The 70,344-nt window shown below is 50.4% G+C and overlaps 2 protein-coding genes across 5 annotated transcripts; both read right to left on the bottom strand.

The window, feature by feature from the left end:
• Positions 1–39,153: 39,153 nt before the first annotated feature.
• On the bottom strand, positions 39,154–41,292 carry CHST14 (carbohydrate sulfotransferase 14). The gene has a single exon (XM_049613352.1). It carries the CDS (start codon positions 41,057–41,059, stop codon positions 39,929–39,931), a length of 1,131 nt encoding a protein of 376 aa, XP_049469309.1. The 5' UTR covers positions 41,060–41,292; the 3' UTR covers positions 39,154–39,928.
• A 2,447-nt stretch (positions 41,293–43,739) lies between these two features.
• Positions 43,740–67,744, bottom strand: BAHD1 (bromo adjacent homology domain containing 1). 4 transcript variants are annotated; one of them, XM_049613351.1, is made up of 7 exons: positions 67,382–67,744; positions 51,161–52,600; positions 48,959–49,341; positions 47,829–47,988; positions 47,341–47,417; positions 46,445–46,545; positions 43,740–45,971 (listed from the first exon to the last, which is right to left on the bottom strand). In XM_049613351.1, the coding sequence occupies exons 2-7, from the start codon at positions 52,584–52,586 to the stop codon at positions 45,782–45,784; spliced, it is 2,337 nt and encodes a 778-aa protein (XP_049469308.1). In that variant the 5' UTR covers positions 52,587–52,600; positions 67,382–67,744; the 3' UTR covers positions 43,740–45,781. The 4 variants fall into 4 exon arrangements, with proteins under 4 accessions (XP_049469308.1, XP_049469304.1, XP_049469307.1 ...); XM_049613347.1 differs by lacking the exon at positions 67,382–67,744 and adding an exon at positions 53,707–58,402; XM_049613350.1 differs by lacking the exon at positions 67,382–67,744 and adding an exon at positions 53,707–58,402 and having other exon boundaries at positions 46,445–46,536.
• Between the last annotated feature and the right edge of the window lie 2,600 nt (positions 67,745–70,344).

The raw sequence follows: 70,344 nt of genomic DNA, 5'->3' as shown, positions 1-70,344 counted from the left end.
CAGTCAGTAGGTGCTCAGAAAGTGGCAATGTTGCCTCCATAAACTCCAGGAAACGGGCAGCCAAGACTCTGAGAATTAAACCAGCTGTTGCTTCCTTTACCAATTTTTGGTGGGAATGTTTAGCTGACCAAACAGCAACCCAGGGTGTACTAGAGGGAAGGATGAGGCAAGCTCCCCTCCTCCCCCATCATCCCAGGAGGTCCTTGGAAGATGCTGGACCTTCAAAAGCAGGTGAGGTTAGGAAAACAGGGCTCCATCCCTTTGGGCAGAAAAGGCAGGAACTGAAATCTGCTCTGTGAACCCCAGCAGGCCTGCTGGGCAGGAAGAGAGGTTCCTGCCACACCTCTGGATTCCACTGACAGCTCTGTGAGTGAGCACAAGTGAGGGTACAGACTGGGGGTGGGGCCCAGAGCAGGGTGGAAGGTGGAGTCTCAAGTGGGGACACATACAGGTCACATAAATTCCATCAGGCAGAGTCAGGAGAATCTTCTGATCTCGACTGGGCCAGTGATCCCAGATGCAAGGAGGGGTTTGGGGGCGTGGGTGCTGAGTCAGGGACCACGATGGCAGCTGGGAGAGGGCAATGTTTGGAGTCCCTGTTAAGGACGGATAGTGGTGACTTGGAGAAATAGGAAACCAGAAATAACCACGAGGTTGTGAAAACAGGGATGGGAATGGGGTTGGGGGTTGAGCACCAGTCTTATTGCTGAAGGAGCTAAGTGAACTTGAGCTGTGGTGAGGGTCAAGCGTCAAGGGTGGAGCTGAGGAAGGGTCTGGGGGAGACTGGGTCACTGGGGAAGACAGAGTGATGACGGGTGCGGGTGGGGGGGGTGCTGGGATGGGGAGGACAAAGACGAAGAGGGAAACCCTAGGTCCCTACAGATGGACGTTCAGCAGGTGAGAGTGTCAGAGGCCGGAGAGTTCATGCCTATCCTCAAAACAGAAGTTTGGGGAGCAGAGGGTCATGGCAGAGGCGGGTGGGATGTGGTCATGGGGAGAGGTCAGGAACTCCTGACGTCCTCCGTGGGTGGGAGGCTGCCTGCTTGGCCTTGCCTGCAGGAGGGCTGGCTCTTGTCACTGCTGCATCACCAGCTGAGCACACTGAGGCGGTGACCCTGTTTCACACAGGCCTGTCCCAATCCAAGCAACGTCGGGAGAGTAGTTTTAGATCTGCGGTGTAAAACGTTCTGTTCCGACCAGACAGAGCACAGGCCCCCGGGGAGGCACACGGCCGCGCTCTCCGCCTGCGGCGGTTATCCGGTTGGCGGCCCCCCTCCCTGCCGGCCGCCGGGGCCAAGAGGGCGCCCAGTCTCCGCCCCGCCGGCGGCGGCCGAACCGGCTGCGCGAGATCCACGCTGAGGCGGCCGGCACGTTCCCGCCGGCTCAGCGCCAGGGGGCGGTGCTGCGAGCGAAAGGAGCCGAGACCTTGACCCCAGCCCGGCCCGTGGGGAGAGAGCGCTGGGCCCTGCGGCGCGTCCTTTCGCACTCCCCCGGCTCGCTGGCTGGGGAGTTCGGGTGGCCGAGGGCCACGGTGAGGACAGCTCGAGGAGAACACAGGGTCCTGTCACCTGCCCGAGCTGTGGGCCTCTGTGGCCAGCTCCCGGGGAAGGCGTGGGCGAGATTCACAGCGGGGCGCGACAACTGAGAGGCGGCTCGGGGCTCCCTGCGTGCCGCCGGTGACCGGCACGAAGCCAGAGTGGAGCGTGAGAGGGAATCATTGGCGCCCCAGACAGGGATGTTTTGCTGGCCCACGGGTGAGGCCAACTGGAGCTCACCTCAGCCACGTCCCCACCCCACGCGCCCACTCCGGGGCGCAAAGACGCTGCTGTTGTCATAGAAACACTCGCTTCGGCGCTCAGACCTCAGCCCACCGTTTGCAGTGAGGCAGGTTCTTCAGCCAGTCCGGTCCACACGACGTTAAATGTCTGTCATTTATTAAGCCTGTACCCTGCACTCAGGACTGTGCCAGACACACAGATACACCAGATTTGGGTGTTTGCAGCCTACCTTTCCTCCCTGTGCCACCCTTGAAGCGGGATTTACCAACTCCCCTCACTCCTCCAAAAGGTCCACTTACACAAGAGCTTTATCTTGTAGACTGTTTTATTTTTTGTTTTTTGTTTTTTTTTGTTTTTTTTTTTGGAGGCGTAGAGAGGAGACCAAAGAAGGGGAATTTTACGCATACAGCAGGGTGCAGTATTTCCTTCCATTAGACATCTCTTCCCTTATTCGCCTTTTAGGGTGTTCCTCATCCACCCTTCCTCTGAGAGGGCTCTGAATCTTGCCCAGTCCCAAGCACTCCCTCCAAGATTTTCCTCTCAGCTTTGGCATCTCTCCCCCTTCCTCATGCAGAGAAGAGCAGCTAGGTCCTGCCTTCCTAGAAATGCTCTTGAAGAGGCATGCTCTCACCCACGCTGGACATGGTGCTAAACAAAGACCCTCACATCACCAGCGTTCCCCTTCTGCAGAGATCAGCAATAGTTTTTATTTCTGAAACGCAGTACTTTCTCTCATACAATTGTTCCCCCAAATCCACATGGGGTAGGTATTATTCCCATTTTACAGATGAGGAAACTGAGGCTTGGAGAGATTAAGTAACATCCTCAATATCACATGTAATAAGGACTGAACCAGCATTTAAACAGAAGCAGTCAAGCTCTTTCTCCTGTCCTAAGCAGTCTCATGGTAAGGCAGTTTAAATAGCTACATCCGAAAAATTAAAAAAAAAAAAGGGGGGGGGCGCCTGGGTGGCTCAGTGGGTTAAGCAACTCACTTCGGCTCAGGTCATGATCTCACAGCTTGTGAGTTTGAGCCCCTTCTGTGCTGACAGCTCAGAGCCTGGAGCCTGCTTCGGATTCTGTGTCTCCCTCTTTCTCCCTGTCCTTTCCCCACTCACACTCTTGTTTCTCTCTCTCAAAAATAAATAAACATTAAAAAAAAAGATACAGAACAGTTCCATCACTCCAGAAAGTTCCCTCTGCCCTTCTCAGTCTATACCATCCAACAATACCACTGTTTCTGATTTCTTATACCACAGATTAGCTTTTTTTTTTTTTTTACAGAACTTCATTTAAATGGAATCATAGTCCAACTTATTTAGCATAACCCATTTGAGATTAGTCATGCTTAAGCATGTAGGTATCATCAGTAGTTTGTTCTTTTTATTGCTGAGGAGTATCCTGTCGTATGAATACATCACAGTGTGTTTTCAGTTATTTGTTGATGGACATTTGAGTTGTTTCTAGTCTTTGGCTGTTGTGAATTAAGCTGCTATAAACATTTGTAGGCAAGTGTTTCTGTGGACAAAGATTTTTGTTTCTCTTGGTACTTACAAGTTGAATAGTGTCTATTTAACTTTATAGGACACTGTCAAATCACTTTCTAAAGGTTGTAAATGTTGATATCATAAAAAGAGGAAACTGAGGCCCTGCCAGATTCATTTATTGCCCCCAAAATAACTTGTCCAAGTATGTGTGTTCTGGAGTCTTTCTCTAGTTGGGGATAACAGAGAAGAGAAAGCTGGGTCCAGGAAGAGGACAGGCTGTAAGGTGTGAGGGAAGAGGATGCTACTATACCCAAGGGGAGCCAGCCTTGAGGGGCCCTCTCCCCGTCCTGGGGGAGGGCCGTGTGCAGTCCAGCTGGGCCCCTGGGATCCAGCCTGGGGTGTGGCCAACCACACCCCCTGGCCCGCCTCAGCTCTCTCAGACTTCCGCACCAGGAAGCAAGGCAGTAAGCTGCCCTTTCCACCCCGGCTCCGGTGAAACACCAGACTAGAGCTCTTTGCCCGGGATGATTCTCTGCGGATTCTGCAGGGGGGATGCACTCCACCTCCAGAGGCTGGTGGAGGACGGGTTTCCACCTCTTGGAGGGGATCCGGGAGCCCCCTCCGGCCTTGGCCTTAGCCCGCGTCTTTCAGACTTGGCTGCCCCTGCTGCCGCCAACGCCAGCAGCCTGCACAGCACGCGCTGGCCTCTTACGTCTTTTTGTCTCTTCTCCACTAAGTGATTTTTCAGGAGGCAGCTCACATGAAGCGAGATCACATTTGTATCATAAAATCAAACATCTCAGCTGAATTATCCTTTGGCTGGAAAGACACCGATTCGAAGATTCTAACAATAGCGTTGTTGACATTGAAACAGGAGTGAAGGAAATAGATTTTTTATAGAGAGGAAATCGATTTTTAAATGTTGGCGTTTGATACAGACAGCCATTTGAACCAGAAAATACCATCCAACATACAATAGGTAATTGACTAAATAGAGAGCAAACACATTTTCATCAATGAGATGGAAACTGCCTTTTTTAAAAATCTGAAGATACACTCTCAGGAGGCCCAATTTACCTGGCAACTTTCTATCTTCCTTGTCCTTTCATGCTAATATTTTGATTTATTTGAAAGGAAGAAGGGAAAATGCATAAGCAGTGCTCATGATAAAAGAGATGAAAGTCTGAGAGGCCTAATCAATCAACAAGTTGTCCTTAGACCCCTGCTGGCTGCCTAGGTTAGCCTATGTGGAGGCTCCAGAAGAGGTGAGGGCTGGTGGTTTTGCTGAGAAGACAAGACTTGGGCAGAAGAAGCAATTACTGAGTCATACAAGATGATCTATACCATACAATAAAGTCACTGGCCATGAAAATTCACATTTCCCAAGACCATCATCATCCTACCAACACTGCATTCAAAGTTCTCTGAGATCTCATTACTTTTTAAAATTTAGCTTATTGATTAGGCAATACATTACCCAGGTTCAAACATTAGGAGATTTTTTGAAACATTTTCACAAAAGTCTCCTTCCTATGGTAGGAAGACTCCTTTCACATTTTCACAAAAGTCTCCTTCCTTAGCTACTGGTTTTCATCTGCTCCTCCTCCACTGTTATTTATCTGATCCCAGAGTTTATGTGCCAATAAGCACACAGGAATAATCTCCCCTTTTTTTGCACAAAATGTAGCATACTGTTCACACGGTTCTGCATCTTGCTTTTTCCCCTTAATGTATCTTGAAGATCTTTCCATGTCAGCATACAGAGAGGTTCCTCATAAAAAAAAAAATGTACTTTTCATAGTATGATAATGTTCCACTGTATGAATGAGCCATGAATTAATTATCCAGTCCTCTTATCTATAGATATTTAGATTGTTTCCAGTGTTTTTGCTATTAAAAACAATAAGGCAAGGAGCCTGGGTGGCTCAGTCATTCATTAAGCATCTGACTTTGGCTCAGGTCATGATCTCACGGTTTTGAGTTCCAGCCCTACATCTGGTGAGCTTGTGTCCCGCTTCGGGTGAGCCCCACTTCTCTCTCTCTCTCTCTCTCTCTCTCTCTCTCTGCCCCTCAGGGAATTCTCTTTCTCTGCCCCTTGCTCACTTGTGCCCTCTCTCTCTCTCAAAACAAAACAAAAACCGAAAAAAACAATAAGGCAATGAATGACCCAGTATACATGTAATTTTGCATGTTATATTTTTGAGATACATTCCTTGAAGTGGATTTGCTGGGTGTAAAGGTAAGTGCATTTTCGGTTTTGTGGGATATTATCAAATTGCTCTCCACAGAGATTGTCCCAGATGACCCTCCCCTGTTTCCCCATACCCTCCCCTACACAGTGTCGTATCAAAAGTTTAGATTTTTGCCAAACTCTTAGTGAAGATGTTCTCTCAGTGTCGTTTTCACTTACACTTATGAACGAGGTTGACCATCTTGTCATATAAGTAAGGGTCTTTGTATTTCTTTTCTGTGTATAATCTTTTATACCGTTTGCTCATTTTTCTGCTAGAGTCTTAGTGGGTTTTGTTTCTGGTTTTTGTTTCATTTTCAAGAGTCCTCCGTATAACAGGGAAATTAGATTTTCGTTATTCAAGTTGCAGATATTTCCCCAAATTTTACATTGTCTTTTGAAGCTTTGCTTACAGTATTTTTGCCATGCAGGAGTGTTTCCTTTTTAGTGTGGTTAAATATATCAATCATTTTGTGTGTGTGGTTGCTGGGACTTAGTCATAGATAAAATGACCTTCCCACTTTAAGGGAGGAGCTTATGAAAACAACAGAATATATTTTTAAGAGACTATTTTTAAAAGTTTATTGATTTATTATTTATTTAAATAATCTCTACACCCACCATGGGGCTTAAACCCACAACCCCCAAATCAAGAACTGAGTGCTCCACTGACTGAGCCGGCCAGGTGCCCCTTTATAAGACTCTTTACAAGGCATTTATTGCATATCATTATCAATGCCTGCCTCACATTAGTACATAAGTAAGCAAGATATGATAAAAGTGACTGCTCTTTTAAACAGAAAAATGTCCATATTCAGATATTTTTAGATGGTTTTACTTATTATGTTTTCATCACATAAAGAACAGAGGTTTAATTCCTTGACCAATTGCCAGATTCAGAGCTGGAGAGCAGATTCAGAACTGGAGAGCCCATTCAGAGCTGGGAAATCTCAACTTAGGGTATATTTTTATAGAATGTATGCTTTCACATCAAAGGAAGAAGTATTCGTGAAGGGAATTGATGCCTCTACTCTATATAAAACTATTACAATAAATATTTTTGAACAGAATACTCAGGTAAGGTACAATCATAACAAACTCTGGACCCACCTCAATCCATCAAAAATCAATACATATTTAGCAGATGCCTGCTGTGGCGAGGCACTGCTAAGCACTGTGGGGAATATAGAGAAATTGCAGGGTCATTGTTCATGTTTACCCTTTAATATTTTACATAATTTTGCACATATTTATATGACAATTTAGGCATTAAGTCATCTTTCTAGGACAAATCATCCAGAAACGTTGGCCAGGAGAGAGCAAATATGAATAACGATGTGGTTTTTGTTACTAAAATTAAAAAAGGAAAAGAGGTGATACTTCGCTTCTCTTTTACCAACTTCAGGGGTGATACAGAGGAGGCCAGACTGCAGTCTCCCTTGAATTGATGTATCTCCCTTGAATTGATGTATCTTGAGTTCTCTCTACATCTACCCTCCTAATGAAGTGAATGGAGGTGGATGGTAGTCATCTTGCCATGCCCTCCTTCACTCTCCAATGCCTAATTCATTCCAACTTGAGGGAACACTTTTATGACCATTGCTTTTGGGGCAATAAAGTAGTATCCCTATAAAACATGAGTAATTATGCAATCTTTTATTATCCCTATTTATTATGTAGTGCAGTGTGTTATCGAATGTGCTTGGGGGAAGCAGTGACAAGAGGTATATTGAATGGTGAAGTCTCCAAATACATTCAGACATTTTTGCATTCATCCTTATGGATATAATTTCCATCTATTAGGTAGTAGAGATGGAGGGCAGTCTATTAGACTCCATGCTCCTTTTTATCATACAGTGTTTTTCTAGAAAGGGGCTCCCCATCCAGGAACTGTATTTCTAGCTCCTCTTATGTCTAGGAGGGACCACGTGCTAAATTCACATGGATGGAATATGAACAGAAGTCACTGTGTACCACTTTCAAGCCAGGTTTAAGAAATCTAGGTTTCTTGCTTCAGATTCTCTGCCCCTCCCCCACTCGTACTCTATCTCCCAAAAATAAATAAAACATTAAAAAAAAAAAAAAAAGAAATGTAGGTTTCTTAAGTTGTCTCTTTGCTGACTGGCTGCAGAGGATAACAAAGCCCTGGGAGATGGTGTAATGCTGTGATGGTGATGGGGAGGGGCAGGGATGCCCTGGGCCTAAATCACTAGAGGAAGAATAAATACCAACTGAAACCATTAACATTGGACTGTTATGAGGGAGAAATATACCACTGTGGTGTTAAATCTCTGAAATGTTGGGGTTCAGACATTACAGCAGGTAGCATCACCCTAACTAAAACAAAAATCCTTTCATTATAGGGTGCTTTTTCCTGGGCTATCACTTCAATATGGAATGTAGATCAGTCGTCTATCTCAGCTGCATAAGTTTGGTCCCTCGGTCCTTATGAAGGTTATCATTAAGTTGACTGTTCTTTCTTTAGCCATGTTCTCATTTAGTGACCCGGATGAACAATACAAAGTCTAAAATGAAATTTGCAGACAAATACAAAGCTGAAAGGGATGGCATGATGCTCAATGAGAGAATCAAGATCGCACATTTTCTAGATTGGAATGATGGGTCAAGAGTAACAAGATGAAATTTAGGCATGTATTGAAATGATATGCTTTCAGGGGCGCCTGGGTGGCTCAGTTGGTTAAGCATCCAACTCTTGATTTCAGCCCAGGTCATGATCCCAGGGGCGTAGGACTGAGCCCTGCATCGGGATCCACACTCAGCACAGATTCTCTCATCTTAAGATTCTCTCTCTCTCTCCCTCTGCGCCTCCCTCCATCTCTCTCTCAAAATTAAAAAAAAAAGAGGGGGCACCTGGGTGGCTCAGTCGGGTAAGCGTCTGACTTCCGCTCAGGTCATGATCTCACAGCTTGTGAGTTCGAGCCCTGCATTGGGCTCTATGCTCAAAGCTCAGAGCCTAGAGCCTGCTTTGGTTTCTGTGTCTCCCTCTCTCTCTCTGTCCTTCCCCCCAACTCTTGCTCTGACTCCCTCTGTCTCTCAAAAATAAAGAAGCATTAAAAAATTTTTTGATTAAAAAAAATGAATGATATGCTTTCATAGACAGTGGTTTGAAACAATTGCAGTGATTCATACATTATGATGAATAGGGATGTGCAACATATGATACGCAATGAAAGAAAAAAAAAGGCATCATTTCTGCCAGGTGTAAGGGAAAAGTGATTTTTGTGCTCCATGAGATGCAGCTTACGCTCCAGTCACCTGAATAAAGAATCTGGGTCAGAATGCTTTGAATTGTCACCTATATACTTTGAGTGGGTTCACTTCTCCAGACACGGAGACTTCCCTCCACCTGGAAGACCTTGTTTATTTGAAGGACGAGACACGCATCAGAAAGACCAGACTCAAAAAGATTAAAACCTACAGCTTGTTTCTAAGCATCGACTATATTCAAAGAAAATAAAGAAATAAATAAAACCTTCATCTTTTAAAATTCATTAAAACTCACATTTATAGAAAAATGGGGACTCGTTCTATGTCAGACTGTCTAGGTGTTGACCTCAGTGGTGAAATGGAATATGGTTCTGTGTGAAATTACCATAACAATAATCACTCATCTTTACAGTGCTCTGGAGTTGAGCCGTCCAATAGAAATATAATGTAAGTCATACGTACAATTTTAATTTTCTAGTAGCCACATTAAAAAAAATAAAGAGGGGGAGCCTGGGTGGCTCAGTCGGTTAAGTGTCTGACTTTGGCTCAGGTCATGATCTTGCAGTTTGTGGGTTCGAGCCCCGCGTCAGGCTCTGTGCTGACAGCTCGGAGCCTGGAGCCTGCTTCGGATTCTGTGTCTCCCTCTCTCTCTCTGCCCCTCCCCACTCGTGCCATGTCTCTCTCTGTCTCTCAAAAATAAACAAACATTAAAAAAAAAGAAACAGGTGAAATTAATTCTAGTAATATATCTTATTTAACCTGATATATTATCATTGTGACATATCTTCCATAGGAAAAATTATTAATGAGATTCCTTGCATTTTTTTCATACTAAGTATTCAGAATCTGTGTATTTCACACTCGCAGGACATATCAATTCAGACTAGGCATTTTACAAGTGTTCAGGAGCCACATGTGGCTAGTGGCTCATGGATTGGCACAGTTTTTCTTTTTAATATTTTTTTTATGTTTATTCATTTTTGAAAGACAGAGAGAAACAGAGCACAAGCAGGGGTGGGACAGAGAGAAAGGGGGGGACACAGAATCTGAAGCAGGCTCCAGGTTCTGAGCTGTCAGCACCAGAGCCTGATGCAGGGCTCGAACTCATGAACTGCGAGATCATGACCTGAGCCGAAATTGGACGCTCAACCGACTGAGCCGCCCAGGCCCCCCGGATTGGCACAGTTTTAGTGAGGGACACTGTCTCATCTAATCCTCTGCTGTAGGTATTATTGTTCACATTGTACAGATAATAAAATTTCTGCAGAACTGAAGCGATTGCTCCAAGACACACAGCCCTAATGGAAGAATCAGGACTCAAAGCCAACTTTCCCAATGGGCAGTGTATCCGGGTATTAAGTGGGTTGACATGGAGTCACATGGAACTGGCTTCAAATCCTGACTCTGACGGTTACTTAACTGTGTTACCTTTGGCACATTTTTTTACCCTGACACTCAGTTTTATTATCTGAAAAATAGTGATAATAAGAACTCTCATCGGCTACTGTGGGATTAAATGAGACAATGCACGCAAAGTGCTCATCACAGCGCTCACCCACGGCAAGTAGCATGGTCATTACCTTGACAACATGCCTGGTGCTCTTTCCACCTTCCCCACACTGCTTCCCAGGAGCTTCTTGCATTCAATGAGGGTTCATTTTTTTTTTTTTTAATGTTTATTCACTTGAGAGAGAGAGAGAGAGAGAGAGAGAGAGAGAGAGGCAGAGAGAGAGGGAGACACAGAATCCAAAGCAGGCTCCAGGCTCTGAGCTATCAGCACGGAGCCTGATGCGGGGCTCGAACCCATGAACTGCAAGGTCATGACCTAAGCCAAAGTCGGTCGCTTAACCGACTGAGCCACCCAGGTGCCCCAATGGGGGTTCATTTTTGATGGGTAACTCTTACTGCCTGTTCTGACTCCAAAGGGCCTCACCCTTCTACATCACAGCTGCTTTGCTGTCCATCTTGTTTAAATACATTGTTGCCACCTTCCAACAGCCCCAGGGTGCTGACAAACCACAAAGCAAACCCAGAAATGTTGTATGCTAACCACACAGTCCCATTCTGAGATCCCCCATCAAAGAGCCACCTCATGGCTGTGGGGGGTCATAGGAATACCTGGCACTTGGTTCTGGGACTGTCCACTCCTTCTTTAAGCCCTCTGCAATCCGCACAGCGGACGGGAAGAGGTTGAATGTCCCCAGGCAGGACCTGGGTGTTCTCCTAGCCTCCTCCCTGCCTGGCACTGATATGCTCACTTATCTGCAGTGTCGTAACATGACCCCTTCCCCCAGAGCCAGGTTTAACCACCCGCAAGCCAGTAACACAGTGTTTTTTACCGCCCTGAACGAAATACTTTAATAAAATATGGGGTTGGAGTATCGAGCCCACAAGTAGAAATATTGTGGTGCTCACACAAGCCATGAGCACCGGTTAGAGACCGCCTCCAAAAGTGTTTTCTTTGCCATCGTAGAGCAAGGAGTTTGCTGAAGACAGGCTCTCAAAAGCTTGACATGTAATGAAGTGAAATCCTAGTTCATCCACTCGTTCAACAAATATTTATTGAGCCCCTACCACAGGCCAGGTGTGCAAGATGCTGGGGATGCAACAGTGGGCAAAAGACAAAATTGCTGCCTTGCATGGCCTTATCTTTTCAAGGGGGATGTAGATATAAATCAAATATAGGATTACAAACTCTCGTAAGAGCTACAGAGGGAAGAGAGCAAACCTCCGAGAGATCTGATCTGGTCTGTGGGTCAGAGGAGGCTGCCCTGAGAAGTAACAACTGAGCAGAGGAGGCATAGCCTATGTGAAGGGAGGCATCTTGGCAGGGCGGAAAGTGTAGCAAGGATTATGCTGGAGTCACCTCAGGGTCCAGAATAACAGAGCTGGCTCTCAAGAGCCTCTCTTACAGGAAGGCCCTCTCTGTGCCCTGGGAAAATGGCAGAGCAGAGAGATTTTGGGATTCAGGTTAGACTCTGGGGGCTCCACAACCAGCATCCCTAAGTAAGAAAGGTAGAAAAATGCTGCCCCAAACTTCTAGCAGAAGCAAGCCCGGTGGGCAGGTTGGAGAGAGCTGGGCTACGTGACAGCATCCGGAGAAACTAGCCGATGGCCCATTCACAAGCCAGACTGTTCAGGATTTGGCTAGACGAGAGGGAGAGAGGGAGAGAGAGAGAGAGAGAGAGAGAGCGAGAGAGCGAGAGAGCGAGCTAGGCTTAGTGATGGTGGAAGAACCCTCCCACCCCCTGAATTGAGAGGGGATGGCAGCTGCAGCTGAATGTCACAAGGGCTGGGGTAGTGGCCCCGGTTTCTTTCAGCACTCAGTGGGCAGAGCAGTAAGGAAATGGTGGCTACAGAGAGTGGCGGATGGGAAAGGCAGGAGCAGGGACGGCAGCTTTAGCTGAGTGTAAGCAAGTGGCATTCACCCAGTGGAGAGGGTGGGCCCGGGGTGTTAGGGTCTCACCCAGTGACGTTAGCGTGTCGGGGGCTGGCCACTATAAGTCCTTGCTTTTTCCAATGCCCTTGACTGACCTCCAGACTGTCACGTTGCAGAAATAAGATGATAAAACCCCCAAAATGTCCACAGTTGCAGGGTATGTGTGGGGAGCGCAGCTCACGTTCCCATGAAGCAAGTGTCAGTCTCTCAGGGGACATTTTCAGCAGCACTGAGAAGCAGCAGGTGCAATAACCACCTGGCACATTCAGAGTTTAAATAAGATCTAGGACATGAGAAACAGCATTTAGTGTAGGCTCTGACTCTTGGGGTGCCCACTCTTCCCTCATTTTTGTAGATCTACCCACAGCTGAGATACATATCAAGAGAAAATAGGTAAGAGTAGGGAACTTTCACATTTATGGTCATTTAAGGAAATGTAAATAGAAACCCATTAAATACTTAAAAAATTTTTTTTAATATTTATTTATTTTTGAGAGAGACAGAGACAGAACTGCGAGTGGGTTAAGGGCAGAAAGAGAGGGAGACACAGAATCCGAAGCAGGCTCCAGGCTCCAAGCTGTCAGCACAGAGCCTGACGCGGGGCTTGAACTCACGAGCTGTGAGATCATGACCTGAACCAAAGTCATTGGCTCAACTGACTGAGCCACCCAGGCGTCCTGAAACCCATTGAATACTTTCTTAAAGCAAAGTTCAAAAGTCACTTTTATTGTTAAATTGTTTAACATTTTGAGTACTTGTAGTAAGCTAAGTCTGCGAGGCTGAACCAAGGGTTGGACATAGTCCCTATCCTCATGAAGGTCACTGGCTAATGGGGGGGAGAGCTATCAATTCAGTAATTGCACTAACAGATATGTAATCATGCAGTCAGGGGAGCCATAAAGATGAGAGATATGTCTCACTGTGGGAGCTTATGACAGGCCACTTGATCTACTGCAGGGGGTCAGGGGAGCTGCTCCCCTGAGGAAGTGACAACTGAGAAGATCTGAATGATGAGGAGTTAACCAGGCAAAATGAAGTGGAGGCCGAAGAAGGAGAACATTTCAGACAGAGGGGACAGCATGTGCAGAGGCCCTGTGGCAGGCAGGGAAGCTGGGGTAACTAAGGAACAGGAGGTGTGTTCTAGGAAATGGAGGTCAGAGAGGAGGACAGGAGCTGGATGGACCATTCAGGGCTTATGGCTGTGTTGGGATGTTGGGTCTTCACCTTAAGAACAGAGGGAAGCTATGAGACACCTGGGTGGCTCAGTCGGTTGAGCACCCAACTCTTGATTTTGGCTCAGGTCATGATTTCACAGTTGGTGAGTTCAAGCCCTGCATCGGGTTCTGTGCTGACAGCTCAGAGCCTGGAGCCTGCTTCGGATTCTGTGTCTCCCTCTGTCTCTCTGCTCCTCCCCTGCTCACACTCTGTCTCTCAAAAATAAACATAAAAAATAAAAAGAACAGAGGGAAGCTATTGAAGGATATAAGCAGAGGTGAGTGGGAATGGCGCAATGGTGGTTTGGGGAGAGAGAAAGGAGGCTACTGCAATAGTCCAGGCACAAGATAATGTTAGTTGTCCTCAATTTTGGTACTAGGGAGATGGAATGGAGATAGAAGTGGAGATGTTCTGTAGGTAGAAGGGATGGGATTGGTGACTGACTAGAATCTGCACTTGGGGAGAAAAGATACTAAACAAGATTTCGAGGTATGTGGCCGTGGAACTGGATGAATCGTGGTCATGTTCATGGTGACAGGGACGGAGCACAAAAAGCAAGCCTTGCTTTTTCACCATTCTCTCCTCTCCCTTTCCCTTCCCTTTTCCTCTTTCCCTTTTCTCTCGTCTCCTTTTTCTTGGGGGAAAACCGTGAGTTTTGGACTGAGTTGGTGATGTTAATTAGCAGTTGGACACAAGAGTCTGTAACTTAGAGGGGGAGGCTTGGGCTAGAGATCTGTGTGTGAGATGATTGGCACATATGGTATTTGACATAGGGCTGGGAAGAAAGCATACAGGAAGAGGGAAAGGGGCCCAGGAAAGATCTTGATGAGTTTCAACACTCAATGGCTGAATGGAGATAAGACCACGAGACAGCCAGAGCAGTAGGGTCTGAGAGTGAGAAGAACACCAGTAGAGGGGATGTCCAGAAATCTAAGGGAGAAGGGTGTTTCAGGAAGGAGACAGTAGGGCGCCTGGGTGGCTCAGTTGGGTAAGTGTCCATCTTTGGTTCAGGTCATGATCTTTCGGTTCATGAATGTGAGTCCCACATCAGGCTCATTGCTGTCAGCACAGAGCCCACTTCAGATCCTCTATCCCCCTCTCTCTGCCCTTCCCTTGCTTACTCTGTCTCTTTCTCAGAAATAAATAAACATTAAACATTTTTTAAAATAAAAAAAATAATTAAAAAGAGGAAGGAGAAGTGGTTCACAGGACTGAATACTGCTGGGAGGTCAAGCTAGATGCCCACTGGATCTAGTGAGTCAGCAGTCACTAGATTTTGACCTTGGGGAAAGATGTTTCTGTGGAGTGACATGGGCCAGGGTGAGGAATGAATAGGAAGTTAGGAAATGGAGACAGTGAGTATAAACAACTCTTTCTAGAAGCTTGATTATTCTGTTAGAACACGCAATTGTGATGTTGAAACCTGTGCATTAGCATTCACTGAAGCAAGTGCCATATTTCAATGGAAAGAGAGCCATCATTTGTCAATGGGAAATCCACATGCTAACAATATTGGCACCCCCCCCCCCCTAATGAATCTGGGGAGCATTGATTCTGGTGAGATTGCTACATATATCAAGGCAGCAACAAGACAAATGCCCTTCATTTTGAGTCTGCGTCGGTAAACCTAAACAGCATGATCTGTATGTGCAGATCGTTTGGTAAACACTTACCGATACTGGGGCATTTTTAGCCCCTTGATCTGCTAGAAAACAGGAAGTGACAGGGAAAGAGACTCATCACAGTGATGGATACGTGCATCAGAATGCCTTGCTCATGGCATGTATCAGCACCCAGGTCTCCCCACCATTGCCTGTGACGCTTCAAACAGCACTGAGGCCACCTCGAGACTGAGAGGAAGGGTCTGCTATGGAAACACAGGTATGTGACATTCATTCTACTCTGACAAATGAGAACCACAAGGGACCAGGATTCGGAGACTGAAACACACACTAACACCCTCAGCTTTGATACCCAAAGTCAAAGGCAGAGGATTATTTCGGTCATTTTGGATCCCAATACTTCAGACATTTTGACCCATTTAAAGACATTGACAACACTCATTTGATACTGAATAGGAATAGCACATCTCTTTTTGATCTGTGTGCATATGCCCCAAATCTCCTAACATCTGACTCCCAAAGGCTCTGATTTAGAGGCTGGCACCCCTCTTTCTATTTTATTCTTTTTACCTGGCAAGAAGCAGATCCTGAAAAGTTGAAATACATGTCAGGAGAATAGAGAGTGTTTGAAACTTTCAAACTGGTGTTCATCAGGGCAAGTATCTGTGTGGCACATCATATTGACCTCAGAGATGTTATACACTGAGAGTGTTGGTGCTTAGTTAAACATGGCTTGGGGCACCCTTAAAACATATTTACTCAGCCTGGGTGGCTCAGTCGGTTAAGCCAACTTTGGCTCAGGTCACGATCTCGCAGTCCGTGAGTTCGAGCCCCGCATCGGGCTCTGTGCTGACAGCTCAGAGCCTGGAGCCTGTTTCAGATTCTGTTTCTCCCTCTCTCTCTGACCCTCCCCCGTTCATGCTCTGTCTCTCTCTGTCTCAAAAATAAATAAACGTTAAAAAAATTCTTTAAAAAAAAAAAGAAACATATTTACTCATAGGCGTGCATATATTAAAGGGAAGAGTTTTCAGAGACAGTTATTTGACAGCGACAGTTATCTGTGCTCAGACATCTCATGCTTGCTTCTCCTCATGCCTTAGCTCCTTGTTGGGTTTAAGAAAGATGCCAGAGTTGCCAAACTAGCCGTTTGGACCACAATTCACTCTAATAAATGCTGCCGTCTCCACGTCTTTGGAGGAGGAGAATGAGGTAGGTGAGCTCAGGCAGAACGCCCACGTGGACAAGACCAGAGGACCTCAGGGTCTCCTGGTGGAGCTCACCTGGTACCAGGGGAAGAAGACGACCTCCTTCCCAGGTGAATGTAGAGTGCCTGGAAAAGGCCCCCTGGGAGAAGGGTGGCAATGGTGACAAATTACAATCACTGAACTCCCCCAGTGTGCAAGTGAGGAATCCTCCAACATGAGTTAGACATTAAAATGTAAATGCCTATGGCCCTGCAAGAGGTAATTCTGAGATTTAAATTCACCCTCTGGTGTAAGTGATGCTTCCAGAAAATTGGTCGGGCTTGAAGGAGAGTGGGAGAAAGACCGGAGCAAAAAAGGCGAGGGGTGCTGCAGGAAGGGGTGGGGTGGGGGTGGGGTGGGCTTTGTCCGTGCAAGGCAGACAGAATCCACATTTTGGTGTTAGCTCAGGGCTGGGTCAGACAGGGAGGGAGGGGAGAGAGAAGGAGAAACCATCAGAGACGGGAGCGGGTTCTTTCCACTCTTGGGCGCCCTGCTCTGGGTTGTTGGACAGTGGGCATGTCAAGGAGGCGCGACCCTTGGGCTGCCCTCTCTGTGAGCATTAGGCACTCATTTGCACAAGGTTGCCTCCGACCGCCTTTTCATAAGTCTTGACAACTACCATGTCAACGCAGGACCTTAACATTGGTTGCAAGACATGCTTTTTTGGAGCCTATGCTCAGAAGAATCAACCTTGTCCACCACCTTCACTTTCTGAGAGAATGAAGGTGATAGTTGGTGGGGACCAAACCAGATTCAGGCGAAGGACCCCACTGAATTCTTCTATCCCTAGTTTAATATGATGGTTTTAGCATTTGCACATGCCCTTTAAATAACATTTAGACTCTTAAAAGTTTCCATGTGTCTGTGTATGCATGGACTTCTCACTATTATAACTTTTATTTGTTAGGAAAAAGAGTTTTTATAATGACCGGTAATATAACCTAGTGTTTAAGGGAGTAGGTCTTAGAGCCAGATGGCCAGTGTTCAAATTCCAGCTCGTGTTTGTGAGCTGTGTGACCTTGGGCAAATTACTAAACCTCTCTGTGCCTCACTTTCCTTCTCTATAAGTTAAGCATGATAATCACACCTGCTCCATGGGGTTGTTACAAAGATTAAGTGAGATCATACACAGAAAGCCAGGACAACACCTGGCATGTAGTAGCACCTAATAAAAATAAACCATTTTTGTTGAGAGTTGAGGAGCTTTGCTTCCATAATGTCCTCCCAGCTCCCTAAATCACAGTTCAAGATGTTTCTCTGTCCTTGTATTTCCTATAAATTGGCAGTTGGTCATCTCACATTTTGTGAGGTTAGCAGCTGTTGAGGCTCAGTGCCTAGAGATCTATTTTCAGTGGGGGTTGCAAAATGATGATATTCCATCATTGTATTTTTTTTTTTATTAATTGGGGTACTTTATTTTTAAAATGCTTCATTTCGTCTACTATTTGGTTTACCCAGTGGTAAAGTTCAATAGAAAGGCAAGATCAATGCTTGATTCTTTGCTTTTATTTACCAGTTTTGAAGATAATGACTATCATTGTCTGAAGATTACTGGTTTTTAAGTAGCAGTATGAACTCATAAATGTGAACACAGCTAATGGTTTTAATCAGCTACAATCATCATCCTTTTTGAAGTGAAAACTTTTTAAGTGGGCTCCTGCATCTTTTGACCTGACAGCAGTAGTCCTTGATCACTTCCTTGCTATCTAGTAAAACAAGATGTCCAGGCTGATCTTGTACATTTCCTAGCTCACAGCTGAAATCAGCCATTTCTCCAAGAAGCTCTGCTTTCTTCTTGTAGAAAATGGTATTTGAAGACTACAATCTAGATACTATGCTGGGGTGGGGGCGGGTAGCACCTGGGGGGCTCAGTTGGTGAAGTGTCTGACCCTTGATCTCAGGTCAGGTTTCAATCTCAAGGTCTTGAGTTCAAGCCCCATGTTGGTCTCCACACTGGCATGGAGCCTACTTAAAAAAATAAGAATAGGGGCGCCTGGCTGGCTCAGTTGGTTAAGCGGCCAACTTCGGCCCAGGTCATGATCTCGCGGTCCGTGAGTTCGAGCCCCGAGTCGGGCTCTGTGCTGACAGCTCAGAGCCTGGAGCCTGTTTCCGATTCTGTGTCTCCCTCTCTCTGACCCTCCCCCATTCATGCTTTGCTCTCTCTGTCTCAAAAATAAAATAAACGTTAAAAAAAAATAAAAAAAAATAAGAATAAATAAATAAATGGATACTACAAATACTCTTTGTTACTGGGTTAGTCATTGTTTCTAGTCTTCTTCAGGTGACAGAGCTGGAATGGCTCGATCAACCAATAGATCAATCAAAAGATAAATATAAAATATCTCATGAATTTCTAATGATACTTCCAATTCAAATTCAGGGCTAAAAGGGTTTTTTTGTTCTTGTTTTTTTAATTAAAAATTGTTTACTGTTTTTATTTATTTTTGAGAGAGAGAGAGAGAGAGAGAGAGAGAGAGAGAGAGAACAAGCTAGGGAGGGGCAGAGAGAGAGGGAGACACAGAATTCGAAGCAGCTCCAGGTTCCGAGCTGTCAACACAGAGCCTGACTCAGGGCTCAAACTTGTGAACTGTGAGATCATGACCCCAGGTGAAATCAGATACTCAACTGACTGAGCCATCCAGGTACCCCAAAGGTTTTTTTGTTTTAATCTTAGGGAGCTTTATTAGTCATGTACACTTCAGTAAGAATTAGCTAGATTCTTCCCAAACTGACAGGTGAGAACACGTTCTCAAGCGTATGCAGAAAAGGGAAAATTATAAGGATACACAGAGCCCAGCACAGAAATTCAGGCAGGCCTCAGGAAAGAAGTGGAACTGGGGACAAGAAAGTTGTCAGAGATCAGAGGTAGCCCTTCTCTGTGGGGCAGCTTCTTGCTTTTCTTTCTCCAGATCTGCCTTCTCTACTTCATCATCCACATGGTTAAAAGGTGTCCAAACGCTTCCAGCCAGTGGGTGTTTTCGTGTGTTATGAACATGGGCTATTCGGAGTGAAGAGCAAGGAGGGAGAAGGAAGGGCCATTCCTGGGTGACAGGGAACCTCAGTAAGCTGGAGTCCATGTCATGCTGGGTGTGAGAACATGAAGGCTGTAGGCACAAGGGAGGGCGACTGTGGTTTCTGCAAAGAATACAAGACTACAGGGTTTTCATTTCACCTTTTCTATATTACTTCTGTATCTCTTTTCTGGCACTCTACGAAGCCTGGTTCTCCAAGACACAGGGCAGGGTATAATTAGAACGCCCATTAATAATAATCAACTTTATCCCATCTCACACATACGGTAGTCTCAGAATAACGTGAATACTATCATCACTGATAGACTTACTGAGGACAGTTAAAATACTTTTTGTTGGGGCGCCTGGGTGGCTCAGTCGGTTGAGCGGCCGGCTTCAGCTCAGGTCATGATCTCACGGTTCGTGAGTTCGAGCCCCGCGTCAGGCTCTGGGCTGATGGCTCAGAGCCTGGAGCCTGCTTCCGATTCTGTGTCCCCCTCTCTCTCTGCCCCTCCCCCATTCATGCTCTGTGTCTCTCTGTCTCAAAAACAAACATTAAAAAAAAATACTTTTTGCATTTGCTATCCCCATTCTCCCCCCATTTCTGTAACTGTTCTATAGCTACATTATATGAGCATGTGGCCCTTGCACTCTAGATTTCTCCGTTTTAACTCTTAGAATCTTCAGTCTCAGTTCTATGAGGAATTGCATATTTGAACTTCACACCAGGCTTACGTTGATGTTTTCCAGTCATTTTGACTGTCTTAATTGTGAATTTTTAAGAATAGCTACCAAAAAATGGGGCGCCTAGATGGCTCAGTTGGTTGAGCGTCCGACTTCGGCTCAGCTCGTGTCTTGCAGTTTGTGAGTTTGAGCTCCATGTCGGGCTCTGTGCTGACAGGTCGGAGCCTGGAGCCTGCTTCGGATTCTGTGTCTCCCTCTCTCTCTCTGTTCCTCCCCTGCTCGTGTTCTGCCTCTCTCTCTCTCTCTCTCTCTCTCTCTCATAAATAAATAAATAAATATTAAAAAAAAAAGAATAGCTACCAAAATTATATCAGTCACAGTTCTCCAGAGAAATAGAACCAATAGGGCGTGTGTGTGTCTGTGCGTATGCGTGCGTGCGTGTGTGTGTGTGTGTGTGTGTGTGTTAGAAGGAATTGGCTCAGGCAATTATGGAAGCTGAGAAGCCCCAAGATGTGTGGTTGGCAAGCTGGAGACCCATGAGAGCAGATAGGTATAGTTTCAGTTCAAAGCTAGCAGGCTCTAGACTCAAGAAGGGCCAACAATTTATTTCAAGTCTAAAGGCAGGAAAAGACCAGTGCTCCAGCTCACGGTAGTCAGCTACCTGGAGGAGTTCCCCCTTACTCTCAGGAGAGTCAACCTTTTTTTTTCTTTTTTTCCTATTCAGGGCTTCAAGTGACCTGATGAAGCCCTCCCACGTTAGGAAGTGCGCTTTACTAGCTCTACTGATTCAACTGTTAATCTCATCCCAGAACACTCAGTACAGTGTTTGTCCAAACATCTGGGTACCCAAGACCCAGGGAAGTTGACACATAAAATTAACCATCACAAAGGTAGTGTGCAGAAAGACTTTTTGCTGTCCCCCGCCCCCTCCTTCTGCTGCTAGTTCACAAGGCCACACACCCGGTAAGGGTACTGGTTTGTACTTCATATTATGAATGGCTGCAATTTATAGAGCATTACATGCATTATCCCATTTAAATCTTCATGCAAATCCCATTCTATAGATCCAGAAACGGAAGCTTCTAGAAGTGACTCAGTTACCCAATGTCAAACAGATGAATAATGAAATGGGGATTTGAATATACATCTCCTTGATTTCCAACCCTGCGCTCTAAACCACTATGCTAGGTATTTGGGAAAGAACAGGGGCTTACAGAGTGAGCCTTAAAAGGTGACATTTTCTACTTTGTGGCACACAGTTCACCTGAGTGATTTTTACAGGCATTCCAAGTCTCACAAGCTCTTTATATATGCCTTAAAGAAAACAGATGTCAAATAGTAGGTAAGTGAGAAAACAATAAACCTGCTCTGACCAATTTTTAAATTTGCTTACCCATTGCTAGAGTCAACAAATAATGGTAGATGGATTATAAAGACTATGGTACTTGGTAAGAAAGCAAGAAAAAAGCAAGCAAGAAAGAACTTTTGACAAAATAATTTACAAAAGAGTATACACAAAATATGTGTACAGTTCAAAGAGTAATAAAATACTCACATACCTACCACTCACCTTTCTACTTAAATCATACCTACTAATTTCTGCCACTTCTAGAAATTAGAAGTAGATGGAAACATCTAGTACATGTATTTATCTACAGCAAAGCTGATTTAGGAGCTGGTTTGAGTCTCTACAGATTCGTCTTTCTAAAGTGGACTCAGATCTGTGAAAAAGGGGATTTATGTAGTCAAATAAGTTCGGAAGAATAGTTCCACTATCTTAGTCTTCCACTCAGATCTATAAGACACATTAAATATCAAGAAAAAAGTCCTATAGTGATCTTTTAAATTCTGCGTAACTCTCGATTTCCCCACCACATATGATCATCAAAACTTCATGAGGCTTGTTATCATCTGAATGTGACTTATATTCTTCTGGGGAAATACCAGCATGGTCCTGGTCCAAGGTAGGCGCTTGCTCATGAGCAGGGCACAAATGGATGCTTTCCTGACCAGAGATGATGGTGACAGCACACTCTGACTGGCAAAATACCTCGGGCTCCTGAGTAAAGCGGAGGTTCAAGAGAGAGGGGGATTGCAGACAAAGTCACACCAACTCTAGCCAAAGGAAAAGGCAGAGGAGGGAGCCTACACAAGACGGGCAAATTTGCTCTGCTGTTCCAAGGAAACACAACCTTCAAGTTTGTAATCCGGGGGGCAGTTTCCAGGACAAAAAGGGTGCTTTGGATTATAACAAATAAAGTATAAGATCTTGTTATTTGACTTGTGTTTTTATCAGTCAAGAGTATCTGTCTTTGTCACTTGGGCTTCTAGAACAGAAAAGCATAGACTAGTGGCTTAAACAATATACTTTACTTTCTCACAGTTCTGCAGGCTGGGAAGTCTAAGGTCAAGGTACTGGGAGATCAAGTGTCTGCTGAGAGCTCTTTTCCTGGTTTGCAGATGGCTGCCTTCTCACTGTGTGCTCACATGGAAGAGAGAGCGAGCTCTGGTCTCTTCCTCGTCTTATAAGGACACTAAATACCATTACGGGGGGATCCACGCTCATGATGTCACCTGAACCTAATTACCTCCTGAAGGCCCTGCCTTACTAATACTATTACATTGGGGATGAGAACTTCAACAAATGAATTTTGAGAGGATACAAACATTCAGCCCATAGCAGTGTCATCAACAATGGTTACGTTAACAATTACTGTGAAAAGTGTGTTGTCCCATTATGCTTAAGTATACAAGCTGCTAGGGCACCTGGCTGACTCAGTCATTGGAGCATGTGACTCTTGATCTTGGGGTTGTGATTTTGAGCACCATGTTGGGTGTGGAGATTATTTAAAAAAAACCTTTTTTTTTTAAACATTTTTTTAAGTTTATTTATTTTGAGAGACAGAGAGAATGAGCAAGCACGAGGGGACGAGGGGCAGAAAGAGAGGGAGAGAGAGAATCCCAAGCAGACTTCATGCTGTCAGTGCAGAGCTCAACACAGGGCTCCATATCATGAACTGTGAGATCATGACTTGAGCTAAAACTGAGTCAGTCACTTAACCGACTGAGCCTCCCCAAAAAATCTTTTAAAAAAAGAAACAACAACACCAGGGGCTGAACAGAATGTGTCAACACATTGTGAAGGTTCTCCCAAGCTGGTTGGACACCAGCAGGAAACATGTACAGTAACAACTTCATTACCAAACTCCCATACCTAATACAATGAGGCAGGGACAATTAAACATGACACTTGTCCTTTAAGCCCTGTAGGGTTTACAGTCTGAGATGATAGGCCACCAGAGACCCAAATAGAAAAAAAAGGGCAGGTTTTGAAAAAAGGAGACATCCATTTTAGGGCAAAACACTCCTGTAGCCATAATCAATTAATAGAATGTTGCTCTTTATAACAAAGCCTCCTTCAAGAGTATGGATTAGGACAACAATTATCTTTTCCAAAGTGTCAGTCATGGTAACTAAACCATCAGTAACAATATCAAGTAACACTAAAGTCAGATGTGTATTCCCTGAGTTCCTTTGGATTTTATGCCTATGTGTGGTTTCTCCTTGTATTGTGACAAATTGACTGCCCACGGCGATCACTCTTGACCTTTGTGGACCTTTCAGGACCCAATCTGTAGGCTCCTGAAAACCCTCAGATGTCTGAGCCGAGACCAGATAAGAATGTTTGGACATAGACACACACAGTTCCAAGGGGCTCTTAGAACCCCCAATGCCATCCAGAGATTCTGAGACCACAGGTTAAGAACCTGCTCTACCAATGGCATTTTTTGCAGAAATAGAAAAAAAAAAATCCTACAATTCATATGGAATCTCAAAGGACCCTAAACACGTAAAACAAAAAACAAAAAACAAAAAACCAAAAAACCAAAAAACCAAAAAACCAGTGGGTTGAGTGTCTGACTTTGGCTCAGGTCATGTCCTCGCAGTCCGTGAGTTCAAGCCCCGTATTGGGCTCTGTGCTGAGAGCTCAGAGACTGGAACCTGCTTCTGATTCTGTGTCTCCCCCTCTCTCTGCCCCTCCCCCGCTCATGCTCTGTCTCTCAAAAATGAATAAAAGTTAAAAAAAAAAACACTTTTTTTTTAAAAAGGACCCTAAACAGCCAAAACAACCTTGAGAAAGAAGAACAAAGCTAGAGGCCTCACACCTCCTGATTTCCAAACATATTACAAAGCTATGGTAATCAAAACAGTATGGTACTGACGTAAAGACGGACATATAGACCAATGGAACAGAATAGAAAGCCCAGAAATAAACCCTCACATCTATGCTCAAATGATTTTTTTTAATGTTCTTTTCATTTATTTTGAGAGAAAGAGATAGAGAGCGAGTAGGGGAGGGGCAGAGAGAGAGGGAGACAGAGAATCCCAAGCAGGCTCTGCAGCTGTCATTGCAGAGCCCAATGCAGGCTCAAACCCATAAACCATGAGATCACAACCTGAGCTGAAATCAAGAGTCAAATGCTTAACTGAGTGAGCCACCTAGGCACCCCTATGCTCAAATGATTTTTAACAAGGGTGACAACACAAGGGAGAAAGGAAAAAGAATCAGGATGGATTCTTATACCATCTACAAAAAGGAACCCCAAATGGATTAACGACCTAACTATAAGTCTTGCAGCTATAAATCTAGAAAGAAACAAAGGAGGAAATCTTTGTGATATTTGACAGGCCCTGATTTCTTGGATACAATACTAAAAGTAGAGGCAAAGCAAAACAAAGCAAAAAGCAAAAACAGACAAATGGGACTATATCAAACTTAAAACTTCTGTGCAACAAAGGAAATAATCGACAGAGTAAAAAAGGCAACCAATAGAAGGGGAGAAAATGTTTGCAAAGTATATATCTGATAAGGAGTTAATATTCAGAATACATAATGAATTCCTACAATTCAACAACAAAAAAAACCAATTTTATTTTTTTTTAATTTTTAATGTCTATTTATTTTTGAGGGGGGAGGGGAGAGGGGCAGAGAGAGAGAGGGAGACACAGAATCCAAAGCAGTCTCCGGGCTCTGAGCTGTCAGCACAGAGCCAGACTCAGGGCTTGAACTCGTGAACCATGACATCATGACCTGAGCTGAAGTCGGACACTTAACCAACTGAGCCACCCAGGTACCCCACAAATAACCCAATTTTAAAATGAATACATGGGGGCGCTTGGGTGGCTCAGTCGGTTGAGCGTCCGACTTCGGCTCAGGTCGTGATCTTGCACTCCGTGAGTTTGAGCCCTGCGTCAGGCTCTGTGCTGACAGCTCAGAGCCTGGAGCCTGTTTCAGATTCTGTGTCTCCCTCTCTCTGACCCTCCCCCGTTCATGCTCTGTCTCTCTCTGTCTCAAAAATAAAGGTTAAGAACAAAAATTTAAAAAAATAAAAAAATAAAATGAATACATGGGGTGCGGGGTGGCTCTGTTGGTTAAGTGTCCGACTTCGGCTCAGGTCATGATCTCACAGTTTGTGAGTTCGAGCACCACACTGGGCTCCACACTGACAGCGGTGAGCCTATTTGGAATTCTCTCTCTGTCCCTCCTCTGCACTTGCTTGCATGTGCTCTCTCGCGCTCTCTCTCGAAAGAAATACACTTTAAAAAAATAAAATGAATAAAGAACTTCAACAGACATTTCTCCAAAGACGATTTATAAATGGCCAACAAGAGCATGCAAATATGCTCAACATCATTAATCATCCGAGAAACGCAAATCAAAACCACAATGACATGTCACCTCATACCCATTAGGACAGCCACTATAAAAAAACAAAACAAAAACAAAACAGAAAATAACAAATGTTGGTAAGGATGTGGAGACATTGGGACCCTTGCGCACTCTTGATGGGGTGGTAAAATAGTGGAGCTGCTATAGGAAACAGTGTGGAGGTTCCTCAAAAAAATAAAACTAGGGGCGCCTGGGTGGCTCTGTCAGTTAAGTGTCGACTTTAGCTCAGGTCATGATCTTGCCGTTGGTGAGTTCAAGCTCTGCGCCGGGCTCTGTGTTGACAGCTCGGAGCCTGGAGCCTGCTTCAGATTTTGGGTCTCCCTCTCTCGCTGCTCCTTTCCCACTCGTGCTCTGTCTCTCTCTTTCAAAAATAAACATTAAAAAAATTTTTTTTGAATAAATAAAAATAGAACTACCTTATTATTCAGCAATCCTACTTCTAGGTATATATCCAAAAGAGTTTAAAACAGGATCTTGAAGAGATATTTGTACATCCATGTCCATTATAGCATTATTCACAATGGCCAACATGTGGAAGCAACTGTCATGTTCAGCAGATGAAAGGATAAACAAAATGTAGTATATACATACAGGGGACTATTATTCAGCTTAAAAAAAAGAAGGAAATCCTGACGTATACTACCACAGGGGTGAAGCTTGAGGACATAATGCTAAGTAAATAAGCCGGCCACAAAAAGACAAATCACACACTATTCCACTCATATGAGGTATCTAAAGGCGTCAGGCTCATAGAAACAGAAAGTAAAATGGAGGTTGCCAGAAGCTGAGGGAAGGGAAGCAGGGAGTTCTATAGTCTAATGGGTTTGGTTTCAGTTGTGCAAGATGAAAAAGTCTCGAGATCTGTGGTACGGCAATGTGCATACAGTCAACGGCATCAAACTGTACCCTTAAAAAATTAAGAGGGGACATTCAGGTTATGTGCTTTTTACCACAGGGACACGTGAAAGAACTCCTTGTCTAGGAACGTTTTCTGATACTGCCCTGAGTGACGTTCCTCATGCAGTATCCTCCAGCCAGGCCCTGGGAGACTTCTTTTCCAAGTTCTTTCTAGAAAAGGAATGTAAAACCGAGCTCTCCAGCCCTTCAGGAGCTGGAATGATAGAAGGAAAACTATCCCAAGCTCTAGGGGTCAGGTGTGGTGGCACGGGAGGCTGGTTTGCGGGTAAGGTCACAGGCATGCTAGCAGGGTGGCGGAAGGCAGGGCCGAGAGGAAGCTGCCCCAAGGAAGGGCACAGCCAAGGGCAAGGGCACTGTCCAGGGCTGGCTGCCACTCCCCAGGCTGTTGAGTAGCCTGCAAACAGAGAGCGAGGTCACCAGGACAGGTGGAAAAGCGCCCCCAGCAGTGCAGAGGCAATGTGAGTAGCTGGGACTCTGAGAGAAGGTAGCCTTTCGTCCTGGGAATGACATTGCCACATTGAGTGGGACTCTGAGGAGAGTTACCTGCTATTTTAAAACACCAGCACGGGTAAATTGCTTGATATGTGATCCTCAAGAGGGTCAAAGTTAATCACTACTTGTGACTTTTTGGGACTGACTTTAAAGCTGAACCCTCTGAAACTTCGTAGGTTTTCTTTAAATTTTTTTTCATGTTTATTTATTTTTGAGAGACAGAGAGAGACATGGCACAAGTGGGAGAGGGGCAGAGAGAGAGAGACACACACACAGAATCTGAAGCCGGCTCCAGGCTCCTAGCTGTCAGCACAGAGCCTGACGCAGGGCTTGAACTCACAAGCTGTGAGATCATGACCTGAGTCGAAGTCAGACACTCAGCCGACTGAGCCACCCAGATGTCCCAACTTTGTAGGTTTTCTAATGTTCAGGCCCTGCTACAGGAAGAAAAAAAAATATATATATATATATATATATGGCATATTTAGAATAGCTATTGATAGATCAATTGATCAAACTGTAGGAAACAGGACTTAAATACTTTCCAGAGTAGATAGGAAAGGAAGAATATTTTATTCACCATATGTTCAGCCTGGCCTCTCCCTTGACTTCATAAAGTATGGGTTCCCTCACTTCATGATTAGTGCTTATGTCCCAAGGAAGCCCTATCTTTTTTGTTTTTAAATTTTTTTTAACGTTTATTTATTTTTGAGAGACAGAAACAGAGTGCAAGCTGGGGAGGGACAGAGAGAGAGGGAGACACAGAATCTGAAGCAGGCTACAGGCTCTGAGCTGTCAAGCACAGAGCCCGATGCGGGACCCGAACCCACAAACTGTGAGATCATGACCTGAGCTGAAGTCAGAGGAGGAAGCCCTATCTTGAGAAAGTCAAACATAGTCCAAAATGCCCACAGAATAAAACTACCTATATGCTTCAGTCCTCACAGTGTGGGAGAGAGACTTTGGACAAATCAAGGAATCACACATATGCTTGCCATCTGCAGAAATTACTAGGTAATTTGCTATTTAACCCTGTATCTGGGAAGCCTCTGAAATGGAGTCATTCTCATGCTTGAGACCCTAACTTAGTCATTCTTCAAAAGAAAACGAGGTAAACTAGAGAAGGAAATACGAAGAGCGATCAGTGAGTACCTCAACCCGGCATTTCTCACCCTTGAGGAACGTCCTCCCATTAAAGGAGAAGAAAAAATGCCCAGATCTGGCGGTAACTTGCTAATCAAGCAAGTACAAAACATGAAGCTGAGGACACTTCCACTAATAGTTATCACACTAGTGCGAAAACCAAAACAAAATTACAAGTTCAAACAAACGTTCAACTACAAACGATCCAAACTGAAAGCATCAATTTTATGGGATAAATGATACCGTGTACCACGTTCCTGCAGCAGAATTCTACAGACCTAACTATGCTGCTGACTGATGGGGGCAGCTTCTTGGAGTTCAGCACACTTTGTCCTACCAACTTCCCAGCCACTTTTCTTTTCTTCTTTTTTGGTACTTTCACATTACATGTCTCTCTCTCTCTCTTTTTTTTTTTTTTAACTTTTTTAAAAAAAAATTTTTTTTTAATGTTGATTTATTTTTGAGACAGGGAGAGACAGCATGAATGGGGGAGGGTCAGAGAGAGAGGGAGACACAGAATCCAAAACAGGCTCCAGGCTCTGAGCTGTCAGCCCAGAGCCCGACGCGGGGCTCGAACTCACGGACCGCGAGATCATGACCTGAGCCGAAGTCGGACACTTAACAGACTGAGCCACCCAGGCGCCCCTTTTTTAACTTTTTAAAAAAAAAATATAAGCTGTACACCCAACGGGGGCTTGAACTCACGACCTCAAGATCAAAAGTCACATACTCTACCAACTGAGCCAGCCAGACCCCCCGTTTCTGTTCTTTTCTAATCCGAATGGAACAATTTGGGTGGAGCTGCTTGCCATCGCCACTGCTGTAAATGCAAACTCACAAGCTGATACGGCTGGTGTGTCAGTACTCGATTCTAAGGCAGTTGTTCAAACCCTCAGGAACAGTAGACAATAATTTGTTTATGTTACCATCCACACTGAACATTCAAAATGAGGCAACTCCCCAGAATATTTCCTTGGGTCTTAGTTTGACAAAACTTCCATAGGTTAAACCTGAGGCTTTTAACCTTTTTTTTTTTTTTTTTTTTTTTTTTGGTACTGCAGCTCCGTGTGGCGGCCCGGTGAAGCCTCAGAATAATTGTATTAAAAAACGGAAAGGATCGCAGAGGAAACCAATTATATCGACATTTAGTTATCAAAATATTAAAAAATGAAAGCGTGATCTGGATTTGTGCTTCTTCATGAACACATTAAGGATCTAATAATGGCTGGTCTAATACCTTATAATTTCTAAGTAGTGATGAGTATAACCGATGGCTGTAATATCTTCAACAACTGTAAAGTGATATAAAAATACCTGTGATTTCTATGACAAAGTCACCAATTTTACTCTTTCATAAAATTATGAATTTGTAACACCTCAAAATATTTCATACATTTCAGAAGAGGTTTGTGAAAACAAAGATGTAACTTTTCCCCCACAGACCCCAGGCAAGAACCGTTGGCCTAAATCTTATGCCCCCCAAAAATGGTTAAAGTTATACACACATTAAAAAAAAAGTTATACACACATATTCGAGATTAACTGTAGGCTTGGATGTTTAATGAGCTTCCCGGTACATAGATTATCCATCTCTGTCCTTTCAAAGAGGCAGATGGTCAGTACCCAAACCCAGTGCTCTCGGCCAGCGGGTCTCTGAACCTCTGACCACCAAACCACAAGAAGCTTAACTGTCCTGGCAATGGTGAGGCTCTTACCTGGATCTTTTCCTTTTACTCTTTTCCCTTCAAAGATTCACTGCAAAGGGAGATATGTGCCCTCCATTTTAGCTCCCTGGAACCCCACCCTCAAGGAGCCCCACATTCTATAGTGGACCTATGTGGCCCTCCCAAGCCAGGAGGAAGCCCTAAAGAGGTTCTGCTCATCCCCTATGAGGAGGAGTGGAACCCCCAGAGCACAAGGACCCCTTTGGTTGTTAGGCAACTAGACATAAGGAAGCAGGGGCAGGAGACCTCCAGAGCAAGAGGTACCCAGCCAGTCACATGATTGCCCTCTCTACCTACCCTCTGGCTGGGAAGGGTTGAAATGCCCTAGGGTTGCTAGGCAACGGGACAGCATTCAGTGATGATGGTCTCCAGAAGATCGTTATATCCTTGGTAGTGTAAGGCACATGGTGAGAGTGTGTGTGTGTGTGTGTGTGTGTGTGTGTGTGTGTGCATGTTGTGATGCATCATTTCCCCCGGAGGCCTAGGATGCAGAAAGTCAAATTTCTAAAACAGCCAAAAGGAAAAAAATCCAAAACATAAAACACCCTAAAGGAACTTTTGGGGGTTCCAGGCTGGGCTGACCTGGAGGCTAGGGCTTACTACAGGGTGTGTTGGAAGTGCTCCCTCCCTTGGGGTGTACTTCTCCCCTTACTGGCTCCTGTCAAAATCTGCTCTCTGTCCATGGTCAAGGTGCTACAAGGGGCTGATAACAAATCTGTCATAAGAACCCAACTGGTAAGACTTCATGGCTGCTCCTGGCAGCTTGGAGCCTGAGCCCAGACTGAGAACCAAGCTCTCTGCTCCCAATTCTAGGTCAGCCTCTCGGTAGCTGTGTGGCAACCTCTGTTTCTGTAAAATGGGGTAGTAAAATCAATCAGGGAGCCACGAGGAAGGTCAAACATGCAGGTCAACCTGAATCTAACCACGAGGAAACCGTCAGAAAATCTGAATTGAGGGACATTCAGCAAACAACTGGTTTGGATGCTTCAAAATGTGGACGGCATGGACGATCAAAGGGAAAAAATGGTGGGAAACGCTTGTTGATGAAAGGAGACTAAGAACTAAGGGGTCATGACAACTAAAGACAGTACATGATCCTTGATTGGGTTTAAAAAGCAAAAAAAAAAAAAAAAATTCCAAGACATTATCCGAACAACTGGACAATTTGAATGTGGACTTACACTGTTGTACTAATGTAAAATGTCTTAGGTTTGATCATATATTGGGTTATAGAGCAGAAAGTTCTTTTCCTTAGAAGACACATGATGAAATATTTTGGGGGTGAAGCACTGGGATGTCTGTGATCTATTCTGAAATGGTTTAGTAAAACATACATACACAGAGAAATAAAACCAACGTGGCAAAATGCAAACCGATGAACCCACATGTACGGGTTTTCAATGCACTACTGCATAACTTTTATGTAGGTTTGAACATTTTCAGAATAAAAAATAGGAGAAAAGGTATATAGACATCTCTTTTCTGGTACAAAAAAGCAGTTAATGAATGCTAGCTTCTTATGATTATTTGACTTTTGCATCTACGTGGGAATGATTTCTTAAACCAAAGAGTGGCTGTAGCACAGCTGAACGACTCTGACACAGGATGGTGGCAGGACTCAGGGTGCTGGAGCCTTGCTGGAGCCTCCCCTCCTCTGCCTGGTCCCTCAAGGGCTGATGACAGTGTTCCCTGACAGAGAGGGAGCTCTGGGAGGAGGATGTCTGAGCCCACCCAGCCTGGGTCGGAGGCCACGTTCTGAGCCCGGTCTGCAGACTGCTCGTCTGTGGAAGGGAAGACATTAGAGCCAGAAATGACACTTTTAATCCCAGGCTTGCTGGAGGCGGCCTTCCAGGTGCAGACCTTGAAGAGCAGATGGTACTTTTGTGAGAATGAACAAGAGGTGCTCCTTCCTCTGGGAGACCCAGGCTATGTTTGGGCCGTGCTGCCCAAGTGCACACAGCAGCCTGACGAATCCCTTCTATGTAATATTCGCTTCCATTCATTGAGTGCCAGGCATGTCCTGTGGCTAATTTCCAAACCTCACCACGACTCTTCGGGATAGATGTTAGTGAGTTTGCTCATTTCACTTGTGGGGCAACAGGCTCAGAAAGGACTGTTCAATTGGCCCAGCTGGTAAGTGTCTGAGCAAGAGAGCAAATTTCTCAGGACCTCCTGACTCCTAAGCTCTTATCCCTCCACTGTCCTCCAGCCCTCCGTTCAAGTTTTATGCCATGGAAATCTCCTTTCCTCGTGGACCACAAGTCCTCATAGTAGTGAAGGTGCCATGTGAGGAAACTGAGGCTCAGAGAAGGGACTTAGGAAGATCATTAGACACTTGTGGCAGAGTCTGGACTGGAAGGCAGGAATCAGGTTATTCATTATCCTTAATACCTCAAGGGACTCCCTCCCTAATAACAACTGGAGATTGATACCCACTTCCTCTAGGCAGCCTGGATGGGTTAGGAACAAGTGAATGCAGCCCCGTTTTACCTCAGCTTTAGTGATGCCATTTCGATTGTTGGAGGTCTTCCTTTTGGAGAATTCCCATGGCTGCTCCTCACCTCCCGGGCTCCTCTCTCGGTTCCACCTTTCTTCTCTTTTTTTTTTTTCTTCAAGAATCTTGTACTTAAAAAAAATGTTTGTTTATTTATTTAGAGAGAGAAGGGGGAGGGGCAGAGAGAGAGGAAAGAGAGAGAATCCCAAGCACTGATAGTGCAGAGCCCGATGCGGGGCTTGACCCACAAACTGTGAGATCATGACCTGAGCCGAAATCAAGAGCTGGACACTTAACCCACTGAACTACCCAGGAGCCCCTCTTGGTTCCACTTTTCAAGACAGCTCTCTCTTACCTGGCTATGTTACTGCCAGTTCAGGGGACACCCCTTCTCTCCTGCTCTGCCTGAGCTGACATTCCAGCTCTGTCTGGGCTGCTTCCTCCCTCCACCTCTCAAACCTTTGCTATTGTTTCCTTAGTGGAACATCTCTCCTTCCTTCCATTCTTCTCCTTTTAAGAAGCAATATACTAGGGGTGCCTGGGTGGCTCAGTTGTTTAAGTGTCCAACTCTTGATCTTGGCTTGGGTCATGATCTTATGGTTTGTGAGATTGAGCCCCATGTGGAGCGCTGTGCTGACAGCACCGAGCCTGCTTAGGATTTTCTCTCTCTCTCCTTCTCTCTCCCTCTCTGCCCCCCACCAAGCACTCTTGTGCGCTCTCTCTCTCTCTCTCAAAATAAATAAATAAACTTAAAAAAAATAAGCAATATGCTAACTGCCAGATGTCCATTATGATTCCTGATATCTTTTTCTGCAGAAGTTCCTTTTCCTCTATTCCCTTGCTGCCATTTACCCACCCATCCATCCATCCATCCATCCACTTACTCACCTAGTTATCCATCATTCCATTCACACACACACACACACACACACACCATTCATCCATGCACTCACTCATCCACCAATCCACCTGTCAGTCTGTTCATCCATCCATCTATCTATATATCTCTGTCTACCTTTCCATTCACACACATCCATGTATTCATCCAGCCAATCATCTGACTTTCCATTTATTCAACCTTTACTGAGCACCTACTATGTACCAAATACAAAGCAAAACAAGGCCTGGCCTTTTCCTGTGGGAAACCCTCAGTCTATAGGGTAACACCATGGGTTGAAAACTTTTCTAGAAGTGTGTACTAGGGACCATGGGATTTCAGAAGAGGGGGGGTTAACAGGTCAGTAGCTGAGAAAAGCCTCAGGGAGTTCCTGGTATCCAAGACTATGAGTCCCCTTCCTTGTGGTTTTATTCCTCTGTGCCCATCACTTCCCCAGCCCCCCATCTAATTCATTTTGTTATCTGTGGGTGTTTGGGCTGAGGCTAGGCTCGGAGACAAAAATCAAAAACTCCTCCCTTAAAGTTTCCCAGGGGCTGGCTCTTCCCCTGGCTTTCCTGCTACAGTTAGGCCAGCTCTCTCTTTCATCTCTCAGAACAGCTCCCTTTTTATTACTGGACACTTGTACCCACTAGTACAGCTTTCCCACTGGAGGGCTGAGGGGCAGGGGACGACCTGGCCTGACCTTGGTCCTTCTTGTCCCCTCACAATGGCACAATCAGGACGGATGCTGTGATTCTCTTTGTCTCTATGAAGTTGGGTCCAGGACCAGGCAGTAACAGGCTGATGAGCTCAGTAGGGGGATGCTACAGAAGACGAGGTACTCCTGGGCATGCGGGTCCCTGGAAGCTCCCTTGAGGGCAACATCGCTTCCCTCTCAGCCTGCCCCCCCCCCCCCCCCCCCCCCCCCCCCCCCCCCCCCCGAGTTTAAGTCCAGCTGAATGATCACACTGGGAAGAAACCTAGACTATATCCCCTGGGAGGTGCGGGTGAGTCTGTTCTCAGCTGAACGGCTGCAAGCCTAAGTGAGATGGAAGCTAGGTGAAGGTAGCAATAGCCACCCAATTAACGACAATGACACAAACCAAAGATAATCAAAACCTGCAGCGAGGTGGGTAAACTGCTGAGAAAACACCCTGAAAATTACAGTATGGGCATTTGGGCATGGTGATGCTATATGTCTTCCAATTTCCAAATGAAAGGCAGGGGCAGTGGTCTTGCTATAAAGCCAGGGAAAGGCCACGGGGCAGAGTTTTAGTTCAGGATCCTCCCCGATCCTTCCCCCCCACCTCCCCATCTACAGGCTCTTACTAGGCCAACAGCTATTTTCTGGTTGTTGAAAAGGTCATCACAGACCCGAAGGGAAGTGATACCCATAAGTCAGAGTATCCAAGCTGGGGCTGTGTGGCAGCTGTGGAGGTACCCTGCTCAAACCTCCCTCGGAGAGAACCAGCTGTGAGAAGCACTAAGCCCCCAGCTGCTGTACCTTCCAGCCTGCCTCAGTGCTCTAGGCCCCCACCCCCTCCCCTTTCTGCCCAACAGGCAATCTGCCTGGTATTCCCCACTGGCCTTGCTGGGATCTTCCTAGAGCGGCACTGTAATATGAGACTCCTCTCACCCAATTCTCCCTTCCCTCTCTCCTTTCACAGGTGCCAGGCTCTTCCTCATGACTCCTGCTCCTTCCCCCTTTATCCTTCACAGCTGTTTTCTCCTATAAATCTCTTGCTTGTCTAATTCTCTCTTGACATTTGCTGCTCAGAGGACCCGAACTAAAATCTAGTATATATGCCATCTGAGTCTGGCACCACTAGTAAGTTGATTCTCGGGGCGGTGGGGGGCAAACCTGGTGAGTTTTATAATAGCTGGACGGAGGCCCTGTGGACAGGATCACTTGTGGAGCGTTGGGAAAGACGGTTGATGAAGGGTACAACATTCCGAGAAAATGAACACAGTGCTTATCAGCACTTGTGATGAGCTAGAGAGCCGAAGATGCATGTTCCCTCTGGGGGGCGCGAACATTACAGGGAGCTGGTTTTAATCCCAACTTCACCATCTCTTCAGGAAAGTTTCCTCATCCATAAAAATGGGAATAATTTGGGGCGCCTGGGTGGCGCAGTCGGTTAAACGTCCGACTTCAGCCAGGTCACGATCTCGCGGTCCGTGAGTTCGAGCCCCGCGTCGGGCTCTGGGCTGATAGCTCAGAGCCTGGAGCCTGTTTCCGATTCTGTGTCTCCCTCTCTCTCTGCCCCTCCCCCGTTCATGCTCTGTCTCTCTCTGTCCCAAAAATAAATAAAAAAACGTTGAAAAAAAAAATTAAAAAAAAAAATGGGAATAATTTTACTTACCTTGCTGGGCTGTAAGAATGAAGAGAGTGTTGGGGCGCCTGGGTGGCACCCCCAGGGTGGGTTAAGTGCCTGACTTCAGCTCAGGTCATGACCTCGTGGTTCGTGAGGTCGAGCCCTGTGTGGGGCTCTGTGCTGACAGCTCAGAGCCTGGAGCCTGCTTCGGAATCTGTGTCTCCCTCTCTGCCCCTCCCCCACTCACCCTCTGTCTCTCTCTCTCTCCCTCTCTCGAAAATAAATAGACATTAAAAAAAGACAATTTTTAAGAAGGAAGAGAGTGCCACACACAAAGGACTTGGCGGGGTCCTGGCACAGGTGCTCTCAATTCAGAGAAGCTTTGCTAATTATTTATATTTTCCTTTAGGAAGAGAAGGAATGCCCCCTCCTGTTGCTTGAAGCCAGGCAGGGACCATTCCGGTTCCGCTTAAAAAGCACTGGATCCACCCTGGGAGGGGCCTGCAGGCTTGCCCCCCAGGCCTTGGAAAAGGTGAGGGTTCTGTGTTGGGGGAGGGGTGAGGGTTCTGTGTTGGGGGAGGGGTGTCAGCTCCCGCAGAGGGTCTGGGTGGTGGGACCCTCCGGAAAGTGGGGGGAGGTGGGAGAGGGGCCCCGGTGGGGGAGGGGAGGGAAGGGGAGGGAAAAGGGCCTCAGAAACTCAGGTAAGGTGGTTTCTGACCGGAGAGGAGAGTGGAGTCAGGGCCCAGACGTGGAAGGCCAGCCCCCTCGGGCTCCTCCCCTTTCCTTTGTTCATTGCCCTCAGCTGGTGAGAAAAGTTAAACTGCCAGCTCCATCCCTGTGCCCAGGGGAACGAGGCTGTATGGTCGGAGCCAGTTTGAAAGGGGACCCTTGTCCTCCTAGGCGCCAGGCAGTGGCAGTAGCTCTGTGTGGGGATGAAGGCGGGCCCAGTGAAAAGGAGGGATTGCAAGAAGACACGGTCCAGGTGTCCGGTTCTGCGAATGCCCCTGCTCCCCCCCTGGTGGCCCAGAGCTTGCCACGTACCCCTAGCTCTGGCCTGGGTACCCAGCACAAGGGAGGCCCTACTAGGGCCACCTCCCTTTCAGAATTCCATTTTCCTGAGTAGAAGGGTGGGTAGATGACAAATTAAGTTCCTCAGGGTTGACTCTGGGGAAAAACAGTGGTGGGTGACGATTTATTTGTCTTAGCAGGTCCTCTCCCTCTTACCTCAAATCCTCCTGCCCACACCACAGGTGTCTGGTCCTGGCTGTCAGGTTGCTCTGTGGCCTGGCACCCTTTTCTGCCTGGGAGGAGAGTAGCCAATAAGCTAACCACATCAAGGACTTCATGGGTCCCCCACTCCTCCGGGGCAGGGACTGGTAAATGTCAGTTGGGCTGAATTGGATTCTCCCAAAATGAAGAAATGAAAGAACTGAGAAGGGAAGATGTGTGCAAATGCCCCCCAAATGCAACCCCATCCACTCTTCATCTTCCTACTCCCTTCTCTCTCTACCCTCCCCGTGCACGGTCTCTCTCTCCGGCAATTTGGGAGGCACACAGACCTGGGTTGGATATTGGGCAAGATACTTACTCTCTCTTACTCTCCTGTCTGTACAACAGGATAACACCTCTGCTATTGGACCGCGGTGAGATTTAAACAAGGTAAGCACAACAGGGGGCCGGCATTCTTGGCCCCCTACCACCCCCAAGCTGCAGGCCCTTCAGAGCTGGACTGAATGGTTGCCATAGGTCTGGAGCAAAGGTTCCAGCCAAGGGGAGAGTAGATGGCGGGAGTGGGGGGGGGGGGGGGGGGGTGGGGGGGGGGGGTTCCTGAGGGGCTGCAAGCTCAGAGGAGGCCTGACCGGTTGGCAGGGGAAGTGAACCCACGGGTCAAAGGGGCTCTGCCCAGGAGCGGCTCCAGTCTTCTAGCCTCCAGCGCTGGATGAACACCCTGTCCTGGCTCCTCACTTGTCTCCACAGGGCTCTCAGGGATCGGGTGTTTAACTACCATTTCAAAGAACATCCATTGAGCCAAGTGCTGGGATGGGTGCTTTTCCTCATTTTGTCTTCATTCATCCTCACAGGACTCTGCATAAGATATTATTCCTAGGATTAGTGGAGCAGGTGGAGACTCAGAGGTGGTCCAGCAGCTGGGGGAGTGGGGCTGGCACTTGATCGGTCTGGATGACTCCAAGCACAGTGCTCTCTGTTCTGCAGCAAGATGCACACCTTGTTTTTGCCTGGCCATCTGCAAGCCAGCCCCCTGGGCTAAGTTCTGGGAATGTCAAATGAATGAGACAGACATGGTCTCAAACTCACACAATCACATTCTCAATGGGGGAGACTGATAAGTAACTGGGCAGTTACAACACAGCAAGTAAGTGCTATCAGAGGTGAAGTCCCACAGTCAAGGCGACCTTGAAGAGGGGCATCTGACCCAGACCAGGAATCAAGTAAAGGCCTCCCGGTGGGTCATGGCAGAGAACCATGGGTGCCCCTAGAATTACCCTCCCCTGATTGCTCTTCTGAAGTCAGAGGATAAGTGCTGTCTGCAGGGGGCCCTTCCCACCTCCCTCTTTTCCTCCCTCCCTCTGGCACCACCTCTCACCACTGCCTCAGGTCCCTGAAGTACAGTGATTCCAGCTGGGGGTATAGGAAATAGGATTAACAAGGAAGGGCCAGCTCTGACCTTGCATCTCTCCCATGGTCATGGGGAGCCCAGCCTCCTATTCTCCATCGCCTGGTGGTCCTGGGATCTCTGGACAGCATTGGGGAACACACTGAGGCCTGTCCTCCACTGCTCAGATTGTAGTCCTCCTACATTGCCCACAACTTCCTCTGGATCTAAGTTAGCAAGACCCTGCCCCTCACTCAACCTCTTTGCCCTCTTTGTAATTCTCAACACCAAGAATAACTTCCCCTGGCTCACACCACAATCCCCTTTTTCATCTGGGGCCTCCTCAGTCAAGAAGTATTCCTGGAGCACCTGGGTGGCTCGGTCAGTTAAGCGATTGACTTTGGCTCAGGTCACGATCTCACAGTTCGTGGGTTTAAGCCCCGCGTCTGGCTCTGTGTTGACAGCTAGGAGCCTGGAGCCTGCCTCGGATTCTGTGTCTTCTTCTCGCTCTGCCCCTCCCCTGCTTGCAGTCTGCCTCTCCCACTCTCTCAAAAATAAATAAACATAAAAAAAAAAGTATTCCTGCCTAAGAGGAGGAGGAGCCAATGTCTCATACCCACCTCTTCTTCAGGGAATATTCCAGGTAGCTGTGCTCTAGACATGGGGCCATTCCTAATGGGGCCTGTCCTTTAGTACCATCCCAGAAGCTGAGTTTGTGATCTGCTATGGCCCATGGGAAGCTGCCAAAGGCTCCCTGGTATGTAAATGGCCCACTGGACTGGCCCAAGCAGCTTACACTGGTCTCACTCTCTCTACCTGCAAACTCCCTCTTCTGACCTGGGAAGACAGGCATTATGGAGAAATTTTGGATACACAGGGGCTCAGAGGGAGAATTACAGATGCTGGCTTTGTATACAAAACAGCTTTATTAAAAATTCAGCAATTTGGAAAACAAAGCCTTTACAAGGGTTCTATCAAAAAGTACAAATTTTAAATAAATGAGTCAGAAAAGTGGCAGCCAGATTACACCAGCCACAGTTACAACCTTGGGAGAAGGCAGGAGGTGCCCAGAGCCCCCCCTCAAAGGCTGGGCACAGGGGTCTTTGGACTTGTGCAGGGACAGGCAAGGGCCCTGACTCAGTTTCCCTTTCCTTGGAAAAAACGGAAAGAACCTGGAAAGTGTAGGAAAGTGAGTGAAACAGAAAGGCACAAAAGTCATTTAAAAGGCACAACTGACGACCCCAGCCCTGAGGCGCATGAAGTGGGTGAATGGGTGATCAGAGCCACAGGGCCCCTGGCTCTGGTCATTTTCCCGATTGGTGTCACCTCTAGGTTTTGGCCACAGGTTAAGGTGGACCAAGTGGACGGCACAATTCCTGCAGCCCGGGGCCTGGAGCCAGTCTTTGGAAGGATCTGTGGTTACTCATTGGCAAGCTGGTGTCTAGCCCTGCCAGGGCAAGCAGGGTTGCATGGCCCCTAAGAAATTCCCTCAGTGCAGAGCACCAGGCCTCTCGTCTAACCCCGTCCTCTGAGCCTCGGTGGGCACCCACCCTGGACAAGGAACTTCTGCAGGCAGTCCTTGCCATCCAGGCATCTGGAGAAGCCTCAAGTCCCCCGAGCTAGGGTTTCTCTGAATGGCAGGGAGCTGGCATCGTCAAAACCAGTCCCCAACATACCCGGAGTCACTGGTGACAGGCCTCCCTGGTGACATTAGGCAGTGGGTAGGCAAAGAGGGAGAAGTCTAGGATATACTTAGGAAGCACATCCTGCAGGAGGGCCCGTGGGGCACTGCACAGGTGGTAGTGCAGGCTCTCAGGGCTGGCTGGCCGGTACCAGGCCTGGCGAGCCGGGAATCGGACATGGGGTGGTGCCCGCACCCACTCCAGCACCTGGTTGGCATCAGCCTCCAGCCTCTCATAGGAGCCTACAAAGTCGTAGTGCACGGCACAAGGCTGGCACAGGTGGTACACGGGCATCCAATGCTCATTCATCCGCTCAGGGTCCTCGTCCACCAGGTATCTTAGGAACTCGGGGAAGGTGACGTCGTCCCCTGCAGGGCTGGGTCCCGCTCCGGCCCTGTACCGCCTCACGATCTCAGCCCCATAGCGCTGCTGGTACTCTCGGATTTCGCCAAACTTGTTGCGGTAGGCAGAGAGAAGGCGTTCCAAGGGGTCCCGCACAAACAGAAACTTGAAGTAGTGTTGTAGGCGGTAGCGAATCTCCTCAGGCCGCAGGTCTGCCAGGAACACCAGGTCATTGCGGTGGTCCATCTTGAGGCGGACATCCACGCTGTCCAGGACGCCTGCCAGCACCTTCAGCACCCGCTTCCAGTTAGAGCAGGCCACCTTGGGGACGTAGCAGTAGAGGAAGCGGTAGCGGTCACTCACGAGGATGTGGCGCAGTAGGGTGCGCCGCTGTCCCACAGGCAAGTCCCAAGGGTCCCGGGGCATGCCTGGTTGTCCGCACATTGCCCGCAAAGTGCGGTTCCGGACGTCCTGCCTCACCTGCAAGTCCGAGTCCCCGGCCTCCAGGGACAGCCCCCCAGGCCTGGGGAGGGCCCGGCGCCAGGCCGCGCCCTCGCGATTGGGAGGGTGCAGGGGAAGGGGCTTCATCTCGGCCAGGATGCCCCGCTCGATCATGAGCAGCAGCCCGCTGGAGGCCACGATCACCGCGAACATCAGCATGGACGGCAGCAGCAGGGGCGGCCCCCCCAGCCCGGCCCGGGCCCTGCCCAGTGGGGCCCGCCTCAGCGCCCGGCCCAGGGATTCGGCGCCATTTGGGGCCGCCAGCGGGGTCAGCGGGCGGGGGAACATGGTGCTCCCGGGGTGGGGGCCTGCGCCGGCCCGGCCGATCCGAGGGCCGCCTGGGAGGCGGGCTCGGGCCGGGGGCGGGAGCCGAGGGCTTGGGCCCGCAGCGCGGGGAGGGCCCCCAGGAGGGGAGCGCCCGCGGGAGGCCCCGGCGCGCGAGAGGGGTGGCCGGCTCCCGGGCTGCGGCGGGGGAGCGGGCGGCGAGCGGCAGGCGGGCGCGGCGAGGGACCGTGGCCGGATGTCCCGCCCGGCAGCTCCCCGCCCCCGGCCCAGCCGTGACACAGGCGCGGGGGCGGGCCCAGGCCCGGGGCGGGGAGAGAGGAGGGCGCCCCAGCATGGAGCGGGCCAGGAGGGCGCGTGCAGACCCCCACCCGGGAGAGGGCGCCGGAGCCAGGGCAGCCCTGGTGCTCCCGGCTTCGGAGACAAAAGCTGCTGACGCCCAAAAGGCAGAAGAGACCCAGGCCAGGGCTCCCTCTCGCGCAGCGCGTGCCCTCGGGGAGCTGCACGGAGAGGACCGGCACCCAATGCCCTGCCGCACACTCTGGCCTGGCTGAGACCTTCCTCCAACAGCGTGTCTGGAGGCAGAGGGCACCCTCAACGCTGTGCGCGAGTCCAAACTTTCGGGAAATCCTTCTTTCCCGCTGGAAGCGGAGTCCCCAGTGTGCTCCTCCTACTCACCCTGCCCTAGCCACTCCAGTAAAGAGAAGCAAGATTGTCAGGCACTGGCCAGTGGCTCATCTCCATGGTGACCATTAGATTTAACAGTACCTGCTGGATTACAGTGTTCATCTGCTGGGTAATGCTGAAATGTCTGGAAATGGAGACTTCTCCCTGACTGTGTGCCTTTCCCCAGACCTGAAGAAGTGGGAGAACTGGGACAATCTCTGATGAGGGGCCAGTTTGTGCATGGTGGTCACTAGTGTGACCAGACACATTTTGAAGGGTTAGGAGCTGGAGGCACAGAGCAGCAGCCTCCCTCACTGGAGCCAAACATGCCTCAGTGGCACCGGGCTGACCATGTGGGCTAGAAGCAGATATGGGAATGCCTAGGATAGCAGTGGCCAGCCTTTACCCACCAAACTGGGCACCTAGCTTAGGGCCCAGAGTTCGTCCTGTTATGGATGTGTGGGGAGCCCGTGAAGTCCCAAAGGGGAGTAGTGATGTGATCAGAATCCACATTTACCAAGGCAGGTGCCTGCTCAGTGTATGGTATGCTCTCTTCCAGTTGTCACAATGACCCCTGGAGGCAGGGACTACAGGCATTCCCACAGCACAGCTGAGGAAATAGGCTCAGGGGAGCTGAGACTCTATCAATCAGTCTGATTCTAAAACCTACACTCCTAATCGAGATTAATGAACCACTGACTCGGAATGGTTTGGAGGAAGCAGCTGACCCTAGGTCACAGTACTGAAGGGGTGAATGGAACAGGGGTAGAAGATGCCAGAGGCTTTTAGTGGGAGAATGGAGGTACCACTGATTAGATGAATTCATAAGCATGATGGGTTCTGGAGGATGAGACGAAGCTAAAGGGTTCATGGAAGGCCCTCAATCCCTAGCAACATAACACAAGGGGAGGAATTGAAGTGTGGCTTTTCAGCTCCTCAGGGTTAGGCTCCCAACATCTCACTGCCTGAGTGCTGAGTGCATCTCAGGATGCACCATCCACTGACTTACAACTTTGTATCAAGTTCAGCCTTCACCGAACTCCTGGCTTCCAATAGCAGTGAATGCAGATTTCTGATGTTGGGATTATTTTCTACTGGTTCATTTATTTATTTTTGAACAATAAGCATCTTTTATACTTGAAGGAAAAAAAAAACCTTTGGAAAAGTTTTGATAATACGGCCACATATGCTCATTCCTCTGAAGAGTTTTCTGTGTTAGCAGTCACAGCAAAGCAGTCTGAGTACAGGAACAGCCACTTACTCTGGGGGAGTCCTTGGGCAAGGTACTTGTCTCCACACCAGTTTCCTATCTGTTAAATGACGGGACATTGTTCACCTCCTGAGACTCCTGTGAGAGAGCACACTGATGGCAGTGTCTGTGCCACTAATACCCTCTATCAAAATGCACCTGCCCAGATGTCCTCATCAAAATGAAGAGAGTAGGGCAGCTATGCTCTGTCCTATGGAACCCCCATGCCTCCGTTCCCATGCCTCGTAGGAGCTCCCATGGTCACAGAGCTTGCCCCACACTAAGCAAGGACAACACTAAGGCTTTCGGGCTGGGGTGAACCAAGGTCCAGGCAGTCACAAACCCATGGCCTGTGATGTGACCTTCATTCCCTCAGCAAGGAGTGCCAGCTGCCAGATACTGAGGCCCTAGCGCAGTTTCTGTTGGCCAGTTCCTTAAGCATATGACCCAAGGTGATGAGGTGGAATCTTCATCATGCACCAGTTCCCAGGTCACTGGCTAGGTGAAGGCTGGCAATCCAAGGACTTCACCTTGTCCAGTTGGTAGCTCTGGCCACCATGATGTCAAGAAGTCAACCCCAAGTTCTCACTGCCTCTGTCTCCTTTCCTCGGTCTGCTTTCCTTCTACTTCCCTGCCCTTTTTGTTTATTGGCCTTAGTTAGCCCCTGCACTGCAAGGGTTAAGAGGGACCCCCAACATAAAAAGTAGTGAGCCCGTCTGCATGCACACCCTCCCACCCCCACACAAAGATGACAGGACACACAGGAAACAATCCTTTTCTAAATCAATACAATTTTTCAAATTTATTTTTTTCTTAAAGAAGTACTTCTAATCTCTGTCAAAAGGGAGGTGAGGAAAGGTCCTCCCTCCCTTGTAAACACTGAAATACAGATCTGAGAAACCAGGGTTGACACACACAAAAAGTGCATTTTACAAAATATCAACTAAAATATATTTTACATGAATTATGCTTCCAATGAAATTCTACCAGCTGCATTTTCAGGTTCGAAAAAATATTTCGACATCTAAGATTTCAAAAGCATTTAAGTTCTGGGCAGCAGACCCTGCCTCCTGGGAGGAGGGGCCTTGATCTCCTTTCCTGCTAGGTGAGGCTGGGCTCCTCAGCAGCAAGGGCCAAGCACCCTGGGAATGAGCAGGCTCCAAGGCTGGCTCTCCAAAGGCCCCACGGCCACTATGCCAACCTCTCTTACTGCCCCACGTCTTCCTCCTGACAGCTTATTCAGTACAAGGGCACCCTAGCCCCTTCCCTTCAGGTTTGGGATTGGGCTTTCTGTATGGAAATTCACCTCTGAAGCCTCCAGGGCCCCCCTAAGCCCAGGGACCAACTGGGAGCAGCCTATAAGCACAAGGCTGGGAGCGCCCACAGGATGTGCTTCCACCTCCCTCTCTAGACCCAGCTTGACTGTCCTCACCCAGTGTCACCTCCTTACATGCCGGGTCTGTGCCTGCCCCTTCCTAGGGGAGAAGAGGGAGTGCTGCCCTCCTTGGCTCCTACCCCCAGGGGTGTGCCCTGTGTAAGTGCTCACAAGCAGGGCCCAAGCCACACTGTGCTCCCCCCTCCCCTCCCCTCCCCACCATGCTCCTCTTTGGTACAAACAGGAAAGAACCAGGCTGCTTCAGCCCCCTCACAGATAGCCCCAGGGCCAGGGCCTAGTCCTGACTAGGACAAGAGGGGGCTCAGCCTCTAATCTACTCTGGGGAGCAGCATGAGGTGAGAACGGGGCCCCTGGGCAACAGGAACAAACTGAAAATGCAGGTCCTTAGCTCCTAGAGTGAGTGGCTGCAGCTCAGCAGGTCTGTGGACTGATACAGTGTTGATTCTCGCAGGGATGTAAATTAGTGCAATCTACAAAAGACTAGGGTAAGGGGTGGCAGGGCAAGGGGAGCCACAGCACTCCTTTGGTTTGATTTCAGGTGGGTGTGGCTTGAAGAGTCATGTATGAAGTTCTGCAAGAGGTTTCCTAGAACCTCCAAGTGTAAGGCAAGAGGAAAAGTCTTCAATAAATCAGGTAGCAATTTTCCTTGCCCCCTGCCCCCCACCCCCTCCCAGCTCCCTTCTGCCCTCCCAGACATGATAAACCTCATGTTGACCAGTTAGCTTCTGGGAAGCCAGACCTGCTGGGTGGCCCTCACCAGGAGGCAGACAGGAAGCTGACTCCCACAAGTGGGCCACACCCATGACTATGTGCACTGGGTAACTTGTCCCAGCACCAGGGGCTACTGCAGGGGCAAAGGAGGAAGCCAGGGAAAGGCCCCGAGTCTAGAAAAAGCAAGTCCATGCTCTGGAAGCCAGACTCTGGCTCTCTATGCCTCAAAGGAAGGAACTCGGAGCTGTGCTAAAATCTGGGAGAGCCTGGTCCCAGGCTGATGGGGAAGCAGCGGGTCACAGTGGGTGAGGTAAAGCTGGCTCCCACTCCCTCTTGAAGGGCCCAGGGGAGGCTAAAGAGCCTAGTGGGCCTTGTTCCTGAAAGACTCTCCCCTCCCCCAGGGCCCCATGCCCCTCAGGCTTGGCCCAGTCTCAGGGAAGACTGCTTCTTTAAGTCTCCACCCAGGCAACCATAGAGAGGTACCCTGGGCCAAACTGAGGGCTGTGATGCTTTCCCTATACCCTGGCCTCCCCTTCCCTCCCAAGGGCCCAGTACCCATAGGGATCCCTGCCCTCCCCCCCAAGAGAACCACAGGCCAGCAACTTCAGGTCCCTGTGGCCCCTTAACCAAGTGCTGTGCTTCAAGCAGTACCCCCTGCCCCGAGCCCCACTTGCCCGTGGGCAGCCTCAGTGTGAGCCTGAGGAGGCTACTGAGGGTTCTTGAGGATGCGGCCATGGCGGAAGTCATAGACATGGCGGCAAAGAAACACCAGCTCAGGGTCCGTGTCCTCGGGCACTGTGCGGTGTGGCGGGGTGGAGTAGTCCGCAGAGGGGGGCACCAGTGCTGTCTTTCGGCTGGGGAGGCCCTCGCCTCGGCGCTTGGCCATGGCACAGAATCTGCAGTAACACACCACCATTTGCTGTCTTTACCACAGCCACCTTTGCAGGAAGATCAGTTCCTTCCCCACCCTGCCCATAGAGCCGGGGCATCCCCTCCCACCCCCACAAGGGCTGGTGCTGCCTCCATCCCTGTCCTGGGGGCTATGCCCTCTCTGCCAACCGCCAGTCCATCTTCTCTGTCACTGGGGAAGCACATCTGCTGGGGCCTCCCTCCCAACACCTGCCAATTCTCCTCGATGGTTCTCTGAGAGCAGTACTGTAACCATCCTCAACTCTGCCCCAACCACTCTGTCTTAGAGGAAGAACAATTTTTCTTTCTTCTACAAACATCAGATGGTGGAAGGCTGTGAAGAAGAACATTCTGGGAGGTCGGGCCCAGTGAATGAGATCCCCTTGGGAATTTCAGCCCCCGAAACAGCCCTGGGGAGTCTGAGGGGAGAGGCTAGACAGAGGTGCAGGGCACCACCCACCTGCAGTACTCAGCAAAGGTCAGCACGTAGCACTTCTCCTCGATGCAGGCCACACTGTTCTGGTCCTGATGTCTCGATGCAAAGACTTCATTCTGCAAAGGCTCAAGGAGAGAGAGGAGGTTGTTGGTACCAGGATTGGAAGCACCTACCTCCAGTAGCAAGGTGGACGTTAACTCTTCTCCTGGGACTTGTGACCTGAGGTAACTCCAGCTAGTGCCCAGGAAGCCAGGGAGCATCTCTGGAATTCTGGCCTAACTGCTCCGCACCTAGTGCCCACCCCAAGGCACTCCTCTGTTCCCTCCTTAGGTCCCTCTTACTCAGGAATAGCCAGGGGCCTGTTCCAGCACCGCCCCCCCAGCCCATGTCATCAGCCTCCTGACCCCCAGCTCAAGGGAGGAGAGGGGAACGGGTGCCCATCTCCCCATGAGATGGAAAGTCCCAGCAAGGGAAACAAAGTGAAAGGGAGCTCAGACTGTGGGTGGAGTGACCATACCGATGGCACTATCTCTCCTGGCACACAGCTGGGTAAAGTGCCCAAGAGTGTCTGGAGTCTCTTCTCTCCTCCCTCTCATGCCACAGACGGTATCAAAGGGGGCCAGGTGTGCAGTTCCACCTCCCCTTTCCTGCTGCCAGGAGGACACATCTACTTGCTCCCATTCTGGCATGCCCTTGGGGGCTTCCCTTCCTGTTCCCCTTTTAAGACAAAAGTTACTGTTCCCTTTAAAACATGAATTGGATCAGTGTTGGGAAAAGAGGCTAAAACCCAGGCCCTTCCATGGTGTCCAAGGCGACGATCACTCGACTGCCCATGGCTGCCTCCCCAACCATGTTCTTGGTGCCGCAGTTTCTCCCTCTGCCACCCCTGCCCTCCCCAACACACCTGCCAGGCGGCTCACCTCGTGCATGCTGGGACTGCGGCCTCCCTGTAAGTGCTCTGGTCTGTAATACCACAAGAGGCTCATCATCAGCTCTCCTAGGGGGACAAGAGAAGCAGTCATGGCTTGAGCTGGCAACCCCAGAGTTACTTAGACAGGCAGGAAGGCTGGCCACCTGCCCTGCAGTCTCATCCAACTTCAACGCCTGGGCCAATCCTGCAGGCTCCAGCCACCCATATCCCCTGCCTCAGGCCAAGCCTGGCAGCTCAGTGGCCTGGAATGCTGTCAGGCATGGAGGAAGAAGGGGGAAAAGGCACTGACAGTTGAGGGGGAGGGGGGGGCCGGTGCCTAGCCCTCGGTGGCGGGAAAGGTTAAAGAGCTGATCCAACCCAAACCACAAGGCCATCTGCAACCCTCAGCAGCAGACAGATGCCGGCTGAGTGGAAGGCAGACTCTGTGCCAAGAACATGAGGAGACTAGTAGCAGGTCAGACTCCAGGTAGGGGGTACCTGATTCAGGGTTCTCCCAGAGGGCAGAGATCTTGGCCACATAAGGTGTGGATGTCTTTCGTGGGCCTGACTTGAGGAGGACAGTGTCCCGGACCCGGATGGTCTCTCCGTGCCGCTCCACTGCCTGGTAGCTCTTTCGGATGGCTGGTTCTGGTTCATCCTAAGCAAGAAATCAATGACACAAACAGGCTCGTGGGGGCCACATTCAGAGTGAGGAGGGGGAAGGGAGGGAGCGAAAGACATTCTCTTTGTGCTTTCCTCAGGGCAGTCAAACCACTGAGGATGGGAAGCTGTAAAAGCAGCTTGCACAGTGGCCTCTTCTCCCTAAGCCTGGCTCTCAGGAGCAGGATGCGGATGGGAGATCCCCATGGCTGGAGAAAGAAAGAAAAATAGGAATAGGGCTGGGAAAGTGGCCTAAAGCTTCTGACGCTGCGCTATGAACACCACACCCCAAGAGCTGGCTCTCTTGCTCCAAGCCCACACCACTGACAAAGTCCTCAAACTTCCTATTGGGGCAGTATGGGTTTGACCCGTAAGCCCTTAAGTGGGGTAGCCCTGGGCAAATTAGTCTGCTGCCATGCCTCAGTTTCCTCATCTGTGAGATGGGGATAATTACATGAACACGGGATATGTACCTCCCAGGGTAGTAGTGAGGAATAATGCAGTATTTACTTTCTGCCACCCAGAAAGTACTCAATGAAGTTTAGTCAAGCATTTTCATCATCTGCATCTCCAACGTTCCTGGCATCACACTCATTTTCTCTGCCTATCCCAACGATCCCTATGCATACTCATCCAAGAAGCCTCCATGAAATCCTCCATTTTATAATCCAGGATAGAAGGGACAGTATGATCAAGGATGAGCTGTGAAGCCACTTCAGATGGGTTCCCTGAGAGTCGGCAACAGAAATGGAGGTCAACAGCTCTGACTGTATGTCCCTGGAGCTCCTCAAGGCACACGGTACAGGATCGGTGGGGCTAGGGAAGGAGGCCGGGCCAGCATGACTGGTTCCCAGGGTAGAAGCCTGGGAACCAGGCTCGAGTCCAGGGTTCCTGGAACCCACCTCAGAGCAGGTCCTGTCCCCACTGGCCCCTTCCCTCCTCCCCATCGGCTAACAGCTGGCACTCACCAAGACATAGACCGCCTTCTCACAGGCAGCCCCAACGGGAACCCAGCCGTTAGTGCGGCGGCGGCGGCGGCGGCGTGGACGTGGGCGCTGGACGCGCGGTTGCTTGGGGTGGCTGGGCCTGCAGGCAGCCTTGCTTCTCGCAGTGTGCCTACAGCTGGAGCCCGTGCGCAGACCTGACTTGGAGCCGCTAGGAGGCTTGGCGCTCTGAGGGCACGCACGGGCTACCGTCTGGGGCTCCGAGGTGGGTGTCTGAAGATGGGGGACGGGCTCCGCTGCAGGTGGCACACTGGGCACAGGGCATCCCAGGAGGGGGTGGGCAGGTGAGGCAGGGTGGCCGGCTTCCGGGAGAGGAAATTCCAGCTGGCCTAGGGACCTGCAGCCTTCTGGGGAAAAGGAGAGAGGGGTTAGGACAGGTAAGGACAAGCAGTAACAATCCCTCTGGCCCCCCCTGCTTTCAGAGCCTACTGTCTTAATTCGGAGTGTGTACCCAAGGGTCCCTGAGGTGCAAGTGGAGTCAGGGGCCTCTGAGGTAGACTGTCAGAGTGACTGGCCAAGGGTGCTTCTTGACCTTGGAGACCGGCCCACAGCTATCTCCCCCTTCTAGCCTGCAAGAAGGGCAGGTAATGGGAACAGAGTCTCTAGCTCTGACTTATTCTCCTCCGGGGCTTCCACAGTGCTAAGGAGCAGGGGAGTGGGTGTCAGCCCAGGATGTCAACCCCAGACCTGCCACTCACCGACTGTGTGACCGCAGGCAAGTCATGCTACCTCTCAGTGCCTTGCAATAGAAGCAGGAATGGCAAATATCATATAGAGTGTCCCAGGCGTTTTTCTTATCAACGTATTAACTCATCTCATCCTTACATCCTTACATCAACCCTAGGAGGTAAGTACCACTGCCACCATTCTAAATTAAGGAAACCGAGACACAAGCAGTTACTGGCTTGTCCCACGGTCACGTGTCTAAGGAAGTGGGGGAGAACATTTCACTCTAGGCAGTCTGGCTCCAGAATCTGTACTCAATTACATGCCATGTGGCCTCCCGTATGTAAAGTGCTTGGAACAATACCTGGCACGTGGTGCTTACTGGTGTTCCAGGGTAAGGGGGTAGGGTCTTGGGTCCCATGGTTTAGGGGGTCTAGATTTGGGAGAGTGGTACAAAAAAGAAGGAAAAGCCCAAAAAGCAGCCTGATCTCGTTTCTTAGTGCTCCAACTCACACCAAAACCTGAAACAACCAGTCGGGCCAGAGTCAACTGGTCTATAAAGTTGTTTTATAGACCCCTACAAGATGGGGTGTGGGGTAGTAGCAACGAGAGCCCTGGTAAGGCCCAGCCTCTCATTTCATCAGCAGCAGGGTAGACTCGCTAGACAGGATGGCTCTGGTCACCGCATTTCCACCCAGGAGCCAGGGACAGAGCCTGGAGAAGCATGTGAGGACACGCCTGCCAGTCTGGGGTAAGAGTGATCACCGTGGGGGTGTCTCATTGGCTACAGCGCAAGCCTCCCTGGTGTCTGGGCCTTGCTAGGAATGGGCCTTGCTAGGAAGCAGACACCAAAGCCACGGACCCTGTCAGCACTCTGTCTGTGCCAGGGAACTCTGCTGGTCTACTCTCGGAGTGTGCCCCCTGTTAGCCCCCAGCAAGGCGATGCCAAGTCTGGGCACCACCTCTCTCTCAAGGCCTGTATGGCCAGGGCAAAGCAATCCTGCCACGTCTGGCACCACCTATTGGGCCTGGTTACCCACCCTCCTTCCCATGAATGCTGAACTAGGCCAGCATGCAGATGGAATGGGCTCCTGGAAGGTAGAATTCTAGCTCTCCTCGAAGAAGGCAAAGGGACATAGGAACAACTTGGCAAAAGCACTAATTTCAATACCTAATTTGCTATTCAAGAGTCTGAGAATGGGTATCCTAATGGGGAGGAAGGGATGGCTCTCCCTGCCCCCTCCACCACCACGGTGCTACCTAACTACCTGGCCAAGAGATCTCTATACACAGGGGAGCCAGAGCAAAGAGCTAGACACAGGCCCCTTTTCTGGGAATACTCCTCCTTGGCTTGGGGCATGAAACTAGGGGAGTCTTCCTTTTCCAAAGCCCTACCACCCATGTTGTAACTAGACCTCAAGGAACCCCACCCAAAACATGGCCCACCCTCCTAGGACACTATCTGACTCCCTGGGACATCCCACACCTAAGAAGGCTTACCTGCTGCAAAAGGCATTTTGTAGGGGCAGCCGCCACAGGTGGTGCCAATATGGGTAAGAGACGGGGGCAACATTTCACAGATGCTGTAGCCATTCACTCCAGTGTCCTCGCTAAAGCAGTAGCGAGAGCCCCAGGGAGGGTGTTGGAAAGGGGTGCCCGCGGGCACTGAGCTCGGTGCCAAGAGGAGCCCCTCGTTAGGTGCAGCCACTGGGGACAACTTGCCCTCAGGAAGCATGGGGCAGGGGGAGTAGCCTCCACACTGCAGCCCATCTTGGCTGCAGTACAGGTAGAAGCTGCCTAGTGCAGGGAGCTCAGGCCTACCACACAGGCCACTGTAGTGGGCAGGGTTGCCAGGCATCGGCAGGGGGGACAGCTGGGGTGTAGGGAAAGAAGGCTGGTGCAGTTCCTGCTTGGGGGCAGGTGACTCCTCGCCTGGGCGCCCAGGCTCCGGCTTCAAGGCTGCCTGCCCACCCATCAGCAGGGGCAGGTGGGGGCGCAGCCCCAAGGGGCTCTCCAGAGCCTTGCTCAGGGGCTGGTAAGGTGGCTGGCTGGCCGGCCCACGAGGGGTGGCAGATGGCCATGGCTCCTCGGGGTGCTTTTGCCAGCCGGGTGGACCTACAGCCTCCCCAGAGCCAAGCCCCTGCCGGGCCTTGGGATAGTTCTTGCCATTGACTTTAGCCCACTTTGGCCTCGGAACCCTCAGTGCTGGTGGCTCTGTGGAGCGCCCATCTGCTTCTGGGTGGGCACGAGGCGGCCTCAAGGGTAGCTCCCGCTCCTGGCTCAGCTTTAGGAAGGCAGCTGCATTCAGGCTGGCCAGTCTCTTGGGAGCTGGGTCACCATCTCGACGAGCACCCTCCTCAGGTGCTGGCTCTGGGGACAGGTCCCGACTTCCCCCTCCGAGGTCCTCTAGCCGGGGCCGCTTCTTGGAAGAGGACCAGCCCCCACTGGCCCGGTCACGGTCCCGACTGCGGTGAGGGTCTCCCCCTCGACTGCGACGAGTGCCGGCCAGGCTGCCGGCATCCTCCCGCTCCAGCAGCAGGTTATTGAGGGCCTCCGCATTGAGGGAGGCCAGGCGCCTCTTGCGGGGCTGGGCAAGGGCAGTGTCCTCACTGGATGGGGCTGGGCTGGGGGGCTTGGGCAGGTCAGGGGGCAGCTCATCAGCCTCATCTGCACTCCGTGGACCAGCCACATTCTCCAGGCGGGTCAACAGCACTTTGCAGGCCTTAGGCTTCTCAGGAACTAATGGGCGCTTACGAAGTGGGTAGTTCTTGCGGCGCCCTGTGAGGTGCCCTGGGCTCTCGGGCATGCCTGCTTCCACACTCTCTGCCCCCTGCTCCATATTGCTGCCTTCCATCTGCAGGGGCTCCCGGCGGCCAGTGGGGCCCGAACTCAGCATGGGAAGGGACTTCCTCCGCGTGTGTGTCATGGAGTACTTTCGATCTGCAGGGCAGAAGGCAGGCAATGAGAGAAGCCCACCTTGCCCTGCCCTGTCTGCCTCTCCTCTGCTGCAGCCCATCCAGTGCCACCCCCCGCCCCCAACCTTCCGTCACTCTGGCCTACACTCATCCCATCTACAGCCTGGCTTTTCCCAAGACCCCTCTTCCGGGCGGGGGGGGGGGGGGCGTCCAGTGGGATCAGGCTACCAACAGCTGTGCAAGGACTGGCTGCCCCACTCTTCTCTTAACCTAGGGTCCTTCTTTGAACTAAGCCCCTATGGAAGGATGCAGACCCTGGGATGAGAAGACAGAAAGTGCTGGGGGCAAAGTTCTCAGTCTATCTATTCTTCTCCCACTAGATACTCACTGCAGGTCAAGAAGAGGCTGTGAAGATGCCAAGCCAGGATGGGGGCTTGGACGGTGGGAGCCCATCTGTTCCTTTAAAAACATCACCAACCCTTCCCCCATCCTGGGGCTTCTGCGATTGGCCACAGGAGGATAAGGACATGGACAGTGGGGAGCTAAGGTGAGGAAGTTGCCTGCTCGACTGTGGAGGTAGCAAAGTCCAGCCTGTGGAGACACCCTGCCAGGCACATACAGCAGGAAAGCCACAACGTGCATTTTGCTGGAAAAGCCCCCTGAAGGGGAAGGCCTGGCCTTGAGGAGTCCATGGTCAGGGGAGGTCTGGGCCAGCCCTAGAAGCCAGACCCACCATGGTTCAGATTCTAGGGAAGGGCAGCCCAAACAGTGCCTGTGCCCAGAGAAGGGATGTCCATAAGGCAAGGGCCAGAATCCCTGGGTAGAAAACTCGCAGAACACAAACTAGGCCTGTGGTATAGCTTTAAACCCTCACCAGCCACTAAGAGGGAAATGAAGTATCAAAGGAAAGAACTAACTCAGGGGATAAACTGGGCTGCCTTGCTAGTCCTGCCCTTTCTCAGGTCTCCTTCCTGGTAGGCAAGAAGCTGGGCAGAGAAGAGGGCTGGGGGTGGGGTGGAGTGGAGTGGGGGTAGCGGCAGAAAGCCCAAAGCCCCAGAGAGAAGATGCCCACTTGACCAGGCATCATCCCCTAACTTTACTTGGCAAATACTCCCCTTGCCCCCAACATACCTGGGGCAGCCTGGGCCCCCTCCTGAATGAGAGGCCAGAGCTGGGCTGTATCCTGGAAGCTGGCATGGCCAAGGCAATGGAGAACTGGTGGGTGGGGGGTGGGGGTGTCAGAGTCAGTGGTCAGAGACTACTGAGCTGTTCACTCCTTACCTACTCCCCAAAGCAAAGCAAGGTGCTGCCAAATAAGGTGTCAGACAAGGCTCTGCCCTCTCTGGCACCCTGCAACCCCCTCCCCACCCAGCAAGCCCAGGCTTTCCAGCTTAATTTCCCCACTGCTATTGTTATTCATACTCACTCTCCCCAGAAGCTGGGAGCAGTCCCTGCTGGGCCAGGATTTAACCCTGAAAGTCCCAAGCCTGACAGCTCCCAGGAATTCCTGAGCCCTTCCCAGCTAGCTCCTTTGGACTTGGGCCAACGGCTGGGGTCACTGGGTACCTTTTCTCCTGACACATACTCCACTAGTTGAGAAAGAGTGCTCAGAAAACGAGGCTGAGGGCACCGTGGGTGTCCCTCGCCCTCAAGAAAGGACTCGGAAAACTGGAAAAGGGAGGCACTGTGCCAGGCATTGCTCTGGCCACGTGCGGGGACCTGCCACTGCCCAGAGACCAGGCCGGGACAAGGCAGAGTCACAGGAGACAAATCCATTCCTTCCTGAAGCACAGACAGGAGAGCTCCTTAAAAAATCCCAGGCATCTGCTAGGCTCCCTAAGACTTTTTCCTGCTTCTAATCAGGGTGACCACCCATCCCTGTTTGCTCAGCAGGCTTATTAGCAATGCCTCCTTTTACTCTCAAAAGCATCCCAATTGCTTAAAATCCACAGGCCCCTTTCTCAAATGCAGGGCACCCCTGTGCTGGAGGAGGCGCAGCAATAAGAAGCACATCTGTATTTCCTACGAAAGCCTAGGCCCAGCCCTTCCCCACCCCCAAAGGGCCTGGAGACAGAGGATTTGTGAACAGACCGCATAGCTGAGCAAGAACCGAAGCCCCTCAACAGGCCCCAAGTTACCAGAGGAGTCCAGCCTGGGAATGGCTGGGGGCCAAGGCTGAGGTCACCTGGGCTTGTGGCCTTTAAGGACATGGACACCAAGTACAAAGCAAGTACAGGGCCAGATGGAAAAGAGAGGGTGCTCAGGGAGGTGCTTTCAAGCCTGGCAAACAAAAGAGCTCTTAGCTGAGAGGTGACTGGCCTGTCCCTTATTCCCCCCCATCCACCCCCAGTTTGCTGGTGGACCAGCTGCAAGAGTGGACTCTGGGATACTTGCCTCCCTTCTCAACACGCAAAAGGTCCCAGCAGGTGAAGGTTGGGAGGGAGCCTTCCACTGTAGGGAGACTGGCCCCAGAACTTGGGGTTGCATTCCCTGTAGTATCGTACCCACTGTCCCCTGATCCCAGGAAGCCTCTAAATCACAGGATGCAAGTCACATTTCCAAATCAAGCATAAGAGCCTACTGCTAGCTTCCCTTGAATCCACCAAATCCCTCATCACCAGCAAAAGAACTCCTAGCTTTCGTGTGGTGCCTAAGGCAGCAATGTCACTCACTGTTCTGAGGAGAGGCTGGGGTCTCTGCTGCCTCCCTCGCTGCCCTCCAGTCTGAGGAGAGCGAGAGAATGAGTCATGCTTTGAAGCCAGACTTGTGAGAACTTTGGCTGCAGCTTTTCCCTGGGGTGGGGCTGGGTGGAGGGGGCTCCTAGCCTGCCAGGCCCCTCTAACCTGCAGGGGTGGCCCAGCTCAAAGGGGGAAGAAAATCCTGGGAAAGCAGGAGGTGTGGCTCCCATTCCAGCTCTGCCAATGCTCCTGCTGTCCTGTCCTTACACACTAGCTCAACCAGAAACTTCCTACCACTGCAAAGAGACAAGGGTGCCTGGGTTCTCTCAGCACCACCCTTCTCTCTGGGAAGCCTTGTCCTCCCAGGCATACATGGTCTGGGCCCCCTTGAGAGAAGGTTCTTAGGAGGGACTCCCCAGGACACATTACTGCTCACCTAGACTGTGTCAAGCTAGCTCACACTGAAGAAGACCAGTCTGATCGTCCCTAGCCTGATCGGCCAACAGCCAGCTGCCATGAAGGACAGTGGCTGGCCGGTGTCCTCCATACCAAAGATCCAGCAAACCACAGGTTGAATCTAAAATCACAAGTGTATTCCAAAGACAGCAAACAGGCCATCACAGCCCCAGGCACTTTGGGTCACAAAACTGAGCTGAAGTGTCCATATCCTGTACCCCATGTCTGCTCAGGACTAGAAGTCAGCTCTACAAAAGTAAAAAGGGAAGGAAGACTTGAGTCTTGCCCGCAAACTGCGGCAGCATCATGCACCACCCTCCGCTCTCACAGGCAGAGCACACCCAAAGTGTTGTGTGCAAGGGAGGGTCAGAGGCCTGGAGCAATGTGGGCTGTGGGCACTGCTGAAGGGAAAACCAGTGTGTCAAGTCCAGATCACTCCTGCAAACGGAGGCTGCCCTTGGGCTCTCAGCTTTGGCCGCACCTCTCCCCCTACCCTTACTTACCCAGCTTCTAGAGTATACACCCACCCCCATTCTTAGGGGTTCAGGACCCAGGACTCTGCCCCACTACCCTTCCTGAAATCTCTGCATTTTAAATTCTACTTTTCAGGCTTTTAACTTTACTTTTAATAGGAGGAAAGTATGCAGGGGGGTCTTAGGCAAAGGCAGACTAGCTGGTCACCTGGGTGAGGGTCAGGAAGGTCCCTGACCCAAGCCACCTCCCAACTCCGATTACACCTAAAGCCACATGGTTGGCACTGAATTAAGCACTTCCTTCCTTTGCGCTCTCTCGGAATAATTTCCACACTCCCCCAAAGGAATAACAGTTTTTCATGAGCACTGACTTTCCTGAATCTTCTATCAGAGAAGAAAAGCAGCAAGAGCACAAAGGCACGCTCCTGTTGATTGAAATTTAGTTGGTGTTACTTCACGGAAAAACAGGTGAAGCTGCTGAAATTCTTATGATGAAGCCAGGTTAAGTCGAGTCTGGGGTCCCTCCAATCCCCCATGGCTGGTAAACTGGAAAGAACCAAACCTTCAAGCGAGGTGGACCTGGATTCGAATGTCAGCTCCGCCCCTGGTTAGCAACTTATTTAACTTCTCTGAACCTGATTTGTTCATCTAAAATGGATAAACCAAAAGGAATTTTAAGAATGGTGGTGAGGATGACGCTAGTCTCTGTGCAGAAGCCTAGTAGGGTAGGAAGCAGGCAGACCAACTTCTCCCCCACCCTCCAGACCCACAGAGGAAGGCAGTGGCTCTTGGCTTGGGGGGCAGGTTCCCCACATCAGGAGCCCAGAGCTGTTGGGGCAGAGAGAGATCTGAAAACCTAGCCTACACCTGAACTCTGCTCTGCTTCTACTCTGCCAAAGACACCCAAGTGTCAACCCCAGGTAAAGATGGAGAGGCTATGGCGGGACTTGTGTGTGTGGGGTTCCATCTACCACACAGGGAGAGGACAGGGGCAGAAACTGTATCCCAACAAACCCTAAACAACAGCTCCGTGCCTCTGGGAAACACTCAACTGGATGGTGAAAAGCCCAGGGGATGGGGTCAGGGGGGCGTGCGTTTGCCAGCTTCCTCCATCTGACTGCTGCTTCAGCACGGACACCCACAGACAGCAGAAGTGCCCGAGTCCCCGGGATGCTGCCCTGGAAGAGGAACCAGTGGCCTCAGCCACCACCGGCTCCAACTCTCCAGTGCCTGTTTAGCTTCACCTGCTGTGGGCACCCAATTCACTCTGCAGTCAAGCTGATATCCTACGACCCTGGGCAGGAAGCACCCACCCCACCAGAGGGAATTGGCCTGACCCATCTGGCCATAGCTTGTTTTATAGACTGCCTTCAGGTCTAGTGGCCAGACCACCTGCTCCTCATACTTCACTGTGGAGGCTCCCAGGAACTCAGACAGGTGGGAGCAGCTGTACGGTGAAGGTTCACACCCATCACACATTGGGTCTGGTATCTCAGCCAACCCAGCCTGGCATCCGGATCCCATCTTTGACTACTTCTGTCTACCCGGACCATCCCAGCAAGAGGGCCCAGGCATACAGGCCCAGAGCAGCACCCAAGTGTCCAGAACCCCCACTTACTTCTGGCTCCAGACGCAAAGCTGGACACCAGCCTCTCGTAACTGTAAAGGAACACAGATCTCAGTGGGGAGTTTTGACTCAAACTATAAAGTGGACTCTTCGATTTTATATAAGAATTACAATTACGTTCATGAATATAGTTAACAGTACAGATGGTGGAATCTCCTCAGTAGAAAATGCCAGGGCCCTCATTGTGAGACAAGGCCCTTCTTTTAGTGGGGGCTGAGAGTGAGAGAGACAGTGTACCCCTAGGGTCCAGAAATCAACATACACACATGGACAACTGCACTACGACAGTGGGCAGAGAGCACTGTATTTTAGTTACACCATGGTGCTCTGTTTTAAGAAATTCTAACCTGACAAATTAGAAGGCAATCACATGCAATACAAAACTGGTCTTTAGGGGCGCCTGGGTGGCACAGTCGGTTAAGCGTCCGACTTCAGCCAGGTCACGATCTCGCGGTCTGTGAGTTCGAGCCCCGTGTCAGGCTCTGGGCTGATGGCTCGGAGCCTGGAGCCTGTTTCCGATTCTGTGTCTCCCTCTCTCTCTGCCCCTCCCCCGTTCATGCTCTGTCTCTCTCTGTCCAAAAAAAAAAAAAAAAAACGTTAAAAAAAAAAATTAAAAAAAAAACAAAAAAAAACAAAAAAAACCTGGTCTTTAGAGGGTTTCCTTAAAGGCACACGCACCTACTTCAGGTGATGTGCTTTCTCTAGCTTCTTCCTAGTGCACAGCTTCTCTGTGCACAAAGTAGACCTGTAGCTGCAGGGGCCATTCCCGCTAAGCCAGAGCACCTGCTACTCATTCCCAGGCACATGGCATCTCTTGTCACCTTTGCTCATTCAGCCAACATCTGCTGACCTCCCATCATGGCTCAACACAGCAAATGTGACACCTGCAGGGGCTAGAAGCCACTTCATACTGCTGCTAATCCTAAGTGGGCTTGGTGCACAGCCTGAACTCTGAGCCTTGGTTTCCTTGTCTACACAGCAAAGTTGTTATGAGGATCAAGTTGAATGATCACGTGTGTCAAGTGCCTAGCAGAATACCTGGTATAAGTCAGATGCGCAACACAAGCTCGTTCTTTTTCCCTGCGTGTCAAGTATTAGGCTAAATGCTGAAAAAAATGCAAAAAAGACTACGAAACTGGAGCGTGGGCTGGTAGGAAGAAAGAGGACAAGCGAGTGTGACAAGGATTGTAACACGGTGCTTAGAGTTTGATGTGGAGAGCTATGGCTCCACGGTAGCCTCACTAAGTGACATATGCACCAGGTCTTCGTTTACAGACACTGACTGAGGGCCTGTTTCATGCGCGGTGTACTGAGGGAAAAACAACCTGAGAAATGTGCTGCATCAATGCTTGGATGTAGGAAGGAGCGGTGGACAAAAACTGAAGTCCTGAGGCAGGAGACAGATGAAGCTATTCCCAGACTCACCCTTATTAGCTCCATGTAGGATTACTCCAGCCTGGGGGACAAGAGAGTTCCGGGCTAAGGCTCCCTCAGACTCTCCCAACCAGACTCCACAGTGCCCAGGCTGGGCCAGCAGCAGATCTATTCCTGCAGCAGGACCCATTCACTCTGGGCAGTTAAAAGTGTGGGAGAAATAAAACAGAAAGATACAGGGCACCCCAAACCTCAGCAACAGGTCCTCAGCAGAACTGAGAGGAAATGTCATGCTACTGACACACAATTCTTCAAAAAACACGACAATACCTCACGAGCCTGCTCTGGGCACCTGCCCAGAAGGGCAAAGGATATGTGTCGGTTCAACCACCAGGACACTCCAGGAACCAACAACTTAGATTTCTAAAGCGGCTTGCCAAGACTGGAGGTGCTATCTCTTGTCCTGAACAGAAGAAGCTGGCTGGCCAGGCCAAGCTGGGAGCTCTGCCCTCAGCCTCCCCAGCAGAGTGCTAACCTTCTGAATGAGCCAGCCATGAGCAACGAGACCCAAGACCAGGCCTTCCCAACACTCCACCAGCACAAGCAGAACCACAAGGCCAACCCTACCAGAGTTACAGGCGCCCCACACAAATAGCTCAGACATGACTAATTAACTAAGTGATTAGGGCCACCCTCATTAGGATGCAAGCTCTATGGGGACAGGTGGGCTCTGCCTGCCTTACCACTAAATCTCACCCACAGGGCTTAATAAAAGCTTGTTGAGTGAACAAAGATCTGGCCACCTACCTGCTCCACCACATTTAAAACATTTCTACCCTAGACTGATGGCATCACTTGGAGCCCAGGACAGGAAACTCTGACCCCCTAATTCTCTCCCATCCCCAGGACTGTGCCTCTTCGACGTAATCAACAGTTCAATAGGGCTACTTTAGGAAATCTCTCGTATTTACACAGCACAATGCTCTTTCATTACTATCCTTTTCCTTCTCTCTCTCAAATAGCCCAGCTATACCTCAGGAATATATTCCGCTCACTCCACTTCTTACCATAAACCGTTAAGCAAGCAAGGGTGGCACACTCTAGTATAGAGGCACACTTGTATTAAGACAAAGAATGCCACAGATATTAAGGTGAACTCAGCAGCGAAGAACCAGGGTTAGCATTATCAGTCCCCAAATCACCTAAGTGTGCAGTGTAGGGAATTCTCAATTCAGCACAGAGCCTTCTAGTCTAACAGGATGGCTGATGTTTGTCAAGCACTCACTACCCACCCACCCTCCACTCTCTGCAGGTACCATTCACTCTCATTTATCCTCACAACCGCCTCATGAGGTGGTTGCTATCATCTTGTCCTAACAAGGAGAGAACAGGTAGAGAGGGTAAAAGAACTCGCCCACACTCCTGTGCTGTCAGTGCTAGAGGCAGGGCATCTAGGGTCAGTCCCCCAAAGCCCACAGCCCCAATGCAATACAGGACAACTGTGGGCTCACAGACCAACATTCAAGATCAACTTGTACATTCAATTTTGTTTTTCTGTGTTGTTTTAAATTATTAGTAATAGCGTCTTATTTATTTTTCCTAATTTTTCACCACAAAGGAACTAAAGATGTACTCCAATTAAATGGCATTGGTGGGCTGGCCAGAGAACATAAACATAATTTTACAAACTGTTTCTACAGCAAAGTCTGCTCAAAATCCCCAGTCAACTCTTATATGCACTTTGGAAAGAAATCCATTTTATATCCTAGAAAGGGGTGAGGGCTTCAAAGATACGTTGTCTTGATTTTACAATAAATCCAGAAATGAAGGCTACAGACTTCCCCCACGGATCTCACCACATCGCTTGAACCAGATGGAATCTTCCTCCAGTCTGAACTGCAATCAAGACTGCAATTTGGTCATCACACTCCAAACAGCAATCTTAATATTCAAAGATGTGTCAGCTACCCCTTGGCTACCTCCCTGTGGGCTGAGTAAATCTAAGTCCTTTCAATGTTCTCTGGAGATCATCTCTTACAGTCGTTTCACCCACTTTATAATTCTTTTCTACATTGTCCGATCTGTGTGAACCCCTCCAGGCACATGGCAGGGGACGCCCCTCACTTCATGATGAGGGCCTGCCGACTTTGACTATAGTAGGAATGTGACTCCATCTTCCCTCCTGGCATACCTGTCAGGGTATCCTGGCATCAAACTGGACCCTAATTTCTTTCCCATGATTTCTTCCAAGATCTTCTAAACCCTAACGATTCACCTCTATTCAACCACCTGGCCAAATGAGAATGTGATTAACAATCTCCTCTCCACTCCCATTTTAGACAGGTAGGCTATAGCTGGAGATGGGCCTAAGTGTGGGCCACCCCTCTCCTCTGCAGGAAACTGAAGGAGCTCCATGGGGGTTCCAGATTGAAGGGAAGTAGGAGCAGCCATCACCACTCCAGGTGAGATCTTGGGGTCACAAAAGGCGGAAAGCATACCAGGTCCCTCCTCCTTAACCAAGGATGGAGGGGAGGTGGACAAAGCTCCCACCCCAACCCCCACCCCCTGTTCCACCACAAGCCACTGGAAAAGGAAACTAATGAGAAAAAAGACATAGACACCAAGTTCCTGCCTGGCATTGATCCTGTTAACTAAGAGTCACTTATTTTTCGTTCAGGTAACTCGGTCACGGTGCCTTGGAAAAAAAATTCCCATTTCAAATCTCAGAAAGGCTCAGAGACAAACCCATTCTTTTATTCCTGGTGGATCAGGCCTGCGGGATCTCAAGGACAACATTTTTGTTTTTGTTTTTTGTAGGATGCTGAGTCAGGTGAATAACCAACCAACCTCTGCAGGTGTTTCCCGCTGGGAAAAATGGAATCTGGCTGAAAATCCTTCCCAGGACACAATACAAAGTCTCGAGCAGGACTCTGCCCTGAGGCCTGCTCACCAAACCCACAGTCCTCTGGTTGTGAGCTTCTACACCACCCCGCCTAGGGCACCGATCTCCCCACTGGAACCCCAGGGCCTGCTGCTGCTACTCAGCTCTGCAAAGCCAAGGGGGAGAGGGAGCTCAGTGGAGCTGAGGGGGCTTGTCCGGCCATCTGGACAGGCCCCTGCAGCCTCGACTGCTGCTGTTCCTCCTGTTGTTCCTCCTCCTCCTCTTCCTCTTCCTCCTCCTCCTCCTCCGTTAGCTGGGTTACTGCTCATTAGTGGTAGTACCAGGAGGTGGGCAAGGGACACGTAAAGGAGCTGAAATTCAAACCAGCCCATTTCATTCCAGTTAGGTGCCTCCCATAAAACCAGGCAGGATTTCATCATCCAAGTTCTCCCCGTCCCCTGTCCTGAGGAGGTCGAAAGAGCCCAAACTTTGAGGAGCTGCAGAATCTCAGGACCCCAGGTGTCAGGAGCCTAGGTTTCTAATCTTCGTGAGCTGTTAACTATTCTCTGTATTTTCTGTCTTGTCATGGTTAACAGACCCTCTAGCTGTGAGCTGACCCACAGAGTCAAGGCCCTGGACCTACAGAGCAGGAGTGCATGCTGGGGCTGCCCTTAGTATCGAAGCACTCTCCTTGTCCCTCCAAAGTCCCCGGCATAAATGGCAAGTTCACAAAGGAAGTGAGTCTTGCCAGACTGTGCTAGCGAATTCCCATAAATACTTGGGCCAGGGTAGTACTGCTTATGTAAAATGCTTCCCCATTGAGAGATGCTGCTTTATTTACATTCTTCACAACCCATTCATAAAAAGGAGGCCCTTTAATGTTGGGGCTGTTCGTATAATGCTCCATAAACCTGGCAGCTTCGGCTGGCAGCCTTAGTTCAACACAGGCTACTTCTCAACTCCAGAGACTTTTTTCCCTTAAGATTTTTATTTTCTTTAATGACTCACCTTGCGACAGGGCGCTGAGGCCAGATGTTGCCGGAATAAGGCCAAGAGGAATAAGGACAGATAAAATTAAAACACACAAGTCCTCCTGAATGCTAGGACAGAGAGGTGGGGAGAGATGAAAATCAATAAATTGAAAATCCCCATACAACTTCAATGTGAAGTATGTATTTTGGGACGTTGAATTCCTTCCAGGTTTACTGAAACTGCTTTTAGGGATGTCAAAAGGGTCCCCGACTTATACCTCTACATACCAGACGTGGTGTGGAGGAATTTTTTTTTTAACCCCGAAACAAAAGAAAGATGAAGGCTCATTCTGGCTTTTAACTTGCATTACGGATGAATAAAAAACAGTAATTTTCTCTGCTTCTTCACAGACATGTTCCAGGGGCTGCTGGATCCAAGAGGGGCACAACTGGCTCAAGGTAATGAAACTCAGACAAACCCCAGAAAGAGAAGAAGGACTGTGCTCGAGGATGCACAGCAAAACAGCCTGAGCAGCTGAGGAGAGAGCCCAGGAAATGCATTCTGAGGTAGCTTGTCTTCCGCTATAGTAGAAGCAAGGAAGAGAGAAGTAGTAGGGATTTTTTTTAATTGACGGGGAGCGGTCTGCATTGCCATGGCAACTGTGAGGGGTGGCCTTCCCGCTTGGAAGGGAAATGCTGGTCCATTAATCATCAAACTGGGGCACAAAAGGGAGGTTTGGGGGAAAGGGGATGGATGCACAATTTATTTTTTCACTGTCTAGACTCAAACCAGTCACCAGCCCTCTTTCACATTTCCCCCATGGTCCAAGGTTTGATGGTAAACAAAATCGGAAGTTCCAAGAGAGCTGGGATCCTAGTTTTCCCTTCTGATGAGTCCAGTGTGGGGCTGATCACGCCTCCATGTCAGTGATAATCACCTCTTCCAATGCCAGTCCCCAAAGTCCCGTCCACGGGCCAGACCAGGAATCTTTTTCTTTTCTGTTCTCAAAACCGTGTTTTCTCCCTCATTTACACCCAGGATTTTGAGAAGAGATAAAACATATGGATTCATTTAGCATGGACAACAAGGAAAATTGCATAAGAGCAGCAAAGCCGGGTGGAGAGAATGGCCTGGTGGGGTAGGGGGAAAACAGGATTCCAGCCCTTTTCCAATTCATGTCTATATGGTGTCATGTGAGCAATCCACAGGACAGACTCTCCACCAGCTGGAATATCAGAAACAACAGCTAAGTTTCGTTTGTTCCCCACGCTAAAGCAACCCCAACCCCAGTGTGCCCTATGTGTGTGCTTTTGACAGAAAATATTGGAAACCACCAAGGACTCCATACTGAGCATTTCTTAGGAAGAAGGGAAGGTTTCCCCTGTTCCCAATCAACTAAGCAGCCAATTGCATTTATTTATTTATTCAACAAAAACAACACACAGTGCACTATACTAGAAATCCTGAAATACTCTGTCTCTCTCTCTCTCTCTCTCTCACACACACACACACACAGATTTAACACTCATACTGTCCCTTGTCTTAATAAACTTCCAACTTACAAAACCACTCAAGAAGACACCATGTTATAAAATTCAGGGTCACAATCCCAGAGGCAAACAATGTTGGCCTGGAGTGGCCTGACAGCAAAACAAAGATGAGTAGGGTTCAGGTGGGAAGAGAGGAAGGCAAAAGGCTCCTCTACTGGAGAGAGCAGCAGACAGAAAGATGCAGGGAGATAGCTGTGTCCAGCATGGCCAGGGGAGAGCCATAGAGGACACGTCTAGGGTCAGACTGCAGGAAAAAAAGAGCCACTCAAAGTGTGTGAACAGGGGAGTGACATGGGGGAAGGAGTGCTTTAGAAAGAAGGCTCTAGCAGCTGTGTACAGACTGGATCAGACGGGCCAGAGGAAGCAGGAGGGAAAAGGGGGCCATGACAACATAGGCCTGACATGGGGACAGCAGAACAACAGGAAGAAAAGGGAGATACAAAAAACAAAGAAAGTCTTAACTGGAGTATACTCTCCAGAGCAAACCCTCCTAAACACCTGAGCTGTCTGACTTGAGTCTGCTGCCAGGCAAAAGCCTGTCAAAGAGGGAAACACTGTTTTGGTAATTTCCCTTTACGTCCCAGTGGCCAGACCAGCTTACCCCCTTCTGACTGCTACCAAAAGAAATCACATACCGTGTGGCCCTAGGGGAGGCAAGAAGGCCTTGAAATTCTTCACCATTCTCTGAATCTTAGACGTACAATTACATCCTCTCAGAATAAACTTTAGTCTCTTGCATGAGGTAATACCTCCCTTTCCCATAAGCCTCAACTCCACTCAGGCTGGGGTTTAGACCCTTCTGAGGAGGGGGCCAGAGGGCGACCATGAATTAACTCCATGCCCATACTAAGCAAGGCTGACATGCAGCCTTCCCAGGATTATAGCCAACCACAGCTAGGAGCAGCTCCTAATTAACAGCCACCTGAGGTGGGACTTGAACCCAGAAACTCAGCAAAAGCAGACATTCAAAACAGTCTCAGCCTCCCTGTCTTTGTGATCACAACTCTTCAAAGAGGTACAGGGTCCCATGAGGAGCCCAGGAGTTCTGAGTGGGTTTTTAGAAATGGAAAACAGCATCGAGCTTAGAGCAGATCACTGGTGGGGACAGATGCACTCAGTAGCTTAAGCCACTGGTTCCCAAGTGTCCTCTAGCTAGCCAAGGACAGTGGTGTCCCTCCAGGACATGTGCTCCCTCTAGGGTCCTTTTCTCCGTTTTTCAAAAGACATGGGAGTGGAGATGGTGCTGGGAAAGTCTCTCAGGTGGCATAAAGGAAAAAGACTGGAAACCTTTTCATTTAATCATTAAATTCCTGCCTGGATTTATAAACTCCAGCTACTCATTTCCCTTTGTGGGTACCTTCCTAGCTAAAGAAAAGTGCTGAAAACAATTGTGGATGGGTTGCTGGAGAACACTGGGGGGGGGGGGGCATCTCCTAGTCTTCAATCCAATTGGTCTTCTGCCCTAAGACTGTCGACAATAGACGACTAGAAGATATCCCAGGTGGGACTAAACCTCTGTCCATGGAGCAGACACTGCTTGCTGAAACCCCTCGTTCCTGGCAGGGTCTAGAGTGGCTCACCAGACTGTTGCCTTGGAGTCTACCAACCCGGTCCCATCAGCCAAGGCCCACCTTGTGCACCACCTCTGCCCCTCTGCTCCGGCCGGGTGGACCCCACTCTTCCCAGAACCAGGAGGCGATCGGCGGCTGGAGTGGTGAGCCACTGCCGCGGCTTCTCCCGGCGGGCACCCCGGCCCCCGCAATCCCTGGGGCAGAGTCCGGCCCGGTCGCCCGCCTCTGGGGGTGGGTAGCTCGGACCTGTTCCCCTCCCCGACGCCACCACCTGCGCCCGCTCAGGCGCCGCCTTTGTCCGGCGCTTCACCGCGGAGCGGGCCCCTCGGGCCCGACCTGACCTGGCCCCCGGCCCCAGAGAAGAGGCGGCGAGGCGGGCAGGGCCAGACCAGGCCCGGCCACGAGCACGGGGTCCCGCTGTCACTTGGAGGCGGTCTGACAACTTCGATCCCCCCGCCCCACCTCGGACTCGGCCGCCGCTCCGCACGGTCTCCGCCGGGCCTCCCGCGGCCCACACTCGCTCCTCGAACCGGTTCCCTTCCGTCTTCGGCGCCTCCCTTCCTCCCGGCACGATAGGGTCGGGTCTACACTACCCCCCGCCCCGGTGTGGCCCCCATCCCCAGCCCCCCATCCAGCAACAACCGGTCACCTCCCAGCGCGGGAGGGCGCCCCCCACCCTGAGCCGGCGATCCCGCGGCGCCGCCCCCGGCCGCGGCCCCTTGCCTCGGGGACCGCGATGGGGGAGGGGGCGCGGCGGGAGGGGGTGCCGGGGGCCTTGCCGCCCGCGCACTCGGAGGCGAGCCCGCTCCACCGCGGCGAGGAAACGACCGGCGTCCTCCCGCCCTCCGCGGCCCGGGACGCCCTCGCCGCCGCCGCCCGGCCGAGCTGCCACCCTGCGGCCGCCACCCACCCCGCCCCCAGCCTGAGTGGCGGGCGGCCCCCGGGGGCTGTCACCTCGAGGCGCGCTGCGCTCCCCGATGGCGGGACCGTGGCGCCGGACCCGGGGGAGGGAGGCGGCGCGAGCAAGCGGGCGGCCGCACCTGCTTCGCGTCGTCCGTCCGTCCGTCCCTTCCCGGGCTGGCGGGGGCGGCGGCGCGGCGCGCTCGGTGGGGCGCGCTGACGGGCGGCCGGTCCTCTCCCCTTCACTCGTCTGCCTCCCTAGCTCGCTCCCTCTCGCCCGCTCGTCCCTTTTCCCTCCCTCCTCGACCCCGGCCCCTAGCTCACCCGGACAGCGGCGCGGACGGCGCGGCTCTGGGCGCCCGCAGGCCCCAGCCGGGCTGGAATCCGGCGGCTGGAACCCCCCGGGGGCGCTCAATTCCCGGGCTCCACGCTGCTGCGTCAGCGCCTCCTCCTGGGGGCCGGGGCCGGGCGGGCGGAGCGGGGGCCGCGGCCGGGCGGGGCCGTCGGGGGGGCGGGAGCGCCTGGCCGGGGCGGGCGGACGGCGGGGGCCGGACGGGCGGGGCAGGCAGCCGGACGGGCGAGCGGCGGGGGCCGGGCTCCGGGATCCGCTACGCCGCTCGCGGTTCCCCCACAAACTCCCCGAGAGCGGAGCCTCCGCCGCCCTCCTTCCTGCTTCCTCGTCCCCAGCCAATCAGCGGCGCGCCCCTCGCCCAGCTCCGCCAATCAGCCGCCCCGCCCTGCGCTGGCCCCGCCAGCCAATCCGGCCCTCGGCTCCCCCTCCCGGTCTCCGACCAATCAGAACCGTGGGTCGGTCGTCCCAACGCAGGGGGCAGCACGAGGCGGCCGGGGGAGGCGGTGCGGGGAGTGGTGGGGCCTGGGGGGAGGGGTACGGTGCCAAGGGTGGTGGCGGGGGGTGGTTTTCTTTGCCGGCTTCTTGGATTTTTTCTTCGGCTGCAGAGCCTGAACCGGTATCCCATGGTGACCCGACCCAGGAGCCCCAGTCCCCCAGCTGCTACCCCATCCCCCGAGAAATCTTATCTCGCCCCCGCCCTGGCCGTCACCCCTCTACATCCCCTTTCCCCCTTCTCCTCCCTAGCACACACTGTAGAAAACTGCGGACCGAGAAGCACCCCACCCTCGCCAGCGGCTGCTGCCCCCCGGGCAAAGGCTCGGGAAGACCAGCCGAAAAATCAAGCGAGGACAACCCCCCTTTCCTGCAGAAAGGGCCCCAGACTCCAGCGAAAGGGCCCCGACTGCTGAGAAGCCCCTCCCGCCCTTGCCTCATCTTTCCGACTTCCCTGCCTGCCACGTCTCCTTTCCTTTCAAGCAAGGTCGGTCCTAGCTCGGTAACCCCTCACCCGCATCTCTTTTTCCTCTTTCTCCCCTTCACCTACCGCCCCTCACTCCAGCTCCTAATTCACCTTTCTCAGAAGCCGAGTGTGGAACCCTCATCCATTCCCAGCTGACAGCAGAGCCTGGTCTGTGAGTCCTTGACACCCACACACCCTCTTCCACCACCGCGGGCAACATCTGAGCTCTCCGGGGGAGGAGGGAGGGGGCGGGCAGCCTGACAGCCCTGACTGGACTCCCTCCCTGGCGTCCCCAAGCCAGGATGGGACCAAGCGTGGACACTTACCTGCCTTCCCCCTAGTCACCGAATGCTGTGGCTCCGTCTCACACCCACAGACGTGCCTTTCCAAGCCCGAGCACGCTCGCGGGGTCAGCGGGGTGGGTGGGCACAGCAGGCTGAGGTCACACGGAGGTGTGGGAGGTCCCTGGGAGGTGCGGGAAGGGGCCGTGTCTTGGACAGCTTGTGTCGCCTGAGTCGGCATAGGGCTTCGCTTCAATAAGCACTGGCTGTGCACATAGTAGGTTCTTGAGAAATGCTGAGTCTACCCCAGAACAAAGCCTCATTCCCAATTCAGGCGGGGGAGGGGAGCTTTGGGAGGTAAAAGGAGCAGCAGCAAAAAGGGTAGTGTCAAGTCACCAGAGCGCTGGGAGCAGCCCAGGGAGGGGCTGGGCCGAGGACTGCCTCTGGCAGAGAGAAGCACCCTGAGTGCTGGGGCTGCCTGAGTGTGAGGAGAAAGCCAGCCTTGGAGTGTGGCTGAGGGGCTCCTCCTGCATCACACATGCTGCCTAGTGTTTCCTAGCCCTTGAGACTCCGGCACTCACCCAGGCAGCCTTTAAGACCATCAGGGCTGTTAGCCCCTATGGCGGGGAAATAGAACTCTAAAAGATGCTTTCCCCATCTGCCTCCAGAGCTGTCAAGGGGGCCCAGACAGTCTAAGCTGTGTTGGGAAACACGTTTAAAGGACATGGTCACCCAGTAGGGGAGGTGTGTGAATGAAAGCTGAAAGCTAAGACCATGGCATGGAAACTTCTCAAAGAGCCAGGTCCTCCTAGATAAGTGCCCCTACTTCTCCTACCTCCCACCCTTAGGGAAAGCAAATTCCCCAAACCTATAAAAGTAGGACACTAAAGGATTTCTCCCCTCCCCGAGCCTCCCAGGATAAGGATTCCTAGCAGTACCCCCCCCCCCCCCCCGCCCGGCCCCCCCCCCCCCCCCCCCCCCCACCTCCCAAAATGCCCCTTCTCCCTGTTCGGGTCTGCTTCATGTGCTGATGTCCCCCACCCCTCATCGGAGACTGGTGGTGGAAGGTAACAGCAGCAGTGGCCGCTGGAGCTGAGCCATGCCATTCTGGCAGCCTGAAGCCAAAGCAGAAGAGGGGACAGGGCTTCTGTCAGCAGCCCAGCCTGTGCTGACCTTGGCTTCATGCCCACTAATGGGCAGGGATGGAGGCCAAAAGGGTCAGAAGAGAAACGTAGCTACTCACAGGGAAGGAGACCCAAGTGGCAGGAAGCCCATGCTCGGCCTAGGAAGTGGTTATAGGGTGAGGCTGGAGGAGTGGACGCCTCCCCCCCACCCCACCCCCAGTTTCTAGGAGTAAAGATCTATTGGCTCTGGGATGGGGGGTGGGGGGAGAATTGTCTTTATTTGGGGTCTTGATGGGAGGGAGAAAAGGGAACACTGATTAGAAAGGAGGATGAGTGGTCTTGAGAGCCCATTCCTGCCTGCCCAGCAGCTGGAGGAACTCTACTCTCAGAGCCTCCCCCCATGTGGGTGGCTGTCTCCTTTGACCCAGGAGGCTCTGACTGAGTAGGCTACAGGCTGGCTAAAGGCACTTGGTGTTCCTCCTGTGCCAGCCCACTGATCTCCCCCGGTTCCCTGCCCCCTTTGTTAAAGCGCCTCAGTGAGCCAGCAAAGAGGCCAGGGACTGCACACCCTG

This window comes from Panthera uncia (genome assembly GCF_023721935.1).
Source record: "Panthera uncia isolate 11264 chromosome B3 unlocalized genomic scaffold, Puncia_PCG_1.0 HiC_scaffold_1, whole genome shotgun sequence".
Taxonomy (NCBI): Eukaryota; Metazoa; Chordata; class Mammalia; order Carnivora; family Felidae; genus Panthera; species Panthera uncia.
Note: the sequence above shows the minus strand (reverse complement) of the source record. Positions and strands in the feature narration are given on the sequence as shown.

Coding starts and splice junctions, on each gene's coding strand:
- BAHD1 (XM_049613351.1), bottom strand. CDS start 52,586: ATGACACACACGCGGAGGAAGTCCCTTCCCATGCTGAGTTCGGGCCCC. Junction 49,342..51,160: donor CAAAATGCCTTTTGCAGCAG/GTAAGCCTTCTT, acceptor CCTTTTCCCCAG/AAGGCTGCAGGTCCCTAGGC. Junction 47,989..48,958: donor AGAAGGCGGTCTATGTCTTG/GTGAGTGCCAGC, acceptor TTTCTTGCTTAG/GATGAACCAGAACCAGCCAT.
- CHST14 (XM_049613352.1), bottom strand. CDS start 41,059: ATGTTCCCCCGCCCGCTGACCCCGCTGGCGGCCCCAAATGGCGCCGAA.